Source organism: Ceratotherium simum, chromosome 7 (genome assembly GCF_057802395.1).
Source record: "Ceratotherium simum simum isolate JZ-2026a chromosome 7, ASM5780239v1, whole genome shotgun sequence".
Taxonomy (NCBI): Eukaryota; Metazoa; Chordata; class Mammalia; order Perissodactyla; family Rhinocerotidae; genus Ceratotherium; species Ceratotherium simum.
The window spans coordinates 26,881,870-26,947,960 of record NC_141906.1 but is presented as its reverse complement, the minus strand read 5'-3'; the positions used below and the strand labels follow the sequence as shown (position 1 = coordinate 26,947,960).

The 66,091-nt window shown below is 36.5% G+C and overlaps 3 protein-coding genes and 4 pseudogenes across 3 annotated transcripts; 3 read left to right on the top strand and 4 right to left on the bottom strand.

Moving 5' to 3' along the window:
• Positions 1-5,757: 5,757 nt before the first annotated feature.
• LOC101396819 (olfactory receptor 52E2-like) lies at positions 5,758-6,687 on the top strand. The gene is given in 1 exon segment (XM_014790208.2): positions 5,758-6,687. A coding segment is annotated over 1 exon segment (930 nt).
• Positions 6,688-16,118: 9,431 nt separating this feature from the next.
• LOC106802409 (olfactory receptor 52E2-like) lies at positions 16,119-17,051 on the bottom strand (annotated as a pseudogene).
• A 12,040-nt stretch (positions 17,052-29,091) lies between these two features.
• LOC101391185 (olfactory receptor 51L1-like) lies at positions 29,092-30,182 on the bottom strand. The gene has a single exon (XM_014790174.2). It carries the CDS (start codon positions 30,121-30,123, stop codon positions 29,092-29,094), a length of 1,032 nt encoding a protein of 343 aa, XP_014645660.2. The 5' UTR covers positions 30,124-30,182.
• A 7,653-nt stretch (positions 30,183-37,835) lies between these two features.
• On the bottom strand, positions 37,836-38,811 carry LOC106802408 (olfactory receptor 51G1-like; annotated as a pseudogene).
• Positions 38,812-49,483: 10,672 nt separating this feature from the next.
• On the top strand, positions 49,484-53,281 carry LOC106800164 (olfactory receptor 52E1-like; annotated as a pseudogene).
• Positions 53,282-53,321: 40 nt separating this feature from the next.
• Positions 53,322-54,304, bottom strand: LOC101396556 (olfactory receptor 52D1-like). The gene has a single exon (XM_014790207.2). It carries the CDS (start codon positions 54,279-54,281, stop codon positions 53,322-53,324), a length of 960 nt encoding a protein of 319 aa, XP_014645693.2. The 5' UTR covers positions 54,282-54,304.
• Positions 54,305-65,032: 10,728 nt separating this feature from the next.
• The window catches only part of LOC101390927 (olfactory receptor 52E2-like), a 1,209-nt pseudogene continuing 150 nt past the window's right edge, over positions 65,033-66,091 (top strand).

The following is a 66,091-nucleotide window of genomic DNA, read 5'->3' as shown; positions in this document are numbered from 1 at the left end:
TCTGTTGTGTCTTCCAATCCAAGGATATAGTCTCTCCATTTACTTACAACTAACTTTTTAAAAGAATTCTCTTGTAGTTTTCATACTGTACATGTTTTACTAGGTTTAGGCTTAAGTAAATCTATTTTGTTTTGAGTGAATGTAAATGGTTTTGACTTTTTTTTTTATTTTTAGGTATGGAGTTCACATGTTCATTAACAGTATATAGAAATACAATTAATTTTTTAATGTTAATCTTGTATCCTAGGGCCTTGCTGAACTCACTGAATAGTTTTAGAAAGTTTCTGTTTGTTTGTTGGTTTTTGTAGATTCCTAGGTATTTTCTACAAAGACAATCATGTCACTTGTAAATAGGAATAGTATTGTTCTTTTTGTTCAGTATATTTTTTATTTTTTTTCTTAACTTATTGCGCTGGCTAAAATTTCCAACACTATGATGAATAATATTGGTGAGAATACGTATCCTTGCCTTGTTTCCAGTCTTAATGGGAAAACCTTTGGTCTTTCACTATGACGTATAATGTTAACTATACTTTTTGCTTTTATTTTTTGTTTCTGTAGATGCTCTCGTGAAACAGAGGAAGTTCCCATTTAAAGCAATTTTTTTTTTAATTTTTTGTTTATTGCAGTAACATTGGTTTATAACATTGCAAAAATTTCAGGTGTACATCATTGTACTTCTATTTCTGCATGGACTACATCATTTTCACCACCAAAATACTAATTACAACCCATCACCACACACATGTACCGAATTATCCCTTTCACCCTCCGCCCTCCCCCCTTCCCCTCTGGTAACCACCAATCCAATCTCTGTCCCTATGTGTTTGTTTATTGTTGTTATTATCTACTACTTAATGAAGGAAATCATACGGTATTTGGCCTTCTCCCTCTGACTTATTTCACTTTGCATTATACCCTCAATGTCCATCCATGTTGTCACAAATGGCTGGATTTCATCGTTTCTTATGGCTGAGTAGTATTCCATTGTGTATATATACCACAGCTTCTTTATCCATTCGTCCCTTGATGGGCACTTAGGTTGCTGAAAAAATAAATACCAATCAATCAATGTAGGCAAAAAGCATTTTACAAAACTTAGCATTCATTCATGCTTTACACTCAGTGTAAAGCAATTTTTATGAGAGTTTTTAACATGAATGAATGCTAAGTTTTGTAAAATGCTTTTTGCCTACATTGATTGATTGGTATTTATTTTTTCTTATTTAATCTGCTAATTTATAGGTTGAATTAATTTATTTTCAAATATTGAACCAGCCTTTAAGTCTTATAATATACCCCACTTGATACTAGTGTATAACTGTTTTTATATATTGCTGAATTGTATTTGCTAACACATTTTTAAGGATTTTTTTTGTCTATGTACATGGTTATTGGTTTGTAGTTTTTATTTTTTGTACTTCCTTCGTCTAGTTTTAGTATCAAAGTAATATTAACTTCATAGAATGAATTGAGAAGTTTTCCCTCCTCCTTTTTGGAAGATATTATATAGAAATAGTGTTAATTATTCTTTAAAAGTTGAATAGCATTCTCCAATGAATCTAACTAGCCTGGATATTTCTTTGTTGGGAATTTAAAGTTTTTTCCTTAATAATTATAGTGCTATTCAAGTGATCTATTTCATATTAATGAGTTGTGGCAGTTTGAGGATTTTAAGGAATTGGTCCATTTAATCTACACTGTCATTTTTGTTTTTGTAGAAGGGTTGATGTCTGCAATATCTATAGTGATATAACCTGTTTCATTCCTGATATAGAGAAATTGTAAATTCTCTCTCTCTTGTTGTCAGTAGTGCTAAAGGTTTGTTAATTTTATTGAGATTTAAAAAAAATCTTCTCTTGGTTTCATTTAGTTTCTGCTTTCTACTCATCTCCCATGTTCATAAGCTCTTACTCTCTGTTCTTTCCTCACTCTCCAGTTGTCTTTTCTTTCCCTATTATGTCTGGTTTTCTATATTAAAAAAAGAATTATCAGAAGATAGGGATAAGGTCCTATGGATATTGTTCAGGGTAAGTGTAAAGAACATATTGCGTGGGGCCGGCTTGGTAGCATAGCGGTCAAGTTTGCACCCTCCACTTTGGTGGTCTGGGGTTCACAGGTTCAGATCCCTAGTGCAGACTAATGCACCTCTTATCAAGACATGGTGTGGCGGTGTCCAGTATAAAGTGGAGGAAGATGGGCACGGATATTAGCCCAGGGACAATCTTCCTCAGCAAAAACAGGATTGGCATCAGATGTTAGCTCAGGGCTAATCTTCCTCACAAGAAAAAAAGAAAAAGAAAAAGAATGTATTACTTCGTCCTGACTTAGGAGGGGCCATGGCTTTTAACTGTTATGTGGCCATTTGTGCACCACTCTATTACACCACCATCTTGACAACTTGAGAGATGTCAGGAATTGGACTGGGCATTATATTGAGTGCAGTCATGCTCACGTTGCCCATGATCTACTTAATCCACCATCTTCCCTTTTGTGATGCCCACATTATCGCCCACAGCTACTAGGAGTACATGGGCATTACCAAGCTGGCTTATGCCAACATTTGAATCAATGCCATCCAAGGGTTTTATGTTGTTTCCTTCATTGTCCTCATCCCAATACTGGTCGGATTCTCCTATGGCTACATCCTCCATGCTGAATTCCACCTCTAATCCCAAGATGACCATCACAAGACGCTGAACACATGGCCCCCATGCTGCAGTCATGTTTGTTTTCTATACACCCTCTGTCTTCTCCTTCATTTGTAACAAATGTACTACACTAATGTCAGTTGTTAATAATATGGGAAACAGTGAAGGGTGCATGGGAAGTCTGTACCATCTTTCAATTTTTCTTTAAAAGTAAAATTAATAACTACTCAGTCATAAGAAACGATGAAATCCAGACATTTGTGACAACATGGATGGACATTGAGGGCATTATGCAAAGTCAAATAAGTCAGAGGGAGAAGGTCAAATACCATATGATTTCCTTCATTAAGTAGTAGATAATAACAACAATAAACAAACACATAGGGACAGAGATTGGATTGGTGGTTACCAGAGGGGAAGGGGAGAGGGAGGAGGGTGAAAGGGATAATTCGGCATATGTGTGTGCTGATGGGTTGTAATTAGTATTTGGGTGGTGAACATGATGTAATCTATGCAGAAATAGAAGTATAATGATGTACACCTGAAATTTATACAATGTTATAAACCAATGTTACTGCAATAAACAAAAAATTAAAAAAAAAGTAAAAGCAAAAAAAGTTTATATAAAAAATAAAAAGCACAAAAATCACAAGATTTGGAAATGTCAGTTTCTTTTGATGATAAACACATATTCTGGTCAATACTGTCTTAGAATAACAAAAATAGCTGTATAACCTATTAGAAATTAAAATCAAATTTGAAATGATCAGTGAGTTCTCAAGACTGTCAAAAAATTACAGGGCCAAGGTAAAAGAAAAAAACTGAACCTAAAAACATGACTTGGCATTTGTGGTCACTTTAAAAAACATAATATGTGTTGGCTTTTGTCTAAAATAACTAAGAAGATGAATCAAATTTTCTTTAAGTTGCTTTGCCAGTTGGACCGTATTTTACTGGAGTTTGGCATTTAGGGCATATTAACATGGGCTGCATCAATGCAAAGCAGTGGTTTCCACTTTATGAAATTTTCGTGTGTCATAAAGTAAAAAAAAAAAAAAACCAAAAGGTATGACAACGATAAACACCAAAGCCAAGATAGTAGTAGTTATATTTGATGAGGAAACAAGAATTAAGAGTACATAGCATGCTTTGATTTTAATCCATGTTGTATTATTTATGCTAAACATTGAGTGCACAGCCCTTTATCTATATAATTTCCTGTGTTTAAAATATTTTTATAATGAGAATTATTAAATACAAGCATTTCAGAGAAGTCTGAAGTTATTCATGATAAGTATGATAGATATTGAAGATTACGAAGGCTCTAATAAGAAGTAGAAGAATGAACTGTATGCTAAATGGAGGAGGCAGCAGAGAATTACCTGGTGGGGGCTTAAACTGCATTTGGGAGCTCAAGTTTATTTTGATTCTGTGAAGAAACATGGGGGAACTTATTTGAAATGAAATGAATGGGCATCATTTACAAAGCTAGTGGAATTTTCTATTTATTATTATTATTATTATTATTTTTTTTTTGAGGAAGATCAGTCCTGAGCTAACATCCGTGCTATCCTCCTCTTTTTGCTGAGGAAGACCGGCTCTGAGCTAACATCTATTGCCAATCCTCCTCCTTTTATTCCCCACAGCCCCAGTAGATAGTTGTGTGTCATAGTTGCACATCCTTCTAGTTGCTGTATGTGGGACACGGCCTCAGCATGGTCAGAGAAGCTGTGCGTCGGTGTGTGCCCGGGATCCGAACCCAGGCCGCCAGTAGCAGAGCACACACTTAACCGCTAAGCCACGGGGCCGGCCCTCTATTTATTATTAACATTTATTAAATACTTATTGTGTGAAAGACATATTATCAGGCAAGCTACGTGTTATCCCTCATTTAAACTTTATATAAACTACACGAGGTAGGTACTATTTTACTCCCACTTTTCCATATAAGAATATTATATCTTAATGCGATTAAGTGGCTTGCTCAACATCTCACAGCTAGTGAGTAGATGATCTTGCATGAGGCCACAGGCTATTAGAATCTACTGTGCTGGGGCTCAGTCACATTAGTATACTGTCTTTGAGGGGGTTAAGAGTTCTCATTGTTTGTAATGGTGTATCTTCCAGGCAAGGAGTACAGTTAATTCACATAAGCTCAGGTACACATCTCCGATTCTGAATAGTTGGCCTTCTTATCCCTAAAGGAGGAGAGACCTCCCTGGTGGATTTTTCTACTTAGAATAGGACCTGGCTCAAAATAGGGACCTTTGAGCCCTTCTGTCCTTCACAAGTATGACTCCATGGAGTTTCATTTGGAGGCTCTCCTCTGGGTAGCATCGTATGAAGGATAAAAACTCCATTCCCTATTTGGGTATACACGGAAATATAGACGCTATTGTGCACAGTCTGGTGAGTCTACCATATCTTTCCCTAGCCTATGGACAGGATGACGGGCACAGGGAAAGAAAGCAGAAAAGATAGAAATGCCATAAAGCTGAGGAGAGCAGAGGGGCTGACACTGGGTTTATGATATTAAGGAAGTTCTATATTTATAAATCATAGCAAAAATATCACTGATAACTCCTATTTGCATTTTTATATTTTCAATCATTATAAGGTCAGATGTCTCGGCCTAAGAAAATTTGTTCATTATTTCCTATCAGGATGAGGTAAGAAAATAAAATAGACCCTAAATGTGTCCTCTCATAGCCCAAGGCTAGTGTATTACATGTAAATGATATACAAAAGGAACCGTATGAATAGCCTAGTGCATTTCTGAGAACTGCTTTGGGCAGTGCAGATCCAGGATCAACCCCATACTCAGAAAGAGTACTAAAAAAAAAGTGCATTATGAAAGAAAGATGTAGAGTAGTAAAAAGAATCCAGTATTCTGTAACTAAATTCCAATTATAAAACTTTTACTAGGATAGAGGATTTCAATTATTCTGGCAAAAAGGCTGTTGATGAGATTTTTGATAATGGGATAAACAGGTAAGGTATCTGCTTTTTTCCAATATCTTAAAACATCCTAGTAACAGACTGATATCTTCCAATATGGGTCAGCACACATCTGCAGTGGACAAATTCACATGATATCACAAGCAAGATGTCTGTGTCCAATGACACCCAGGTCCACCCCTCCTCCTTCCTACTGCTGGGAATCCCAGGACTAGAAAACATCCACATCTGGATTGGCTTTCCCTTTTGTGTTGTGTATCTGATTGCACTCCTAGGAAACTTCACCATCTTGTTTGTCATCTAGACTGAGCACAGCCTCCACCAGCCCATGTTCTACTTCTTGGCTATGCTGGCTACCATTGACCTGGAACTGTCCACAGTCGCTGGCGCTAAGATGCTGGGCATATTCTGGTTCAGCCTCAGGGAGATAATTTTTGGTGGCTGCCTCACTCAGATGTTTTTCATTCACATCTTTACTGGCATGGAGTCAGTAGTCCTTCCTGCCATGGCTTATGACCATTACATAGCTATCTGTAATCCTCTCCATTATCACACAATCCTTACTAACAAGGTAGTAGCTCTCTTTGGTTTTGGGGTGGTGGGGAGATCTTTCCTCTGTGTATTCCCCTGTGTCTTCCTCATCTTGCGATTGCCCTTCTGTGGACACCGAATCATCCCCCACACATATTGTGAGCACATGAGTCTTGCTTGTCTGGCCTGTGCAAGTATCAAAGTCAACATCATATCTGGTCTGGGGGCCATAGCTATCCTCTGTTTTGACATCATGGCCGTTGCCCTGTCCTATGTCCAAATTCTCCATGCTGTTTTCCATCTCCCCTCTCCTGAAGCCAGGCTCAAGTCTCTCAGCACCTGTGGTTCTCATGTCTGTGTAATTTTGACCTTTTACACCCCAGCTCTCTTCTCATTTATGACACACCGCTTTGGCCAAAATGTTCCCCACTACATCCATATCCTTCTAGCCAATCTGTATGTAGTGATTCCCCCAGTGTTCAACCCTGTCATTTCTGGAGTTAGGACTAAGCAGATCTATGAAAGGGTGCTCAGAATATTCATTTAGAAATAGTAGATGAATACCTCCAGGTTTTGTCCAAAGGATTAAATGTTAACATGCAGGCATCTGAGGAATGGGGAGAGGGCTTGAAAAGGATAAATGAGGTAAGGCCATGACCACTTAACGGGAAGAGTGTGTTTTTTTCATGTATTTCACCAATCTTGGAGTAAAAATAGCAGCTTTGAATTCTAAATATTAAGGTGGATGAGTAACAATTCTATATGATTATTTTGAAGCTGAATATAAGATATGTTCACGATTCCCTCAGATCTAAGTTGTCAAGTTACAGAAGACAACTTTCCACTTCCACTATGGGCACCAGATAGTCCCTCTCCCTTCCCCTTCTCTTTCTCTTTCTCCCTCTGGCTCACTCTCTCCTTCTCCTTCTCCTTCTCTTTTTCCTCCCCTTCCTCTTCCTCCTCCTCCTCCTGCTTCTTCTGCTACTCAACTTCTTGCTTTTTCTCTCTCTTTCACTCTCCAAATTTCTCTTTGTCAGCCTGCTACAATGTGTCTTACTATAGCTTTCTCTCTCTCCACTGCCCTCCTCCGACCCTAGTTCAGTACTCCATTTCATTCAGTCTCAAAGTATAAACAGCCTTTTCTTATTGGTTTTACTGAGTAGGTGATTGACTGAATTAATTGAGGAATTAGCAGTAAGAAGTATAATGAAAGACAGGAGGATAGGGGACTAAGCAGAAGTAAAATGCATTCTAATAGATATTAGAAACTCAGTATGTTTAAAACTAAATACATAATCATCTCATTAAAAATATTCCCCATGTGGATTATAGAACCATTGTTCATCTAGAAGCCAATGATGGGTAAACTTTGGTCATATCAAATGTCTCTATCTTCCTTTTAAGAACAATTTCTTAATTGACTGCTGTTATTTGTACACTTTGGCTGTAAAAGTAATTTGTCTTACAAAAACTGGTTGTGTATTTCTTAAGAAAATAAAGAGGTGCCAGCCTGGTGGTGTAGTGGTTAAGTTTGCGTGTTCCACTTCAGCAGCCCGGGGTTCCCGGGTTCAGATCCTGGGCATGGACCTACTCACCACTCATCAAGCCGTGTTGAGGCGTCATCCCACATAGAAGAACTAGAAGGACCTACAACTGGGCTGTACAACTATGTAGTTGGTCTTTGGGGAGGAAAAAGAAAGAGGAAGAATGGTAGCAGATGTTAGCTCAGGGCCAATCTTCCTCAAAAAAAAAATCAGAAATATTATCAAATATCTTAAACAATATAAACAAATTGTTTGAAATAGTTTTTTAAAGAAATTTAAAAAAAAGAAATCATAGAATCTCTGCTATAAAATATGTTAAGACTGAAACATATAGATCTACAAAATACTCCCAAGTCTCAGAATAGGAAGAGATTATTTCTATTCAGGGAGTGAATACATGCTCAGGTATCATGTATAAGTTAATGACTGGGATGGGCTCTTGGGACTGCTTTTCTATTAAGCACACAAAGGCATTTCAAGAGAGAAAATAACATGAGGATGCTCAGAGAGATTTGATAAACATTGTTTTTGCAGATTCATGTGTAACGTACAGCAGAGTAGTTAATACAGAGATTGAAGTGGGGACCAAATCTGATAAGACAGGTTTAGATCAGATCATGTACCAACTATTTTCTATGTCAAAGGATTTAGTATTTAACTTATAATAACTAGCTCTGTGACACTGGGGTTTCTCTCAAGTGTAAGCTGGAGGCCAATTATATATACATATTATTTTTAGCGAGGAAGTTTGGCCCTGAGCTAACATCCACTGCCAATCTTCCTCTTTTTGCTTGAGGAAGATTGTCCCTGAGCTAAAATCTGTGCCAATCTTCCTCTATTTTGTATGTGGGACATTGCCACAGCATGGCTTGATAAGCAGTGTGTAGGTCAGCACCCGGGATCCAAACATATGAACCCCAGGCCACCGAGGTGGAGTGCGCAAACTTAACCACTACGCCACCAGGCCAGCCCCCAAATTAAATTTTTTAAGAGGAAAAGAGGTAATATGCATAAAATGTTAACACTGCAGCTGACACTTAGCTTTGACATAAATTGTTAGAGATTATTCTTACTCTCATTGTCTCAGAGACCATTGCTTTTTGGACCTGACTGAATATTTTTTGTTTTCACGTTATTCTCAAATTTAATTGGAAAGTCTATCCCTGCTGTATTTTTAGTTAGAACTATAAATAAGTAGATATTCTAATATCCTCAAAGTACAGTGATGCACTTTGAAGACTATTGGTGAAGAGTAAGAGAGAGGTGCTCACAAATTTAGGTAGGGTATCAAAACATAGTATATTCGAAATCAGTATGACCTTAAATGTGAAATTAATAATAAAAAACAAATAAATTATTGAAAATCTTATATTAGCTAATGCTTCTAAACTCTCATGTATTAGGCACAGTTTCAAACACTTTACATATATTATTTGATTTCAATATCACAGCAATCCTATGGTTTAGGATGTTATTTCTATCCTGATATAACCGCTGAGGAAAATGAGACATGCAGACATAAAGTACTTTGCCCAAAATCACACAGCTAATAAGACATGGAGCCTGCGTTCCAAACCAGCCAGTGTGATTCCACAGTTCAATGTTTATAACTATGCTACAATGTAATAATATGTATCATCTTTAGTGAATTACTTTAAAATATTTTACTTGCATGGGACTTTTTTCATGATTCAGTGTTAAGTGAAAAAAATGCAAGTTATAAAATTATATACAGTATGCAAAATATCAAGAAAACATAATTGTCACAAATAAATTTTCAATATTTCCAACTATTTATTCCTAACCAGTGAGATTTTGGAAGTCTTGGTAATTGTATAAAATGTATGCTGTTGAACATATATAATTTTTATCATTACATTTTTATTATCATTAATCCATGAAAAAATAAAGGAAGAAGGTTAAAAGAAAGTAGAGTTGAACATCTACTGTTAATTATTTATTCTATTCTGCATTTTTCTGATTAATTGTTAACCTTATTTATAAATGAAACCTTATTATTGCCAAGGTTCCAAAATACACACAACACTCCTGTATTTCACATCTTCTTTGTTGATCATTACTATTCCATTTCTAATACCCACATGAAAGAAGACACTTTGGATTTTATCAAAGTTAAAATATTTTATTCTATAAAGAAACCATTAAAAAATGAAAGGGAAAACCATAGACAGGGAGAAAGTATTTATAATACACAGTTCTGACAAAGGTCATGTAACTGAACTCTATAAAGATATTCTATAACTGAATAATTAAGATATTTTTAAAAATGTGAAAAAATGAGAAAAAACTTGGACATGTACTCATAAAAAGGTATGTAATATCCAATAAACCCAAGATAACGTGTCTAGAAATTTTAATCTTAAGAAAAATGTAAATTAACTCTTTAGTAAAATGCCTTTTCGTGCCCCACTAGATAGGCACACTTAACAAAGAAAAGATTGACCATATGAAAGATTATTAGTGACAATACAAATAGGGAACAATTTAAAATCTAATAAGTTGATGGTGTGGATGAAAAATATCAATTTAACAATGTTAAATATGCATTATGATACATCTATCCTATGACGGGAAAATTCCACTTGTAGGTATTTAACCAGGATAAACGGAAGCATTTATCCATAAAAAAAGCAAATATTAGAATGTTCATGGCAACTTTTTTCACGATACTGTCAAAGGAGAAACACTGCAAATACACTTCAACAGGACAACAGATAAACGCACTGGGGCATATTAATACAATGAAATACTACTCAAATATAGAAAAGGAAAGAAGTACTATATACACTACAACATGATAAATAGAAAAAAATGCTTTTCTGAGTAAAAAATGCTAATGGAAAAGTACTCATATTCTATGCCTCAATGGATCTAAATCTCAAGAATAAATGGGAAAACGCTACAGTGATAGAAATCAGAATTGTGTTTGTCTTTCTTGGGAGACAAGGCAAGTTGTATGGGAAAACTTTCTGGAGTATGGAAAATAAGCATACTCAGAATTATGTGTTGGCTACATGAGTACATTCACTTGTCAAAATTCATTAAATTGTACACAAAAGATCTATGCATTTTGCTACATGTAAATTATTCCTCAAAAAGTAAACAAACCATATACAAAATACTCCAGAAAAAAATAAGTTCTGAATAAGATGGACTATCTACTCCTTTGAGCTGATGAGGACTAAAGTATTCCCCCAGAGTCAGGACCCTAAAAAAACTCTACTATTCAAAATCAAGTTTGGAATGGGACTTGCTGCATCTCAATGAAAGCTGAAAAATACTTCTGGGGTTAAATTTTTGATGCTAATACTTTCATAAAGGTTCATGATCATAGTTTACAGCTCACGTTATCAACCTCTGAACTGAAATGATCCAAGCACCTGATAGTCATTGCCTTTCTCTTAGATATCCTGAAATTCCAAACAGATGTTTAATTTTTATACTGGAGATCACAGGAATTTTGGTAGAGATCATTACAAAACTTCTAGACAAGAGTTGATTTGTAGGTACTATGATGGTGAAATTTATAAGAGATAGGATAAAGTAAGCGAGAGAGAGAGAAACAGGAAAAAGGAAACATAAAAAAAAGGGAGAGGAAAAGGAGGTAGGGAAATGTTACACTTAAGTTAGATCTTCAAATCTATATAACACAATACATACAAAAGTGAACCAAAATGTTCACAGTAAGAAAACAAATCAGTCCAGAAAGAATTGAAATAAACAAACAAAAAAAACTATTCAAACGTTTATGTCTATCATCTTCAAAAAAATATTAAAAATTTATAATAGGCATTACAATAATTGAAAAAAACAACCAGTTAAATAGGAAGACTCATGAAATAATTATTCTAGTCAAACTTTATAATTATTGATCACAAATAAAGTGGGAATCCTAAAGTATAACTTTAGAGAACTTCCAAATAGTACTGAATAATTCACAAGAGATATAATAAAGAAGAACAAGGGCCGGCCCGGTTGCTTAGCGGTTAAGTGCGTGTGCTCCACTACTGGCGGCCTGGGTTTGGATCCCAGGCGCGCACAGACGCACCGCTTCTCCGGCCATGCTGAGGCTGCGTCCCACATACAGCAACTAGAAGGATGTGCAGCTATGACATACAACTATCTACTGGGGCTTCGGGGGGGAAAAAAAAAGGAGGAGGATTGGCAATAGATGTTAAATCAGAGCCGGTCTTCCTCAGCAAAAAAAGAGAAGGATTAGCACGGATGTTAGCTCAGGGCTGATCTTCCTCACAAAAAAAAAAAAAAAAGAGGAAGGAAAAAATAAAATTGAATAGCTGTTGAACTACATTTAGATCAATAGAGCATAAATTAAGAGTTTCTAAAATATTATTTATAGGATTTTTAAAAGAAGAAACTGGATAATAGAGTGAGGGAGCTATATTAGACATCATGGATGAGAACTTTCTAATTACAAAAATACTTATAAATAGTCACATCAACAATTTATTCAAAATAGTTACCAGAATATAATATAAAATTAAACCCCCCAACTGCATTACAACTTCAATTGATCAAAGATAAAGAGAAAAATAAAAGAAGATATTTGGAAGAAAATTCAGAAACCTAAAAAGGAAAAACAAATGGCCAAATGTAAAGTTCTTAAAGGCAACAAAAATTCTAGTTGAGAATGAAATACTATTTTTTATTATTCTGAAGAAAAATAATTGTCAATTTCAGAATTGATTCACAGCTAAATTGTCATTTATGAGGGTGAAGAGAATACATTTCCAGAAGTAAAAAATATGACGAAAATTTTACCTCTCATATATCGATACTGGAGGGATACACTTCATGTTAACCATTGACCGCATATAAAATATAGTATACATACACTAGAACAATTATCTTCTCATTCAGGGAGCGAGAGATACACACATATACACATATATATATACTCACATAAACCTGAGAAAGAGAGAGAAAATTAGATCCATAATTCACTGGACAATTCTATGCTATGTTACACTAAAGTAATCCTGTTAACACTCATATCTTAAGTTAGGTTCCTGTGGAAGCATAGCCTTAGGCAAGGACTTAGGATCATGTAGTTTATTTAGAAACACAGGAAGCACAGTAAATGAGTGGGGACAATAAGATAGGAAAGGAAAAAAAAAAAAAAAACTCCAATAAGATTGATGTGTTGGTTACCATCTGGGCAACAATGTTGTACTAGGGACTGGGAAGAACTGGAATGAACACACCTCAGAATTGACCTTATGAAAGATGAGAGGCTTATAATTGCTTTAAAAAATTGAAAATAAAATAAACACAAAATATCAGGATAATGGTTAAATAAAACTTTTACGTATGTGAAATGCAATGATAAACACCAAAAAACGATTATCAGAATGGATATATCTCAAATCAAAAATATTGTGTGAAAAATGATGTTGCAGAAAGATATATTCGTAATGATTTCCTTTATACAAATTTTTCAAGGAAAAAACTAGGCTGTATGTTTATGAATACATCTCTCACTTATAAAAAATAGGACACTAGGGGGGGCAGGCCCAGCAGGGTAGTTGTTAAGTTTGCACGCTCCACATCAGCGGCATGGGGATCATAGGTTTGGATCCCAGGTATAGACCTACACACCGTTCATCAAGCCGTGCTGTGGCAGTGTCCTACATACAAAATAAAAGAAGATTGGCACAGATATTAGCTCAGGGACCATCTTCCTGAAGCAAAAAGAGGAAAATTGGCAACTGATGTTAGCTCAGGACCAATCTTCCTCACCAAAAAATAAATAAACAAATAAATAAATAAGAAACATGCATGGCAATCCCTTACCTCAAGTTTAGAATAATGGTTATACCTAGAAAAGAAGGGACAATAGCTATCTTGGGATTTGACATCATGGCCATTGCTCTCTCTTATGTCCCAATTCCCTGTGTTGTTTTCCATCTCTACCCCCATGAGGCCAGGCTCAAGGCTTGAAGCACCTGTGGTTCCCATGTCTGTGTAATTTTGGTCTTTCATATCCCAGCCTTCTTCTCTTTTATGATACACCGCTATGACCAAAATGTTCCTCACTATATCCATATGCTTCTGGTCAATCTATATGTGGTTATTTCACCAATGCTAAACCCTGTTGTCTATGGAATTTGGACCAAGCAAATCATCAAAGGGTGCTGAGAACATTCATTTGGAAATAAGCTTCAGCTTTTGTCTATTATAACCAATCTAAAATTGTGTAGACAATAATGATTTAGCATTTTTGATTAGCTAGGGTGAAAACATAGGAAATTTATTTGACTTCCTCCTCACAATGTTTTAGCCCAGTCAGAGAGTGAAACTACTTATAAAAATTAACTCAAAATGGATTAAAGATGTAAATGTAAGACCTGAAACCATGAAACTCCTAGAAGAAAACATAAGAGCAAAGCTCCTTGACACTGATCTTAGGAATCATTTTTTGGATATGATAGCAAAAGCACAGGCAATAAAAGCAAATATAAGCAAGTAGGACCATATCAAACTCAAAAGCTTCTGTACAGCAAAGGAAAAATTTCTAAAAAATGAAAAGACAACCTATGGAATGGGAGAAATTATTTGCAAACTACATATTGGATGAAGGGTTAATATCCAAAAAATATAAAGAATTCACACAGCTCAAGAGCAAAATAACAAATAACCCAATTTAAAACTCATCAAAGGACTTGAATAGACATTTTTCCAAATAAGACATACGAATGGCTAACAGTCATATAAAAAGGTGCTCAACATCACTAATAATTAGGGGAATACAAATCAAAACCACAATGAGATATGACCTCACACCTAATAGGATGGCTACCACCAAAAAGACAGGAGGTAGCAAGTGTTGGCAAGGGTGCAGAGAAAAGAGAAAGCTTATACAGTATTCATTGGAATGTAAATTGGTACAGGCATTATAGAAAACAGTATGGAATTTCTTAAAAATTTAAAAATGGAACTACCCTATGATCCAGAAATCCCACTTCTTGGTGTATATCCAAAGGAAAGGAAATCAAGAGCTTGAAGAAATATGTACACCCCCATGTTCATTGCATTGCTATTCACAGTAGCTCAGATACAGAAATAACCGAAGTGTCCATTGAAAGATGAATAGAAAAAGAAAATATGGTATAATGGAATATTACTCAGTCATAAAAAGAAGGAAATATTTGCTAGAAGACATTATGCTAGGTGAAATAATCCAGACACAGAAAGACAATTAACTGGAAGATCTCACTTTTATGTGGAGTCTAAAAAAGTCAAACTTGTAGACCCAGAGAGTAGAACGGTGTCTAGGAGTGGGAAAAATGGGGAGATATTGGTAAAGGGTACAAACTTTCAGTTATAAAATTAATAATTTCTGGGAATCTAATGTATAACCTGGTGATTATAGTTAATAATACTGTATTGTAAACTTGAAATTTGCTAAAGAGAGTAGATCTTGTCTTCTTGCCACAAAAAACAAAAGGTAACTATGTGAGCTGATGGATGTGTTAACTTGATGGTTGTAATCATTTCATAATGTATAGACATATTACATCATCGTGTGTACACCTTTAAAAAATCACATTGTACAAGCTAAATACAGAAAATTTATATTTCTCAATCATACTCCCATAAAGCTGGAAAAAATAGTTAATTTAGAATTCTATATCTTATAAAAACCTTAAAATCAAGATGAAGTTATTTTAGGCAAAGTAAAAGAAAACACTCACTGCCAGCAAAACTGCAGCAAGGAAATATTTCAGTTTTTGCTTCATACATGAGTAAAATGATTACAAATTGAATTTTGAAATGCAAGGAGGAATGAATAGCAATAGAAATAGTAAATATTTGGGAGCATTTAAATAAATATTTACGGCCCAAAATAATAATTGTACGTGTATAAGTTTTAAAATTTATAAGCAGTAAATTAAACCAATAATAATATATGTCAGAAAGTATATAAATGAACTAAAAGACTGCCAATTGATATTAAAATTTAATAAGTTTCATAGGCAACTGTAGGGTAATGACTAAAGTAATTATAAAATTATGTATAAAATCAAAGCAAAGGAGACTTACAGTAATAATTAAAAATAATTTAAAAAAAGTCTTTCTTGTGAAAGATCTATAGCTCAAATAGAAGTAAAAGATAGAAAATATAAGATAGTAAATTTAATAGAAAAATAACAATAATTATGTTAAATGTGCACGAAATTAGTTGTGTATTTAAAATATTAAGATTGTCAGGTTGCTTTAAATATAAATTCTTTGATATTTATAAGTGAAGACAAATTTAATTATCAAGATAACAAAAGGCTGAAAGAAAAAATGGAGAGAGCGAATACAGACATATTTTAACATAATTTTCACAAGGCATTTCTCTGACTTAAGTTTCATAAAATTGCATATTGAACCTCATGTGTATTACATGTCATTCCTTTTCCTTTCCTTGTGTCTGTAATAATATTTTCTTCACATGGTCATATACCTGCTTAGTTCTGACTCCATATGTGACAAGGTTGAGCATCGGTGGCACTACAACATGAAGAGTGGCCAGGAGTATATAGATAGAGAGGGGGACATTTCGGCCAAAGCTATATGTCATAAAGAAAAGAGAGCTGTTCTCAAAAGCATGAGAACCATATATGTTGAGGGCCTTAAGTCAGGACTCACTGGAAGGAAGATGGAAAGTACAGAGCATCTGAACATAAGAAAGGGCAATGGCTATGGTGTCAAACACTAGATTACAAATGGCACATAAGCCATAAATAATATTGATCTTGATGCTGGCACAAGACAGGCAAGCAAGACCCGTGTGCTCACAGTAGGTGCGGGGAATGACATGATTCCCACAGAAGGGCAATCACAAAATGAGAAATACAAATGGAATAATGGAAATAAATGGCCCCACTAACACACCAAGACCAATTACAGAAACAATCTTATTGGTCAGAATGGTACTGTATCGGAATGGGTTGCAGATGGCAACATAAAGGTCATAAGCCATTGCCAAGAGGACTGCTGATTCCATAAGTGTGAAGCTATGAATGAAAAACATCTGAGTGAGGCAGGCTTCAAAGATGATCTCTCTGAAATTGAACCAGAAGATCCCGAGCATTTTAGGAATGGTAGCTGTAGAGAGACCCACATCAACGGTAGCCGACATGGCCAGAAAATAGGACATAGGCTTGTGTAGGCTGCTCTCAGCCTGGATCACAAACAGAATAATGAAGTTTTCTATGAGTGCAATCAGGTACACAGCACAAAAGGGAAAGCCAGTTCAGATGTGGTGTGTTTCCATTCCTGGGATTCCCAGCCACAAGAAGGAGAAGAGATGAAATTGGGTGTCATTGAGAAGCAACATCTTATTTGGTAATGCATTAAGTCTTCAGAAATGTATGTTCACCAAATCTATGGGTCACCAGGTAGTTTCTCTAACATTAAGTTAACATAAGAACACTTAAATTTCTACCTTCTCTATCGCAATCATAAACAACAGAACCCTCTTTCAGTGTTGACCAACTTAAGGTTTTGCTAGCCTCTAAATATAGTGATGGCAATAATTCCAGTTGATTGAATGACAATACACAGGAGGAATAATAACTATTGTATACACACACAAATTCATCAAAATTTATGCCCAAATATTAAAAATTACTTTAAAGCATTAAAATTGAGCCATCTGTTGGTATTTAGTCATTATTATTACAAAATAAGAAAGGGAATAATAGTGAAAACAGCAACATCAACTACCACTTAGTGAGGTGCGGCCTATTATTTGTAAGACTTTTTATCAGACTGTTCAAAAATCATTTCTAATATTAAAATAAACCCCTCTAAGGAGAACATTAATATTCCATATTTTACATATAAATGATCTAAGGATCAAAGAGATGAAAAGGCTTGTTTGAAGTTTGAAATACTTTTCATGGAAGGGCTGGGAAAATAAGCTAGGGAGAAAAGTGTTGAGTAGATACGGAAGGAGAATGGAAATAAAGGAAAAGATAATGTGTACCTTACCTACGTTACATATACAGATACCACACACACACACACACACACACACACGCGCATAATACTCCACACATATTATACAAATACACAATATTTTTTAAAACTCACAACATCCATCTCAGTAAAATATGTGAGTGTTTCTCATTTATACCTGGGTCAATTATAACTTTAAGAGTTTAAGATACATGTCAAAATGTCAATCAAAAACTAAAGAGATAAAAGCATTAGGAGCATTGTTAAATTAGATATATGGTAATTCAATGATTTTCTAAGTTACTTACACCCCAATGGTATGTCTTCATGTAGCTTGCTTATAACATTTGATAGGGGAGTATTTCAAAAGTATTTCAAAAAGGGAGTGGAAAGGGAGAATATGGGGAAAGGAATAAGATCTGATTTCTCATCTTTATAAATCTTTATTTCCCCAGGGACATTAAACATTTTTTTCTTAGATGATTGCTAAAGAGTAAATTTTGTAAAACCCTAGGGGCAGCATATAGCTTCTATAGCTATATGAAGGTGGAAATGAATAGTCTTGAACTTGTTGACAAGGCCTTCAGGAATTACAAAAGTTTAAATGGAGCAAAGTTACAATGAGATGGATGTGTCAAAAGAAGAGTTGTTAGTAGTCTTAATTATCTTCAAAATCAAGGATACCTAAATCTTGTGTTTAAACCCTCTTGAAATTTTACTTCTTCTCACAGGTATTCTATCTATATGATGTTACCATAGAATCACCTTGATATTTTCTCCCTGACTCTCTTCTATTTGAATTGGTAAAAATATAAGTGTTATATCCAAGTTTCTAATGAACAAAAGCATGTAAACAATAATGGAAATTTCTATCACTCACATTTTTAAAAGTATCCTTCAAGACATAATTTAGATATATTCTTAGGGCACTAGTGAATGACCTCATTCAGACTTGATCTCTTCTACTTCTGTGTGCCTACAAATTCCAATACTAAGCTGTATTACAGCATTAGTACAAGTATCACTCATGTTTACATGTCTGTACCTAACTTAAAATGTGAACCACTTACCAAATGTCCATCAATAGTAGAAAGATAAATATAGTTTTGCATATTTACATAGTAAAATACTATACATATGAACAATCTATAACAGCATTCCATAACATGGAAGAATATTACAAAATAATAATGAGAGAAAGAAATCAGTCACATATAAAAGTTAAACCAGTAAAAACTAGAGGGGTGACATCAGCAACTTGGTGGCGTGAGCTATTCCCTTTATCTCTCCCTCTTTGAACTACGACTAAATGGTCATTCATTGACCAACGTAGAAAACCCACACAGCACAACAGGAAGCCTGAGAAACCCACCTCTGAAGGTGGATTTACTGGCCCTCCAGGAAGTGGTGGAGATATGTGAGCACTCGTTGCCCTTTCCCAGCAGCCCTGTGCATGTGCATGGACATTTTCTGGCACAAAAGCCAATAGTACCACTGTGCCCCTAAAGTAGGAATATGCCCCAGGGCTACTGTAGGAAGACTCAGTGGCAGATTTTAGCCCACTCATGATTGCTTTCCCAGTGGTGGGGGAGCCCACTGTGCCACTGCATTGTCAAGGAGTGTCCCTGGCTCAGTCCCCATGAGGAAACCTAGTCAACTAAGCACAGCAGCTGGCAGACCACAGGAAGAGGCAGCGGCAGATCTATGCTCCTAGGTGAGCAAATTCCTGGCCCCCCGAGCATCCATAGTAGTGCAGAAGCCCAAAAGTGGGAACACACCCAGTGGCAACTGTCAGAAGAGGCATCAGCAGCCTTTATCTGGGTTGTGATCACTTTCCTAGCAGTGGGGGAGCCCACCATGCCCCCGCCAAGGAGTTTTCCTGGCTCAGTCCTCAGCAGGAAACACCTCCCACTAAGCACAGTGGCCGAGGTGACTGCAGGAAGAATCGGCAACAGATCTGCACCAGGACAAGTGCGTTCTTGGCCTGCATGAGCATCCATAGTACTGCTTCACCCCAAAAGTGGGAATGTGCCCGGGGATGACTGTAGGAAGAGGTGGTGGCAGTCCTTAGCCCACTCTTGATTATTTTCCCAGCAGTGGTAGAGCCCACTGTGCCCCTGTGACCCCAAGGAGTGGCCCAGGCTCAGACTGGTGAGGGAGCTCCACCCACCAAGCACAGACTACACACGTGCCTGAAAGCTCACCTGGCCTACACAAGTGCCCATAGCCCCACAACTTCCAGCAGAAGGAGAGAGATCAGAAACTCAGCTCCTGCTTCCCGCTAGCAGTAGCAGGTGGAATCTGTGAACTAATACTATTACAGATGTGCCAAGAAAAGATTAGTTCATCAAACACCATGACAAACTACAGCAACAATTCAGACCAGAAGGAAAATGACAACTCTCCAGCAACCAACTCTGAAGACATAGAAATTAACAATTTATGTGACAGAGAATTCAAAATACTTGTCATAAAGAAACTCAATGAGTTAAAGAAAACTCAGAAAGACTGTTGAATGAGCTCAGGAATAAAATTAATGAGAAGAAGGAAAACTTCACCAAAGAGATTGAAACTATAAAAAAAAAACAAGCAGAAATTCTGGATATGAAAAAAACAATTAATGAAATTGAAAAAATCAAGAATGCTTAAAAAGTAGAGCTGATATTATGGAGGAAAAAATTAGTGATTTAGAACAGAGAAATATAGAAATGCTTCAAGTGGAGGAGAAGAGAGAACTAAGATTTTAAAAAAATGAAGGAATTCTTTTAAAAATATCCAACTCAATTAAGAAAAATAACACAAGGATTATAGGTGCGCCAGAGGGAGAAGGGAAGGAGAAAGAAGCAGAAATCTTGTTCAAAGAAATAATAGCTGAGAACTTCTCAAATCTGGGGAAGGAACTGGATTACAAATACATGAAGCTAATAGAATGCCTAACTACGTCAGTACTGAAAGATCTTCTTCAAGGCATATAATACTAAAACTGGAAAAAGTCAACAACAAAAAAATAAATATTAAGGCCAGCAAGGCAGAAGACAATAAATTACAAAGGAACCCCTGTTAGGCTTTCAGCAGATTTCTCACAGAAACCTTACAGGCTAGGAGAGAATGGAATGATATATTCAAAATACTGAAAGGCAAAATCATTCAGCCAAGAATACACTATCCAGTGAAACTCTCCTTCAGATATGATGGAGAAAGAAAAGCTTTCCCAGATAAACTAAAGCTGAGGGAGTTCAACACCACTAGACCTCCCCTACAAGAAATGATTAAAGATGCCCTCACAATGGAAACAAAAAGGCAAAGGTCTATAAAGTTTTGAGCAAAGATAAAAATAGACAGACAAAATCAGAAAACTACAGCTCTCTTTTGGAACAGGGAAGCAAATATTCAAACAGAACCTAAAAGATAAAGAGAAGGAAAGCATCTAAAGCAACTATAAAAACTTCAACTTAGTCACAAACTTATAACACAAAAAAGAATCATTTGTGATGACAATAACTCAGAAAGGGAAGGGCAATGATATGGAACATGCTTAGGCTAATGGAGACCGGAGGCTTTGTGAAAATGGACTATCTCATCTACAAACCTCATGGTAACCACTAAACGAAAAATCAGAGGAATGCCAGAAATCACAAACTGAGAAAACTTCCACAGAAAACCACCAAACTGAAATGGCAGTCAGAAATACAAATGAAGAGAAACAATGGAAACATAGAACAACCAGAAAACAAAAGACAAAATGGCATATTAAGCCCTTACATATCAATAATCACCCTAAATATAAATGGATTTAATTCTCCAATCAAAAAACACAGAGTAGTTGATGGAATAAAAACCAAGACCCAACAATATGCTGCCTCCAGGAAACACATCTCAGCTCTAAAGACAAACATGGGCTCAAAGTGAAGTGATGGAAGATGATACTCTAAGCAAATGACAAACAAAGGAAAACATGTGTTGCCATACTTATATTAGACGAAGCAGACTTCAAGATAAAAAAGACAATGAAACACAAAGAGGGGCAGTATATAATGGTAAAAGGGAAATTCCACCAAGAGGACATAACACTTATGAATATATATGCACCTAACACAGGGACATCAGAGTATATAAAGCAACTATTAACAGACCTAAAGGGAGAAATCAACAACAACACAACAATAGTAGGGGAACTCAACACCCCACTTATATGAATGGACAGATTATCCAGACAGAACGTCAACAAGGAAACAGTGGAGTTAAATGAAACACTTGATCAGATGGTCTTAATAGATATATAACGAACATTCCTTCCAAAAACAGCAGAATACACATTCATCTCAAGTGCACACAGATCATTCTCAAAGATAGACCATCTGTGGGGAAACAAGGCTATCTTCAACAAATTTAGGAAGACTGAAATCATCTCAAGCATCTTTTCTGACTACAATACTATGAAACTAGACGTCAACTACAAGAAACAAATTGAGAAAGTCACAAATATGTGGAGACTAAACACCAAGCTACTGAACAACCATTGGATCAATAAAGAAATCAAAGGAGAAATTAAAAAATACCTGGAGACAAATGAAAATACAACATACCAACTCTTATGGGAGGCAGCAAAAAGTGCTTATAGGGGGGAAATTCAGAGCAATACAGGCCCACCTCAACAAAAAAACAAACAAAAATCTAAGATAATTAATCTTAAACTACACTTAATAGAACTAGAAAAAGAAGTACAAATGAAACCCAAAGTCAGAAGAAGGATGGAAATAATAAAAATTAGAGCAAAAGTAAACGAAAAAGAGACCGAAAAAACAGCAGAAAGGATCAATGAAACTAAGAGCTGGTTCTTTGAGAACATAAGCAAAATTGACAAACCTTTAGCCTGACTCACTAAGAAAAAAAGAGAAAAGGCTCAAATAAATAAAATTAGAAATGAAAGAGGAGAAATTACAGTGGGTACTCCTGAAATACAAAGGATTATAAGAGAATTCTATGAAAAACTATATGCACACAAATTGCATGACCTAGAAGAAATGGATAAATTCTGAGACTTGTACAACCTCCCAAAACTGAATCAAGAAGAAATAGAGAATCTGAAAAGACCAATCACAAGTAAGGAGATTGAAACAGTAATGAAAAACCTCCCCAAAAATAGAAGTCCAGGACCAGATGGCTTCTCTGGAGAATTCTACCATACTTTCAAAGAAGATTTAAAACCTATCCTTCTCAAACTATTGCAAAAAATTGAAGAAGACGGAATGCTTCCTAACTCATTCTATGAGACCTACGTTACCCTCACCCCAAAACCAGATAAGGACAACACAAAGAAGGAAAATTACAAGCCAATATCACTGACAAACACAAGATAAGGACAACACAAAGAAGGAAAATTACAAGCCAATATCACTGACAAACACAGATGCAAAAATCCTCAAGAAAATACTGGCAAACCGAATACAGCAATACATTAAAAGGATCATACACCATGATCAACTGGGATGTATTCCATGGATGCAGGGACAGTTCAACGTCCACAAATCAATCGATGTAATACACCACATTAACAAAATGAGGAATAAGAATCACATGATCATCTCAATAGATGCAGAGAAAGCATTTGACAAGATCCAACATTCATTTATGATAAAAACTCTGAATTAAATGGGTATAGAAGGAAATTACTTCAACACAATAAAGGCCATATATAAGAAACCCACAGCCAACCTCATACCCAACAGCGAAAAACTGAAAGCTATCCCTCTGAGAACTGGAACAAGACAAGAGGGTCGACTCTTTCCACTTCTATTCAACATAGTACTGGAGCTTTTGGCCAGAGCATTTAGGCAAGAAAAAGAAATAAAAGTTATCCTAATTGGAAAAGAAAAAGTGAAACTCATGCTTTGCAGATGACATGATTCTATATATAGAAAACCCTAAAGAATCCATCAGAAAATTTTGCAAAATAATCAGCGACCACAGCAAAGTTGTAGCGTATGAAATCAACTTACAAAAATCAGTTGCATTACTATACACTAACAATGAACTAGCAGAAAGAGAAATTAAGAATACAATCCGATTTACAATGGCAACAAAAAGAATAAAATATCTAGAAATAGACTTAACCATGGAAGTGAAAGACCTATACACTGAAAACTACGAGGCATTATTGAAAGATTGAAGAAGACATAAAGAAATAGAAAAATATTCCATGCTCATGGATTGGAAGAATAAACAGAGTTAAAATGTCCTACTTCTGAAAGCAATATACAGATTCTATGCAACCCAATCAGAATTCCAATGACATTTTTCATGGAAATAGAAGAAAGAATCCTAAGATTTACGTGGAACAACAAAAGACCTTGAATAGCCGAAGCAAACTTGAGAAAAAAGAACAAAGCTGTTGGTCTCACAATCCCTGACTTCAAAATGTGCTACAAAGCTATAGCAATCAAAACAGCATGGTACTGGCACAAAAACAGACACACAGATCAAGGGAACAGTATTGAAAGCCCAGAAATAAAACCACACATCTATGGACAGTTCATCTTTGACAAAGGAGCCAAGAACACACAATAGATAAAGGAGAGTCTCTTCAATAAATGGTGTTGGGAAAACTGGACAGCCACATGCAAAAGAATGAAAGTAGACCACTATCTTGCACCATATACAAAAATTAACACAAAATGGATTAAGGACTTGAATGTAAGACTTGAAACCATAAAACTCCTAGAGGAAAATATAGGCAGTACACTACTTGACATCAGTATTAGCATTATCTTTTCAAATACCATGTCCACTCAGGCAAGTGAAACAAAAGAAAAAATTAACAAATGTGACTACATTAGATTAAAAAGCTTCTGCAAAGCGAAGGAGACCAGGAATGTAACGTAAAGACCACCCACCAACTGGGAGGAAATATTTGCGAATCATATATCCCACAAGGGGTTAATTTCCAAACTATATAAAGAATTCATGCAACTCCATGACAAAAAAATGAAAAACCTGATCTAAAATTGGGCAGAGGATATGAACAGACAATTTTACAAGGAAGATATATAGTTGACCAACAGGCACATGAAAAGATATTCAATATCCCTAATTATTAGGGAAATGCAAATCAAAACTACAATGAGATATCACCTTACCCCAGACAGAATGGCTACAATTACCAAGACCAAAAGTAACAAATGTTGGAGAGGATGTGGAGAAAAGGGAATCCTTATGCCCTTCTGGTGGGAATGCAAACTAGTGCAGCCACTACGAAAAACAGTATGAAGATTTCTCAAAAAATTTAAAAAGGATATCATACGATCCGGATATTGCACTATTGGGTATTTATTCAAAGAACTTGAAATCAATGATCCAAAGAGATTTATGAATCCCTATGGTTTTTCAGCATTATTCAACAGCCAAGATGTGGAAGCAACCCAAGTGCCCTTCTATGGATGAATGGGTAAAGAAGATGTGGTATATTTATATGCAATGGAATTCTACTTAGCCATAAAAAAGACAGAATTGTCCCATTTCCAACACCACAGATGGTCCTTGAAGGTATGATGTTAAGCAAAATAATCCAGACAAAGAAAGACAAATACTGTTTGATTTCACTCATATGTGGAAGATAAATGAATACATGGATAAAGAGAACAGATTAGTGCTTACCATAGGGGAAGAGAGCTGGGGGTGGGCAAAAAGGGTATGGGGCACATATGTGTGATGACCAGCAAAAATTAGACTACTGATAGTGAGCATGATGAAATCTATTCAGAAATTGATAAATAATAATTTACACCTGAAATTACACAATGTTTTAAACCATTATGATCTCATTAAAATAATTGGAAAAAAAAACAGTAAATTGTCTAAGAAGTCAGGATAGTTGTTACTTTGTGGAGTATTGGCAGTCAGCATGATTGGGACTTCTTGGGTCCTGATAATGTCTGTTTATTCATTTATATACTAGTTACACCAGTGTGGCAAGTTTGTAAAAAATTAACTGGGATGCACTCTGATGATGTGCACTTTTTTCATGGATGTGAATATTCAATAAAACATTCACAAAATGTGAATCATTTAGTGGCTGATAGAATATATGTCATTTATTTTTGAGTCTCCAGCATCACTTAGTAGAGTCTATTGCATCAAATGATAAATTAATGTTAAAATTATTAATGGCTATAAAGACATCCTAAGCCAGATGTAATTTGTTCTCTAATCTTCTTGCTAATAATTTCATGCATGTATGCATTATTCTTTCATTAAATAAATATCATTGAACGTGTTTTATGTGTCAGAAACTGTTCTGAGACATTTTAAAATTGAGGCCTGTGCAATTATGGATAATAAAAATATTATATATAATCTGATGCAGTATTTACAAACAAGGAAATTCAAGGGAAACAAATTTCTAAAAAAAATTCATGGAACTATCCCACTAATAGTGAAGTAAGCTCTACATCAATATTTGAATTTAATCTTGCAAGCTACTCTTAAAATTAGTACAGAGTAGAATTTCTCAAAATTATAAGACATTCTGGTTCATAAATACATAGAACTTCTCTAAAGCAAGATCAAATGAGTTCCTGTAAATGTCGTCATTGCCTCACATTCTGACATCTGTAACTGTAAAATGCATTCTATAAGTGCATTTTTGTAAGCTCTAGAGAGATAAATGCTGTGATAGTGAACATTTCTGATTTTCTTTCTACCTCTCTGGTTTCATCTTATTATTTTTTAAAGACACTTGTGCTTCTGACTATTCATTAAATATTAGTGATTCTTAACCTTCAGCTTTGTACTTTCTCAATCTAATGTCTATGAATAATCTCATCCACCTCCATTGCTTTAATAACCATATTTTAATGAAGACTCCTAAATAAATGTCAACAGCCCTCAGAACGGTAACAAATTCAGATTCACATAACCAAATTCCTCCCAGGTAATTATTTCCACTTTTTCTGTTGCAAAACTATTACAAATAAAATATTTTTAAAATTGAATCTCCAACCCTGCTTCTACCAAACTCCAACTCTAATTTGGTCTTACTTTTGCTGTTGTCTATCTCAGTAAATATCATTACGATTCAGTGATTTGGCCAACTCAGAAATGAGAGCATCATCCTTTTCCCTTTTCTACTCATTTAAAGAACAACACTCTGGATTCTATTTCTAAAAATATCATTGAAATTAGTACACTTGCCTCCATCCTAACTGAGATGGTTCAAACCATCATCATTGCTTGGGTTGATTAGAGCACAGTGCTTTCTAGTGCTTGAGAGCATGAGCTCTGCAGTCAGACTAGTTGTGTTGAAAGCAGCTTCATGACCTATTCACTCTAGAGTTGAATGAAAGTAAATTAAAATGTGTTACTGATTAGCTGTGTGAGCTGCACAAGAACTTTAACATCTCTATACCTCAGTGTCTTTATCTAGAATATAGAAATGTGTAAGTAAACCCTTAGAAGTTAAACTCTTAATTTTAGAACAGATAATCCTTTTAAAACACTTTGAACCATGTTCCAAAGATAATAGTTATCGATATTTCTTTAGATATCAGGCAGGCTAATTTTTCTAAAATGCACATTGAATGGATTCAGGCTGAAATCCAAATGCTTTTACTAGGATTAAATGGTCCTTCCTAAACATGATCCTTTGCTTTCCATAAGCTTCCTCATTAGTCTTCTTTTCCTAAAACTTATGGCATGTCTCCTCTCTTCCTCTTCTATCCCTCTTCTTTCTCTTCATCCATCACTGTGTCCTAAGGATGTACTGTGAGCCCAGAGGCAGGGAAGAGTTACCAGACTGAGCACTAGGATGGAATCCTTCTCTGTGTTGTCTCAACATGCTCAGTCTATATGAGGGCATTGCTCTTTGCCAGGGAGAAGTTTTCAATAGAAAATGTCTTAGAGCCAGTTGTGTAAAGGACACAAGGTCTCTAAGAATCTGACCCTGAGTCATGAATAGACAGCCATGACTTCTAAGCAAATGAAGGCAGGAAAAAGGTTTCTTGATTACCTTGTGAGATTCCATTAACTTTTGTTAACTTTCTCTGTGTCAGAGCACACAGTGATTGATTCTCTCTGCATCCCAGATCATCATTTAGAGGGACAGTATAATTGCCTATTCAAGAACAAGGGATCTCAAGTTAGAATTTTTCTACCTCTATAAATTTACTAGAAATGTGACATAGACAGATTATTTAACCTCTTAATTTTTTTTTTCAGTTCCTCCCTCTGTTTTACTGCATCAATCCATTTAAGATTCATAGATAATCTCACATATAATCATTTACTCTTTCAATTCTATTTATTGATGTTTAACATCATGCTAAATTTTGAGTTATATCCAATAGGCAAAATTAACATAAAATTTTGTAATGGAACCCTGAAAACTTACCAATTATTTTAAGCGGATGCTAATATTGTGTCGTATATGTTTCAAGTAAATCTACTTATTCTATATAAAATAAAAACTTTATTGGTGCAGGCATGGTCCTACACAGTTCTTTTGCCTTCTTTCTTCTCCAGAAATAGTAACTAACCAATATATCTCCAAAGTTAGACTTGTAGAGGGTTATTTCATGCTGACAGGCTTTCAGTGGGTGTGTGATCAATGCAGTTCTCAGGACTCTGTTTTCAAAAGGGGGCCCAAAGCTTGGGGTTTAATGCTCCGTGGTGATTGGGGTTTAATTCTGTCTTGTGTTTTTAAACAATTTCATCTTTGAATTTATGTTCTGTAATAGAAACCTGACATGGAAATGGGGCAGATTCTGGAGCTTGGGGCCCGACTCATACACACTCACATCTTCTGTACCCTCTTTATCCTCCCAGAATGATTTCTTGGCCACTTGCTACTTTACCTCTGACCAGAGACTACTGATGCTGCCCTTTGTCCTTGGCATGCTCCTGACACCGATCCTATCCTCATCCATAACCAGTGCTCCAATTTACAAGACAGGGAGTTTGTGCACATTTGCACTTACCCCACAGGTGTCCCCATGCCCAAAAGAGAGCAAGAAAGAAGAGAAAATTAAAAATACCCTAATTAGTTAAGAGAGAGATCATGGAAGAAAAATAAAAACTCTTTTTTTTCCCATGTATTTTCATCAAAAGGCCCAGCAACTGTTACTTTGCACTGGGCTTCTCAAATTATACAGCAAACAGTAGTTAAGACAGTGGCTCAGACACAACACCCGTGAGTTCAAGGCACTGCTATAGACTGAATGTTTGTGTACATGATAAGGCAGGCTGCATAGTTCTGTAGACACCCACTTTCTCCTTTAGGACCTTATTGTAATGTTCTGTTAGCTCTCTTTTCGCTTTTTAAGTAGTCTTTCATCGGTAACTCTGGCGCCAACATACCCAGAGCAGACAATTCACTGTGTGTTTACATCACTAAGCCTGATGCCATTATTGTCTTGAGGACACATCTACATCACAGTAGATCTGATTTTGGGAGGAAGAAGCAAGTGGTGAATTCCTTGGCGGATTTGCTTGGTCTTCACACTATAGATTATTGGATTGAGCACAGGTGGAACTAATAAGTAGATGTGAGCCATGAAGATGTGGATGAGGGGGGAGGAGTGTTTGGCAAAACGATGGATGATAGATAGCCCAATCATAGGCACATATAGAATGAGTACAGCACAGATGTGGGATGCACATGTGTTGAGGGCCTTAAACCTCCCTTCACGGGATGAAATTCTTAATACTGAGTGGAGGATAAACACATAAGACACAAAAATACCCACAGAGTCCATGCCCCACAGCACAGTGATCAGAACCATCCCATATATAACATTAAACTTGGTGTCAGCACAAGCAAGGCGGATCACGTCTTGGTGCAGACAATAGGAATGAGAAAGGATGTGGGAGCGGCAGAAAGGAAAGAAGGGCAGTCGGGCCAGAAGTGGAATAATGGCAAAGGCACTCCTAAGCACGGCTGCAATTCCTACTTTAGTGATAAGTCTTGGCGTGAGAATGGTCACATATCGCAGGGGGTGGCAGATGGCCACATAACGGTCAAGGGCCATGGCCAAGAGTACGGATGATTCAGTGAAGGAGAAAGTATGAATGAAAAACATTTGGACCACACAGATATTGAACTGGATCTCCCTGGAAATGGACCACAACACCCTGAAGAGTGATATCATTGTGGGCATGGACATGCCCATGTCAGTGAGGGAAAGCATGGCCAGGAAGTAGTACATGGGCTGATGGAGCCTGGGGTTTGTCCGGACAATATGCAGGATGGTGCAGTTACCCATTATTCCAACAAGGTAGAGGAGACAGAATGGGATGGAAATCCAGTGGTGAAATTCCTCATATCCAGGGATACCTGTGAGGTAGAATGTGGGGGGCAAGGTATTGCTGGAGTTAAAGGTTGCCATAGGGCTCACTGTTAAACCACAATCCAGTTTCACGATCACACTCAATGGGGAAGTCAGCAATAAGATCAGCATCTGTGTCAGGAAAAAAACAAAACAAAACTTCAGTCCTTACCTACAATGACTCCTAAATTCATCCCCACATTTTTTCTTTGTCTTTCCTCATTTCATTGCTGAATATCATTAGTTAAGTAAAATATTCACTTTACAACCACAAGGACCTTCCCTTCTGCTTCTCAGATGCAGACCCATTAACATCCTCTCTGAATGTGGACGATCTTCTTCTGAAGACACTACCCAGAGCAGCACACACACAACCTGTTCTAAACTACATTTTAAATTTTATAATTTTCTTTAGGAACTTTCTTGGCCAAGTTTACTGGCCTTACATTAGCCTTTTTTTTTTTTTTTCTTCAAAAGACACTTCCAGTGATTTACATGAAATGCCTTTATCTGTCTGAGCTTCATAGCTTTTTCAGTAATACTAGAACACCATGGAAGGTATTTTTATGGCATTCAGGCAAGTTTTGGTCAGCATAGATCTTGTTCTTACTAACATGTCTTCCAACTATATAATTGATGTCTCAGGCCTGGTATTCATAGATAGTCAATTTTAATATTAATTTGGTCTTGGACCAGCATCACCAAGAGCTAAATGCAATTTAAGATAGGCTTATAGCAATGTGTAAATTTAAAAAAATTTAATAATAGAATATGTAACATTTATATATGATACTCCTATTGCATTGAAATATATAATTTAAGCCAAATATAATTGACTCTGATTTTAAAGATTCAGAACCTTCTTCCTACTATGATTCAGAACTAATAAATCATTTAGAGACTGGTTCTTTCTGCAAAAAAATGTAAAACAATATACATAACAGGGTTGTGGAAAAATAGAGTAGAAACTTGTGATTGAAAGCAAAAACAAGAGAAAACCAAATAAAAAATTTTAATGCTCAGAAAAGGCCTATTGGTATCTGACATTGACACCAAATCTTTTCCACTCAGACCAAATTAAAAAATATATTCCCCCCTGCACTAGATTCCAGTACTTCTTCTGGGGTCAGGAAAAAAATCTCTGAAGTAAGAAAGATGAGCTGCTTCTCAAAATCCCACTTATCCATCACTTGTCAAGCATCCATGCCCACCAAAATGCTGTTTTGAAAATTTAAAATCCATGGGATAGATTACCCCCATTGTAAATTAATAAATTAGCATCTTCCTGTTCTGTGAAGTCTAATTCAGCCATTTGGGACATCAAATCCCTTTCAATCTCCTCTAGATCCATGTAGGTAAACCCTGAATGCAGACGATATTTGCCTGGGATGGTTAATAAGGACAATATTCTAGGAAATGAAAGACCTATAATCAAGAAATCAAACAAGGAAATTCCAGAGGAAAATCCAGTCTTTCTGACTCTTCACATTATTAGTTAAATTCTATCCACATATTGTATAAACTGTTAATTTTGGCCCTGTTATTTTCCTCTATCTGCCTGATTTATTACCTCCCCAAAATTCCTGCTAGTCTACCTCACCTTCCTTTCCACATTTTCACTCATTATTTCCTTCAATACGCAGATTTTCCAATATTATCTCTTCCTTTTGTTGATTCTTTTCCAATTTCTCATTTATAATCCAAACTTGAAATCTGTCTTCTTTTCACCTCATTGCTTAGTCAGTTCAGACCATTTCTCTGATTTATAACCTCTGTCTCTCCCACTGCCTAGAAGGAGAAAACATGAAGTTTAATTTAAAACTGGAAGATATCTGATCTGGAGGCCAGACTGAAGCACTTTTAGTCATCTCAAAGACTTTTGATTGAGGTTTTGAGGAGACAGCTGTCCACCATCTCCCTTGTTCAGATTCTGTTTTCTTTGGTTCTGCTATCACAGCAACCTGGGTTATATTCTGGTTCCAATGCATGCTCTCTTTTTAATTTTAGACAAATGACTTATTTCTCACTGTACCAAAGCTGCCTCCTCTGTAAACTGATGATAATAACAATTTGGCAGGATTATGCTAAGGATTAAAGGAGATTTTGTGGGTAGAATACTTAGCACAGAGCCTTACATATAGTGACCATAAAATAATGGTGGCGATGATGATGATAAAGATGACAATGAAGATGACAATGACAACAAGAATAACAACAAAAGTTCTTTGAAGTATAATGGGAGGGAGAAAGATATGGGGAGACTACATAGTATCTTTCCATAGAGGAAAACACCATGAGTGGCCATCTCAGAAAAGGGACCTACGTAGGCTGAGGGTGGGAAGTGAATTTTACCAGTTTCATCTTCTTTTCATCCAGTGAAGATTCAGTATAGCCAGAGATGTGAATTGCTTCTTAAGCTTTTTCTTTACCCCAAAATTCCTCTGATAATTGTGATGACAGTACCTATATTTTTTCCATTTTATTCAGTGCCAATTTGGGGGGGAAAAAAAAACCTGACTCCAGGGTAGAAAGGGAAGTCTCACCAAGAAAAGGAGTGAGATCTTTGGGACTTCAGTGAGCTAGGAATCTGAGCAGCCAGGTTAGTATTCCAAAGTTACCACATAAATAAATGAATACTATTTATTTATAAACATGTGAATATAAATAGCAACATATTTATGAACATAAATATTCACTATATTGCTATATTCAATATATTCCTATATTAACAAAAATATTCACTGTATTCCTATAGGAATACAGTGAATATTTATGGTATATATTCACTGGTATCTGGTTTTCCGATTATACCACAACCCCTTATATTGTAACATTGGTTCATTTTGACAGCCCAACTCCTGTTGCTCCTGATCTTATAATTTCAAACTCATTCACATGGCCTTGCAATGTCTTCCACCATTCCCCAGAGGAAGAGGATAGAGTTTGTAGGGTTTAGACCTCTGAGCCATAATTAACATCAAGTAAAAAATCACTGATGTTTGGGATTGGAAGAGACATTGAGGGTTGTCTAGTGTAATCCCAATCTTTTTCTGGAATTTTTCTCCTGTTGTGTCTGAAAATAGCCCTTCACCCTGTGTTAACTACCATGCCTATGGACAGAGAAGAGACCACTTACCATGAATCTTGGGCAAGGCCTATCTGAAAAGTCTGAGCCTGGCTAGAATTCTACATGCATGGGCATGAGCTATAAAGATATTCTGGTGAACATTATGTCCTGTGATGAAGTGAGAAACTCTACCTTCTTGAACTAGTCTCCTCGTTCTCCTTCTCACACTTTGGGTGTCCACCCTCCTCTCTTTTGTTTCTCAAGTCCCCCTTTGTATTTTCCCTACTATCTCCCACTTTACTTTTCTCAGTTTTCACATACTTGGTAGAATAGCTCCTCTTGTCATGAGAGATGGTTCTAAGGCTCAGAGCCGGAAGGATGAGTTAATAAGTCTTCCTCCAGTCCTTAGAGATATGAGGCCCCAGGATAAATGCAGGAAAATGCATGTAACCCTGTCAGTGCCAACATTTCAGTTTATGGCCCTTCCCAAGCACTTCTGTCCAGCACTCAGATTGCAGCAGAATATTGCAGTTTGGAAATACAGGGGCAAGAAGGCTATAGAGATTCTCAAATATTTATTGCCTCAATGCCTAGAACAAATGATGTAGCACAACATGAGATGAAATATTAGTCAGTACCGAGATATGATAGGGTAGTAAAGAATTTTAGACATAGTGTAGCCAGTGAAATGTATTTATTAAGGACTTAAACTGTGGAGAGACATAAAGACTATAACCTAAGAGCTGGAAGAGACTCTAGTTCAGTTCTATTATTATGTACTAGATAAAAAGGAGACTCAGTTATGAGATTTGCCTTCCTCAAAATCATACAATAGGGAGTATGTATATGGGAAATCTGTGCACCTTCCACTCAGTTTTACTGTGAATCTAAACCTGCTCTAAAAAATAATATCTCTTTAAAAAATCATACAATATGCAACAAAGGCAATGTTAACTCTCAAATTTGTTTCTCTAGACTGGTACTTTCCTCACTGTGCCATAGAGTTCTTCCTCATGAAACAGATTAGATACATCCAATCTGACTATAAATAGAGGCTTTTACTCAGTGAATAAAATTCCTTATGTTTGCCAACAATATTGACTTTTAAATGTCTATTGGTGATTGAGCCATGCGGCAGGATTGGCAGGAGGACTACTAAATGATAAGAAATCTCTAATCAGGGTGGAAGCTCCATTTGTAATCTCAGTCTTGTTTAGCACAGAAATGACTTAAAAAAATATAGTCGGCTATTAATCTTTCCAACTCTGGTTTTGATCTCGGCAATATTGGTTTAATTAACACACTTAAAAACTATCATTTATTCACTCAACTCAGATATTGTTTATTGTATATATGTTATAGCTTACTAATATTCATGCACTGTTATGTTTAATGCATTCAATTGAGAATTGGCTTTTTTAGGAATTGATGACCTTAATAGAATTAATATTGCTGATAAAGAAAATTTACTCCATTACTAAAGAAATTCACCATCCACTGATAATCTATGAAAATGAAAGGCTATTTGTACCATACCACACCACAAGCAAAACTCTCATAACTCTATCTTAAAGGTCTCCTTATGAAATTACCAGAGAAATGTTTTGAACTTACTCTCTTCACTGGCACTGGATGCCTCAGGATTCTCCTTATATTTTTTTAATTCCTGTAATATTAATTTAAATCACTTTGACACCATCTAAAGTTGATATGACCAAGGATCCCAAACTTAGAGGATTATCCTTAGTCGGTGCAACCATACTCCTTTGCCATATTGTCTGTATATTTCTCAGGTATATAAAGAAAGGAAATAAAAAAAGCAACTTCACGACTGCCAATTCTTTGGCAACTTTAGGTCATGAGCTCAATATTGAATGATTCACTATGATGGGGAGAATGTAATGGGCAAATATTCACATTTAGAGCTATGGATAGAGTACTGTCTAGACCACAAAACCTGAGAGTGGATAAAAATATGAAAGTCAGAGTGGTTTCTGAAAGAAGGCCAGGCTTAGTCTATTTTCCAGATCTACCCTGCTCTGTGTCGTGATCATAAGGGACTGCATCAACAGGTCCTTTTGCTCTTTGGGTTCTGGTAGATCTAGTCAATGATGGGAACTGACAGGAAACAGGAATACAGAAGAACATACAGTTGCAGTGTTTACTCCCTTGACTCCCCTCCAAGCCCTTATTTTGGCTTCCTCGTGGTGGCTGCATCTCTCTACAGGTGTCCGTCTCCACATGCTGCCTTTTCTGATTTCTGGTAAACTCTTTTTCCCTTGCCACTTCAGGGCTAGTGATGGCAGCAAACTCCTAACTGGAATATATATATATATTTATTTATTTATTTATTTATTTATTTACATATATTCTCCTGTCTTGGTTTTCCTAAATCTTGCCCTCATATTTTCAATGACTCCTGACTCCTTTATCAAATTCTCATTATCCAGTTTGAGCATGGCATCTGTTTACTGACAGAACCTTAATTAATGCAAAGGAAATATGTCTACCTCGTATACATGCATACTTCTCTCTGTCGCTTTCTATCTCTGTCTCTGTGTTTATCACATTGGTATCATTATCTGCAAGTTTATCAACTATTGAAGTTTCCACATGTGTAATTTTTTCTTCATTATTTTCTTACAAGAAGCCTGATGTCCACTTTTTGATTCAGGCCAAAAGGCCCTTTTTTTCCCAAAATGGAGGACTCACCTCAAAGAAACCAGTGGCCCAAGTATAAGAGAGACAGCTTTGCATAAGTCTTTGCATATTTAGTTTTTCTACATACAACAATGAGAAAAAGCTGGAACTGAGGAAGGGTAAGGAGAAGGCAGAGAGCAAATCAGCCTAGAAAGGAAGGAGTAAAGAGGCCTCTCTTCCAAAGGAAAGTTGAATAAATTTCTTAAGTGGCAATGCACATAGAACTGTGGGAATCACCTACGCTTTGCCCTGGAGCTTGGGATCTTGTTATGGAAAATAGGACCACACAGTCAGAGTGGAAGAAATAATGCCTTTGTTGTGTATGAATCTTAACTGCATGTATTTATTTATTCTTTCGGTTTGTTCACTAGCATTCACTGGACTCTTTTGTTATAAAATCTACCTTCTTATCTCATTTCATCTTTAAAGATTTTATTTATTCATTTTTTCCCCCCAAAGCCCCAGCAGATAGTTGTATGTCATAGGTTCACATCCTTCTAGTTGCTGTACGTGGGACTCGGCCTCGCGCTGGACGGAGAAGTGGTGCCTCGGGGCGCGCCCGGGATCCAAACCCGGGCCGCCAGCATCAGAGCGCGCGCACTTAACCGCTAAGCCACGGAGCCGGCCCTCATTTCATCTTTAAAGTATATTTTCACAGATTTTTCCTATTTTAAATTCATTTGAAAATGAAAAGATTTTTGTCTGTTTATTCCGTTCTTGAGATGTTTACTCCAAAAATGATTTTTTTAACTATAGTTCTTATAAAGTGTAATTTTTTTCATTATTTTCTATACTCTTTCTTCTTTTCAGGTTATTCTAGCCATAATATTCTATAAAATGTGTTTGTGTATGTTTTTCAGCTTCCTATTATTTAACAAAGGAGAGTTGTAGCTTTTTTTGGGTGGGAGTGTGATTTAAAATAATATTTTACAAAAATAATTAGTTTTGGTTTTCTTTGAACCCTCTTTCTAATCGCCTAAGACTCATTTCGATTCTCCCATTAGAATGTACATTTTAAGAAGCTTGATTGTTGAAAATTAGTTTGTTTGTTTCCTCTTATTTGGTAGAAAATTGTGTGAGATAGCAAGAGTTGTGGGCAGCTACAATTCATGGTGATATTTTGGCATCTCTCTTGCTCTAATTTGTTTCAAGTTCTGCATATGAGACATTGGGCCTAATTGGAGTGTACACTAACCAAGGAATTTTGGTCTATTTTTCTTACCCCATTTCATGATGAATATACTGCTCATTTGGTGTGAAGTCTTGATTTGTCTTGTGAGATTTCTCCAATGGAGAAAACAAATTCTATGCATTTATTGCCCAGCGTTTTTCTGGCATTCATTCCAATAGAAGTAAAGGAAACAAAGAAATGCAGTCTTTTCATTTATTCCATCTCTAAACTCAAACATCCACTTGATTATGATTTGGCTCAAAGTCTAGAGAATGAGAACTACTTTGCCTCAGTGGAAAGAAAATGTACCCTCTTACCAGTGCCAAATTTTCTGCATATTATTTCTGTTACTTTTGTATAGTAAACTAACTTCTCTAAGTCTTAGGCTTTGTGTGTGTGTGTGTGTGTGTGTGTGTGTGTGTGGTAATTAACCTTGAGCTAACATCCCTGCCCATCTTCCTCTACTTTATATGGGACACTGACACAGCATGGCTTGACAAGCAGTGTGTTGGTCCATAATTGGGATCCAAACCTGTGAACCTGGGGCCTCCAAAGTGGAGCATGCGAATTTAACAGCTATGCCACTGGGCCGGCCCCTCTAAGTCTTAGTTTTAACATGGAAAATTGAATTTCTCTTCAAACTTGAATGGAAAATATCTCCATAAATTATTTGAATGAAATGAATTTCCTCTCACTAAACCCCCTGGCACCAGGATTTTGAGATACTTTAAAGGTGAGAAATAACGATAAAAACAATTGCAATATTTTTCTTGAAGGGACATGTTGAATTTATGAACTATCATGGAATTGTTATGCACCAAATGTGTCCAAGAAGTTCTGAACAGGTTATCTTCAGGATGAAGAAAATTGATTCAAAGGTCAAAATGATAGGAAATCTTATGTTTTCTAAGCGTGAGTAAGCCCAAACATTTTGGCTGATAATACCCTTAGGAAGATTTGATGAATCTGCTTTGTCTTGATGCTATAAATAATTGGGTTGAGCACTGGTGGAACTAACAGGTAAATACTGGCCATGGTTTTGTGGATAATGGGGGAGGAGTGTTTTTCAACATGTTGCACTAAGAATAGCCCTATCTTTGGCACATACAGAATGAGCACTGCACAAATGTGGAACACACATGTATTGAGGGCTTTGAGTTTCCCTCCCTGGGGTACAATGCCTAGCACAGAGTGGAGGATGAAAGCATAGGATAAAAAGACTCCTAGAGAATCTACACCCCAATTAAATGCAACAACAAACAAGCCATACAAAATGTTGAATGAGATGTCGGCACAGGCCAACCGAATGACATCTGGATGCGAGCAGAAAGGGTGGGAGAGAACATGGCAGAGACAGAAGGAAAATGTGGGAATACGAGCAAGAACAACAGGGAGGACAATGGAGCATCTGGGGTGAAGGCCCCTATATAGACAATGCATTGTAGGGTAAGTTTGCTGGAATACCTCAAAGGATTGCAGATGGCAACATACCTGTCAAAAGCCATGGCTAGGAGCACAGCCGACTCCATCAGAGAAAAAATATGGATAAAACACATTTGGGCTACACAAGCATTCACCTCAATCTCCTAGCATCAAACTAGAAGATTTTCAATACTGTAGGCAGGGTGGAGGTGGACACGCCTATGTCAGTGAGGGACAGCATGGCCAGGAAGTAGTACATGGGCTCATGGACACTCTTGTCAGTGTGAATGATGTGAAGAATTGTGCGGTTGTCCACTATTCCAATCAGGCAGAACATACAAAAGGGGATGGAAATAAAGTGCTGAACATTCTCCTGGCCAGGAATTCCAATGAGGTAGAATGAAGCAGAACGTCCAATACTGTAATTAGAACCTGTCATGAGGCTATCCCAAGTAGCCATTTTCCACCATAAATAGGTGGACCCCTTAAAGGGAGAAAAGCACACAATATTTAGAAGATAACAACTCATGTTTCTCTGTTAGTTTTTTTCTCTTAACTCTTACTGCTTTGTAAGGACATTATCTGTACAATTTGGAAAATGACTTTGAAAAATTATCTGGAGTCGCTACCTTCTTTTAATATATTACTATTTAAAGATTTTATTTTATTTATTTTCTCCCCCCAAAGCCCCAGTAGATAGTTGTATGTCATAGCTGCACATCCTTCTAGTTGCTGTATGTGGGACTCGGCCTCAGGATGGACGGAGAAGTGGTGCCTCGGTGCGCGCCCGGGATCCGAACCCCGGGCCACCAGCATCGCAGCGCGTGCACTTAACCACCAAGCCATGAGGCCGGCCCAATATATTACTATTTAATCCTTAAAATGGTTCATGGTTATTGTGTAGTTATATGCTAATCTTTTATCATATTGATTCTGGATTTTGAGTCCTTCATAGTATGCCCTTCCCTGCCCTAAGTTTATAACATATTCTCCTATGTTTTCTTTTACTATTTGGATAGGTTGGTTTGTTTCTATTTACTTTTAGATTCACCATTTACTTGCGATTTATTTTTGTGTATGATGTTAAGTAAGAATATTTTCCAGACCCTGACATCTCCATGTTGAACAGGGAATCTTGGTGGAAATCTTTTAGAATGAATGTCAGAAAAAGCTCAGTCAACAAATGCTTGGAGTTAGTTTTCTCCAATAGAGAAAACCCACAAGATTAATTAAGTCACTTCATAGGATATGTATGGGTATTTCAAAAAACATTGTATATGCAGTGAGTGTGGTTACCTACTAAAGAAGTAGGTAAATCAGCCCTCAAAATGGTTTAAATGGAAACCACAAGTCCACAAGCATCCAAGAGTAAGTGGCTTTCACTCATTTACTAAATCTTGGGTATTTGGATTTTGGTTTCTCTTTCACATTCTCCGCCAAGGTTTATTTATGTGTACTTAGACTGAAATGAGGCCAGAATTTTACTTAAGTGAATTGTTGTCATTTGATCCATGTATATAATTGATTTGTGTGCTATATCAGCCTTGCTGATCCTGGAGCCTCCATTTTGTTGTCACTGGAACTCACAACTGATTTTCTAGTGCTCCCATCTGTGGGCATGGTCTTGGGCCATCTCTTACAGAAGCAATGAAAATATCAGCAACATCATTCCCAGCGTATTAGATTGAAGTTAGCCATCCCACCACCAGACTGTGATCCAGTGGCCCATTATAGTTGCAAGAATCTGGTGCCATTCTCTTGAATTTCTTATTCTTGATCTTTTGCTCATTAAGTTTTAATGTATTTAATTACAAAGGGAACAAGCACTATCTCATAATATTGTACAGATAATTAAATTAAATAATATCTGAAAATGCTTACACAGTCCTCCTTTAATTTGAATTTTTAAATTTTAATTATCATATTTGTACCATAAAATGTCTTAATGAGAGTAACAGAAAGGCAAATTATAGATAAGTAGACTGAGGATTAGAGACGTAAATGGTTTGTCCAAAGCCACATAGGTACAATGATAGTTTTAATAAATATCCGTTGCAGGGCTCTACTCATATAGATGGAGATTTCCCAGAATAGTGTTTGCCTCACCTATCCGGCTTCTGTAGCCATGTGACAGGCTTGGTGAGTGGTTGAAGCTCCAGCCATATGATTACTATCATGTACCACCCCTCATACCTCAGCAATGTTAAAACAATCAATAGAATCAGTTCCCTCAGATACAGAACTACCTCAGTGTTTTACTAATCTATACTTTCACTGCCATGCTTTCCTCTTGTCACAAGAGCCATATAGCATCTTAGGTCTGTTTCTAAAACCCCTGTCATTTAACCATCTATGCCTTATTCCTTATGACTCAATGATTCTTTCACAAGAAAATTTGGCTATTAATGGAGATGTCTACACAGTTTAAGAGAAAAGATACTATTATCCAATTCCTTTAGTTTATTCATGAGTCCTAAGCATATCCCAATATCTAAAAGTACTTTTAGACTCTAAATTAGAGTGCTGGATATGATTCATAAATGACTCTCCCCAATCGGACTACAGAGCATTTTTGCCAGGCTTCCCCGAATAATACCCTTCTTCTCCTGCAAATGCCTCCAAGTTTTACCCCAACATGTGCAGTCTCCTCACTTTTCTTTAGTGTTTTACCAAACAGATAGGACTAGAAGAAAACTGAGGGAGGCAGGTCTTGAAAGGAAAAGATTTTGCTGGTCAGAAAAGGGACTGAATGTGGGACAGTTGTGAGAATCTCTGCAATGAGAATGCTGCCTTACGAAGCTGCTGTGGTCCACAAAGTGTTGGCAAGAAGGAAGATAATCAACTGTATTTTGTTATTTCATTTAACTCACAGGGATGGTCCTCTCACATCATGGGAGCTACTCAATTATAATGGCAGATTGCGATATTCCTGCCAAGAGGAAGTGAGTCCCAGATGAAGGGGAAGTGGAGAGCAGAAAGCTTCTAAGCTAGGCATTTAGCCTGTGACCTTATAACACAGTGAAACACAAGTGGAACTTCCTGTGGTGAGAGTTGAAAGCCTAGAATTTGGAAATAGGAATGTGTACATATTTCTGCTGACAAGGCCTGAAAACAAGTGAATGACCAATATCATCCTTCAAGGATTATGGATCAATTGTAATGTTCTAAAAATTATGTGAAAAAGTTTTGTGAGAACACAATAGGGCGTATATTCTCTTTCCTCACCTCACCTCATCTCTCTTTAATCTGGCATCCCAAACAACACCCCACTGAAGCTGAAATAGCTCTAGTCAAGTTAATCAATGATCTCTAGTCACCAATCCAAAAGATATCCCTGCCCTTATCATAACAACTATTAGCAACATGTGAAAAGTTTACTATTTTCTCACTTGAAAATGCTTTCCCTCCTATATTTTTGAAACTGTATTTCCTTTTGTTCCCTCCCATCTCACTACATGATCTTTCTTTCTTTCTTTTCTTTTTCTTATCTTCGCTGGGTTCTCCACCACTGTCAGATTTCTAAATGTTGTCAAAAGTGCCCCAGGTCTTACTTCAGCTCTTATTTCTCTTATACAACTACACATTTTTCATAAGATATTTTTTCTAGTAATGTGGCTTTAAAAACTGTCTGTACATTGGTAGCTCCACTGTACATCTCTATCCTTGACCTTTCTACTGATTTCCAAATCAGTATATCTAACAGTGTACTTATACATGTTTGATTGCATATCTAAAAAACACAACAAACATCACATGGCCAAAAATGAATTCTTTATAACTGCCTTAATATTTCCATATTAATAAATGTAGCTCCTTCTGTACAGTTGGTCAAAACTAGGTATTTCCCTCTGGGGGCCGGCCCCATGGCCTAGTGGTTAAGCTCAGCATGCTCCGCTTAGGCAGCCTGGGTTCTGTTCCCAGGCACGGACCTACAACACTCATCAGCAGCAATGCTGTGGCGGCGACCCATATACAAAACATAGAGGAAGACTGGCACAGATGCTAGCTCAGGGTGAATCTTCCTCAGAAAAATAAAAAAACAAAAACCAAACTTAAGTATTGTCCTCAATTATTCAAATCTTTTTACTCTTATCCAATTCATCAACATGTGCTTTTGCTTGTATGTCTCAAGTTTGTTTTTTTTTGTGTGTGTGTGAGGAAGATTAGCACTGAGCCAATCCTCCTCTTTTTGTTGATGAAGATTGGCCTTGAGCTAACATCTGTGCCCATCTTCCTCTATTTTATATGTGGGATACCTGCCACAGCATGGCTTGATGACTGTTGCCTAGGTCCATGCCCAGGATCTGAACCCATGAACCCCGGGCCCCTGAAGTGGAGCACTCGAACTTAACCACTACTCCACTAGGCAGGCCCCTAAAGTATTTTAATTTATTAACTTCAGCTCTTTACCACTATCCTGATTTCTCTTCTACGCTATTTTAGTAGCCTCTTGACTCATCTCATCCTTTCCACTCATATGCCATTCTCCCCATATCAATTTCCTCATAGCAGATACTGAAATCAAAAAGACATGGGCAAGTAAAATTATTCCATGCGTAAAAGTGTGTTAATTATTTTCCTTTTGCTCTTAGAATAAAAGAGAACCCAATACCACTACTTATAAGATCCTTCTTCCTCATATAGGAAAAAATGGAGGTGGATTTATGCATGTGGTTTTGCTCCCACTCTCCTTCCTCCTCATTTTTGTGTTCCTAGGCTTAAACCCCCAGATGCCTCTCTGATAGCTTTACTATTTCTGACCTCAAAGCATGTTGTTGCTGTCCTTGTTCACCAAACTACAGAGTTCTTTCCTGCTATTGTATGACAGTCTAAGCCTCTTTCTCTCCACTTTGTTCAAATACTCTGTCCACTTACTTTAAACAGCCAACCACATCTCATCTCGCATTACTTTATCACATCACATTTTTTTTTCCATTGCAAAACTCACTCATTTTTCAGCTCACTGGAATCCCCTATCTCCAACTACCCAAAGCCAATCTCTTTTCTTTGAACCACATTTTCTTCCCTCCTTTCCATTAACAAATTGACAGTTGTTTTCCCTCCCAGGTTTGCCCTCCTTTGCACAACAGCCTTACTCAAGTCTGTAGGCCACGTCTGTTTCCCCACCACTTATTTGACTTTCACTGCTTTGCTTTCTTGTTCATATTAACAGTGCTCAAGTTGAAGAAGGTGTTTCCTAAGAGATGTAGAAGGTTATCAGTTTATATATCTGTGATGAAAGAAGCTTCTGATTTTTCTGGTTATATTGGAGCCCTCAAGCCAGAGGGAACCATAGTTACTAATGTTGCATTTATAAGTAGGGACCTGTGGATTTAAGGGATGAATGTTGCTCAGGATGAGACAGTGGGAATTTCCATAGGAACAGAGAAAGCCTGAGGGAGGCTCAAGGGGGATGGGATCAAGGAAGCCCTGACTCTACCTCTGATGGCTGGCTGAGCTTAGATACAATGAGGGTAAATGTTTTCCAACTTAGTAAAGCCCTAAGTAGAACAAAGGGACTATGGAATTAAAATGGACACTAGAACTGGGAAGATCCTAGAAACTATTCAGACTGTGGGATGGGGTCTCATAGGTATCTTCCCACAAAAACGGATTCACCTCTAAAGCTTCCAGAAAAAAATGCTGCCCTGCCAACATCTTGATTTTAGCTCAGTGACATGTGTTTTGAATTTCTAACCTACAGAACTGTAAGACAATAAATTTATTATAAATGTGTTACAGAGGGGCCAGTCCCATGGCCTAGTGGTTGAGCTCAGCGTGCTCCACTTCTGCAGCCCAGGTTCAGTTCTCAGGTGCAGACCTATACCACTGGTCAGCGGCTGTGCTGTAGTGGCGACCCACATACAAAATAGAGAAAGATTGGCACAGATGCTAACTCCTGGCAAATCTTCCTCAAGCAAAAGGAAGATTGGTAACAGATGATAGCTCAGGGCGAATCTTCCTCAGAAAAAAAAAAAAGAAAAAAGAAAAAAATTCGTTAAATAAATTTGTTTTAAGCTTCTAAATTTGTGATAATTTATTATGGCAGCAATAGGAAACTAATACAACTCCTATAGAATTAAATTCATAGAATATTTGGAAAAAGACAGTAGATTTTCTCTAATTAATATTTAATAAACGCACATAAAATTATAGAATATTATTTTCAGTGCATATACACACAAAAACTGTTACATAGGTCATAAGGCAATTAAGAAATTATCACTAATGAATAAATATAAGAAAATGAAAAAACTTTTGGGTATATTACAAGATTAATGTATAACTGTCAAAAAAAACATATATAATAAATTTTAGGAGAAGGAAATAAATAAGGAAGTGAAATATTTGAAAAAATTATGACAATTTCAAAAATTAAAGAAACATAAAACTTCAGATTTATAGGGCAAATGGCATATTAACGATAATATATATTTTTTTAAATTACAATATTACAGAGGTAATTAATTACTATCAAACCACTATCAAAGTCAAGGTAAATATTCTAAAATTTCTGAGGAGTAAAGTTGTATCATTTCTACAGTGATAATAATCATGTTGGAATAAGAATTTCCACGGGGTCACTAGATGCAGGAGAGCAGTAAACCAACGTTTGCAAATACTTGCAGGCAGTCGCACTTGCTGACAAGAATTTCCCACTGTGAGCTATAGATTTTCTAAATGTATACAAATAGTAAACAGCTATTAAAAAGACTGCACCTCTATTTTTTCATTTGTGTATTTGTTACTTCCTTTTCATGTAGTGTGAATGATAACTACTTGAATGAAATAAAACACTTATTTTCTCTGTTTTCTTGTGTATATGAGATCATTAAATATCTGAGAGTGATTAGCATAACTTGGTAGAAGAAGGAATGAGAAGGCATGCAAATAGATTGATGTATTATCAGTCAACTGAAAAAAAAGTTAACTATTGATAATCTGGTAATGTGCTTGATTTTTCTGGAGCCCTGTTTTACTACACAAAACAAAACAAAACAAAACAACAAGTAATGGAGTTGATTTAAACATGGCTGCCTAACTGAAATAGCAGCCCTGGGCTATCTTGATCCCTAGCCACTGTCTGAGGATCTCCTTTGGTGTTTGTCCTATTGGATGATGACCCTCTGAATTTTAAGTTTGTGGAAGTCTGAGCGTTCTCAATTTTGCCCACATTTTTGAGACTTTGATTCTGCGGAACTCGCATTTTCCTTGACCACACCATATGGGCTTCAGCTTCATTAGCTTTACATTTGCTGTTGCCTCTGCCTGGACTGCTCTCCCCCAGCCATTTCTCCCTCCGAATTCCACATGGCTTGCCTCCTCACCCCTAACCCTTGCTTAAATGTCACATTCTTAGTGACAGTTTCCCTAGGTTACTTAGAATTACTAACCCTTATCATCACCATCTTCCCACCTTCCCAGCTTTATGTTTCAACACAGCACATATTGTCATCTAAACACTTCCTCATTCTGTTCCTTGTCCTCCTTTTACTAGAGAAAAGGCACTTTGCTCTATTTACTACTATATAGAGTGTTTCTAAAACAAGCCTGATGCATAGGACATGGTCAGTGCACATTTACTGAACTCATCAGTGAATGAACTATAAAACTTATGCATCCTTCTAGGTGTGAAATATCAATCTCCCTCACTCACGGAAAAGCCTTCTAGAATGGTAGCCTGAAAACTCAGCTCTACATCACTATGCGAACTTCTCTTCCCTTCTCTATTTTTGTCTCCTCATCAGTAAAATGGGATAATAACCTCATAAATGTTAGGACTGAAGGAGACTGAAACTCGTTTGACAAATGTCCTCATTTTACAGGTTTCAAAATTGAGATTGAAAGGAGAAGGCAATTTGTACATGGTTTTATATAAGCATCAGAGGGAGAATGATGACAAAATGACTGGTCTCTGAACTCTGAATTTTAATCTCTCTTTTCATTCCTAACAGGAAACGTCCACTGGAATGACATCATAGATTTTAGAATGATGCAAAACTGTATGTATTTCTTCACTTTAGGATAGTGCAGTTATGCTAACTATGCTAACTCAGGGCAAATCTTCCTCAGCAAAAAAAAAAAAAAATGTTAAATAAATAAATTTGCTTTAAGCTTCTAAATTTGTGATAATATATTATGGCAGCAATAGGAAACTATTACAACTCCTATAGAATTAAATTCATAGATAGACTATTATGATGAAATTTTAGTGTATTTCTTTGCTTTTTTAGCACTTCTAATTATAATAAATATCATGTCAATATGGTAGTTGCACAATACTAACAACATATACTCAGATTTAACACAGTCATTAGCTTGTGTATATTTGGGGCCTGGACCAGCCCCATCCACTTTGAGGAGTTCAGGATTAAGAGCCTAGAACCAATTCCAGGAACCCTGTTGAAAAGAATGTTTAAGGATTTCACAAAATTAAAAAAATAATAATTGCCTCCCTGGAAACGCATTAATCTTGAATTTGGAAGTCTGAGCCCAGTATCAGGACATGGGCTATCTATGTCTGGTGACATCCTATTTCACTGGAAAAAGTTACTTCAGATTTCAGAGCTTTATAGTCCCCACCATCCCCAGAAGGTTCTAATGTATGCAAATTTCTCACTCTCGAGAGTGTGGCCACAGTATAAAAAATCCTCCTGCCTATGGAGTTCAGAAGGATGAAAGGGGAAATTTGCTAACCTCTCCAGGTGTCGCTGCTGGTAAGTAAGGTTTTAGATGTATGGATCCTTATCTATGGTAGCTGAGCAAAAGGAAAAGAGTGGTAGGTGGTAGGATAGGGAGAAGAAAGGAAACCTTCCTGACTGAGTGAAGGGGATAAGGGAACTGACTGTAACACTGTGTTGGCATAATCTCTTACATACACCTAAGCAACTACTGCCTTCTTTCTTTCTAGTACATTCTTATACAACCTCTGTGTGCAGCTAGAATATCTTTTGACACCCTTGACATTCTCTGCACTGGAGCACCTCACTGACCTGGATCCTGCCTGTTTACTGATCTATCACGTTTTTTTCTCTTCATGTTTTCTGCCTCTTTCTCACTGTTATCTCTCCTTCAATACTTTCTATTCTAATTTAAAGGTTGGCTAAATGCCCCCATCCTCAGACTATGTTTGACACGGAGGCAGAACCATAATTGAACTTACCTTCAACTACTCAGAAATTCTCTTTCACCAATTACAACCTAGTAAAACACAACTAAACCACCTGCTTCTTTCCTCCAACTAGGAAGTAGTCCTAATCATTTTGGAATGGTTCAGTCTCCAAGTGTGTAGTGCAAATGTCTGTAAAAATGTCTTAGGATAGGGTAATCAGATGTAATGTCAGTTCTAAACATTATGCCATTTGTCACACACTAAACTCTAAATTAGCTGAACACAAGTCACAGAAAAGAAATATAATTATAGGATTCTACTTTATCTTTTTCCCAAATCCTTTGATTTAAATGTCATTCCTTTCATATAGTCAACTCTGTTCAAATTAGGGATAGTTTTCTACCTAGTTCATATTTCTTTCTTAAAATCTCTCCTCTATTTTGTCAATTTAGCAATTTGTTTGCCTTTCACTAATTATCTTAACTAAGTTTGTTGTCTCCTCCTTGTATCTGTGATGAACTTCTCCTTTCTAGGATGTCTTAAGTAATTTGTCCAAGATCCAAGCTGGAATACACCCTCCCAAGACACATACATACAGCATGCACACGTACACATGCTTTCCCTCCCAGAAATACTGTTCTAATACATTTTATCTGTCTAATGAAGCTTGTTCCTGCTTTGCATAGTGCTTTGGAGTCTCATAGAATACTGAGAAGAGGAACAAAGAAAAGGTTTGATTCCATCTATAAGGGAGAGAAGTACATCAAAAGTGATCTATAAGGGTAACACTTCTTACTTCAGCCCTCCCTATGAGTTCTTCCAATCTTCTTATGTCTGTAAGGAGATAGCCTCCTTATGGAATGGGTTAGATTTACTTTCCTGAGCGTGATAATTCTCCTAATATTGGTTACTGTTTTTTCTACTGAGCACTTTTAAGTACCAGACCCTCTTTCTCATGTGTGTAGAGTAGATAGATATTCCTATCTATCTATCTATCTATCTATCTATCTATCTATCTATCTATCAAAAGAGAGCGTGTATGTGTGTGTGAAAGAGAAAGAAAGAGCTCTTGATTGTAGTGTTCTTAGAGTCATTAAGTTGGTATATATTGGTGACAACATATAGTAAGAGAAATGATGGATTAAGTTTCAAGGAATGGTGTGTATAAATTAGATCACTTTACCTGACAATTTTGTGATAGTCTATGGACCAGAACATTAATGTATACATGCACATGTGTAAATCTGTGTTTCTTTCTGGACTGTCATCAGGAGGAAGACACTTAAATTTGCCTATCATCAGAACAGAAATGAAGAGGGATGTGTACATTTCATTCTAAGCAGATCCAGATTGAGGATTATCCTGAGATGAGGTTTTCCATGGCTTCATAAATAAAACCTCAAGGCAGATTTGTTCTCTGATATTGGCACCAGCAAGAAAGGAGAGAACAGAAGATAACTGTGTCATAAGAAATGTTTTGGGGGGACTTAAACTAGGAGGCCTGCACATATCCAAAATTGTCTTAGAAAGTTCTTGTTTGCTGCATTTATGATTTCTTTAAAGAGTGAAATATATATGTTCACCTCAGAAATGCGATACTCACAGATTCATAATGGTTGTCAGCGTGTTTAAGCTATGTTCATACTTTGTGCATAAAGTATATAGTCATAAATCAAAAAATTTTTCTATAAAATAATAATCAAGATTTTCAGGGAAATATTTGTATACCCAAATAGCAAGGGAATAACTTTATCTTAAAGATTATTTTATTAAATTAGATGGCTGACTTGTATAACTGTTTCAACCACTAAAACTTTAAGTTGCACCAAGAAAAGAACCTTCTCTAACTCATCTTTTGTGATCAAGCTTAGCATTTGGCACATATGTTGTAGAAACCCAGTCAATGTTTGTTGAACTAAAATATTGAATTTAATTGGATGGATCTGGTGAAGTACAATTGAAATATTGTGGCCACATTTTACCTTTAAATTTCATATACTTTCAGGTTTCTATGAGCAATATGGGTAAATATGATAGAATTTTGACTATTTTCTTCATTTCCTGTGTACACTAAGCAAGGGTGAGAAATGCTTACTGAATGGCAGGCACTTGGTCTACAATATATTTCACTAAAAAGATCCCAGAAGGAAGGCCTCACTTAATATCACCCTATTTCATCCTTACTCTTTCCTCCTTCGGGGGATCCCTGGGCTGGAACATATGCATCTCTGGATTGGTTTCCCATTCTTTGCTGTGTCCCTGACAGCTGTACTTGAGAATATCAGCATCCTTTCTGTGATTCAGACTGAGAGTAGCCTCCATTTGCCCATGTTCTAGTTCTTGGCCATTCTGTCATCTATTAACCTGGGCCTGTCCACATCCACCATCCCCAAGATGATTTGCATTTTCTGATTCAATCTGAGAGAAATCACTTTTGAGAGCTGCCTCATCCAGATGTTCTTCATCCATCTATGCACTGGCATGGAGTCAGCTGTTCTTGTGGCCATGGCCTATGATCATTGTGCGGCCATCTGTAACCCTCTTCACTATACACTGGTGCTGACAAACAAGGTGGTATTCATCATAGCTTTGGTAATCCTACTGAGACCTTTGTCTTTTGTCATACCCTTTGTTCTACTCATCCTACGGTTACCATTTTGTGGACACCACATTATCCCTCACACTTACTGTGAGCACATGGGCATTGCCCGCCTATCTTGTGCCAGCATCAGGGTCAACATCATCTATGGCTTATGTGCCATTTCTATCCTGATGTTTGACCTCATAGCCATTGTCGTCTCTTATGTCCAGATTCTTCGTGCTGTCTTTTGGCTGCCTTCCCATGATGCCCGGCTCAAAGCACTCAGCACCTGTGGCTCTCATGTGTGTGTCACGTTGGCTTTATACACCCCTGCATTTTTTTCATTCATGACCCATAGGTTTGGCCAGAATATACCACGTTGCATCCACATCCTTCTGGCCAATTTCTACGTAGTCATTCCACCTGTTCTCAACCCTGTAATCTATGGTGTCAGAACTAAACAGATTAGAGAACAGGTGCTGAAGTATTTTCCAAGAAAAGAACATAGCTTTGGTGAAGAATCAGATTAAACAAGAGAATGACACTAATTCTCTGTGTTCAGAATGGAATCAGAACATGTGGAAGTTAAGCAGGTCTATCTTACGGGAGGCCTGACAGCCTCAATCTCAAACCCAGAAATGGAAAGTTAAGCCCATGTCAAATGCATGAACAAAAGTATTTTATAATTGTCCATTGTTTGGAAATCATTTGGACTTCTCATTTGGAAGAAAATCAATTCTTTGTTCTGCTTCCATTATGACTGAGCATGTCACATTCCACAGTCACTGTCAGTTTAAAGCAAAACCAACCAAAAAAAAAAAAAACACACACACACAAATAATTGAACAAAAAGTATAAAGCCCTTCATATCCTGATTTAAACAAACATAGTGCATCACCCTGACTAGTACTGGCCCCCAAAATAATACACACTGGAGTATTTCTCATATGCTTGGACTCCCCGTCAAAAAGAATATTATTCTTGACTTTGCCACGTTAATGTTGGAAGAATGACTTTGTGAATATATGAGTGAATATATGATGTGAGCAAGGTGGATATTTTCCACCATGAACAGAATTGCAGAAACTTGACAACCTTAGTAAATTTGTAGTCTTTTTTGTTTTAATGATGTATTATATTGCTTATTTGATAGACAAGTACTTATAGAATCTGACCTACTGATACCTCTTTTGAAACAAACAATTCTTTTTCAGTTTTGTCTCTCTGTCTTCTTTTGCCACTTTGTAGAGGAGTTGCACTGTTATGGAATGTTGGAAGTCTTCGTGATGTTCCAAGTCCAGTATTACCAACCGTGTGTGTGTATGTGTGTTTGTGTGTTTAAGATAGAACCCTAGTTCCATGTGACCTCACTCAGCATTCTCTAGTGCTATGCGGCATTATTGACATTATTTGTAGAAAGAATTCAAGGGAAAATCTTGGCCAATAAAATTAAGTTTTTAGCTATATATTTATTGCAGGACTTCTCAGAGCTTTTTTTTTTTTAATTTTTTGTTTATTGCAGTAACATTGGTGTATAACACTGTAAAAGTTTCAGGTGTACATCATTGTACTGAGTAAGTTTAAGACACTTCCCCCACACACAGACACTTCTTGGTAATTAGACTTTCTAAAGAAGTCATGTGTTATCCCATGCTCCTCCAAGTGCTAAGTCTTCTTGCTCTGATTAGGAATATATACTTAATTCTGGGGTTTAGTTAGAGTGTTCAGTGACTGTCTAACCAAACTAGGGCTTCCAAAATAATCTTGATCACTAAGAAAGACGATATTTTAAACTCAGATTTGCTACACCTTTTTTTAATCTCAATCTTTTCAGGAATATATGTGAAAAAAAGGATACATATTTTTTGTGTACGTCTCAGATGCTAAAACTAATTATAAACCTTCCCTTAAGCATCTCCGTATCCCCAATGAATTCTAGTCAATAATTAAACATCGGCTAATTGGATCTGAATCCAAGGTGGTAATGGAGGATGGAATGAGCAGTAGCAACAATTTTAACACCTAAGCCTGTGAGAAGCTGTTTTCCTGAGAGCCCCATTCAGTGAGATTTGGTTATATATGTGATCATTGTAAAATTATAAGGAAACGGTGCCTTTAGAGCTAGACAGAATTCAAATCCTAGCTCCTCTACTCACTAGCCCATTAAATGCGAGCTTGTTGAGCTATTTATCATATGGGTATTTATGATAATTTAACTCTAAAAAATATTGCAAGGTTTAAGTGATTATGTATACAAAACGCACAATAAAGAACTTGGAACCTAGTAAATCTTTAATAAATGTTGATTCTCTTCACATTTTTAGCTTGAAGTTTGAAGTACTTCACTAAAATATTTTCTCAATGGTCAACTAATTTCTCTATGCCTCAATTTGCACAACTGCAGCTCAATTTTAACCACATCTAGGAATCATCTAGGAACTTTGGATGCCTAAACTCTACCTTTACTATAGTTTTGCATTTTCTAAAGTTTCATTTAAGCAGAATCATACAGAGTTTTTTGTGACTGAGTTTTAACACTTATCATAATGCCTATGAGATTTATTCATGCAAAATTATAGAACACTAAAGAAAAAATAGAATGCAATGATAGAGAGAAAAGATGATTATCTACAAATTAATGTCAATTTGACCAACAACAGATTTCTTCAGAGTAATAATAGATTCCAGAAGACTGTAGGATAATGACTTCAAATAGCTAGAGAATGGAATCGTGGAGCTAGAAAAGTATAATTCAAGAGAGGATGAAATAAAGAAAACTTTAGATGAAAAGATAACAGAGAGTTAGCATTGGATTGTATGAGCAGTGAGAGCACTATCAATAACAGTGAAAGCACAGAGACTCTCCCTAGGAAAGTGTTGAAATATGTACTTGAGAAAGAAAGACATTTAGTCTGAGAGGAAGGACTAGGCAAAAAAAAAAGGAAAATTTCTACATCTGGTCGTAAGTTTTAAATTGTAAACCAGAGATATTTGATTATAGATCATGCTGATGTAAAATTTCTCTTGTTTTTATCCTCAGATGATTCTCCGTGGTTATCTTTTAAGGAAACATTAATTTCGTATTTTGACAGAATGCTAGCTGGTAATATATCTGCCTCAATGTAATAATTGTTATAAGATATATCTTTAGATGAGTTATTTTTCATAGATAAACTTTAGACTTCAGACAATTAAAAAAGGATCTTGATAAAGAAACCACATATTCAAAACATATAATATGACATTTGTTCAGATCTTATTTACCAATAAAAAGTATTTAGTTCAGAGGCTTTGAAAAAATGAAAAACTTAAGGAACCTGTCCTGTATCTTCTTGGTCCTTACCCCATAGATAATAGGGTTCACCATGGCAGGGAACAGAAGATAGATGTTGGCCACAAATATGTGGACATGTGGAGCCACATTGTGCCCAAACCTGTGGGTGAGAAAAGAGAAGAAGGCTGGAGTGTAGGACACTAAAATGATGCAGACATGGGAGCCACAGGTTCCCAAGGTCTTGAGTCGGGCACCCTTGGATGGGAGGTGGAAGACAGTGTGGAATATGAGGACGTAAGAACAAACAATCAATATCAAGTCCACTCCTCCTGTAAGGAAGGCAACAATGAGGCTATAAGCTCTGAGGATTCTTGTCTCTGCACAGGCAATCTTGATGAGGGCCATGAACTCACAGTAGGTGTGGGAAATAATATTGGTTCTGCAGTAAGGAAGCCAACGTAGCAGGAAGGGGTGAGGACTGAGAAGTGCTGTGCCCCACAATACAATAGCCAGACCCATCCCCCTAATTTCAGAATGTGTCAGAATAGCTGAATGTCTTAATGGATTACAAATGGCTACATAACGGTCAAAAGCCATGGCCAGGAAGAAGCCAGACTCCATGGTGGAGCAAGAGTGAATCAGGAATACTTGGGCGAGGCAGGCTTCAAAGCGAATTTCTCCATCGTGGAACCAGAAGAGGCTGAGAAGTTTAGGCACAGCTGTAGTACACACAATAAGGTCAGCTACAGCCAGCATGCAGAGGAAGAGATACATTGGCTCATGGAGGCTGGAGTCTGTCTTGATGATAAAGAGAAGAGAGCAGTTTCCCAGTAGGGCCAAAAGGTAGAACATACAAAAGGGGATGGAGATCCAGATGTGGGCAGCCTCCAATCCAGGAATGCCAATGAGAATGAAAGTTGATGGATGGACATCTGTCTTATTGTATGCTGACATAGTAAGCATCGATGTTTTAGCTTTCTCTTCATGGATTTTCTTCTAAAGCAAACAAATAATAGCTTATAAATTTTGAAACATCCGATACATTCAGTAAGCCAAAATTCAGGGAATTGCAGTCCATGGAGTAATTACAATGTCTGTAAATATTTAGATAGAAATTATTTCATCATCTGACTGTCAGATATTATTTCAGAGTGGTAATTTGCAGTGTGGATAATCTATAAATGTTAAATGAGGGAAAATATCTAGGTAACAAAAATCTGAATTAAATATTTGAAAATCCAAAATCCTCCATCTAGAAGAAATCAATACTAATTGAACGCTGAAGAATGTGTAAGAGTCATTGGTTTGGACGACTTAGTAAGAAAATTGCAGTTGTAAGATACAAAATAGATTGAAACAGGAAAGATGATAGGAGATTTTGAGTAGAAAATAGATTCCAATTTTTTTTTAATTTCAGTTATAATAGTTTTGGGACATGGTGAGTTACAGGGTGTATCTTCAAAATTGAAATACCGAAATTTGAAAGGATGCATTGATTGTCTTGGAATGACCAGACGGATGTCTATTCACACCAACCGACTCATTCAAGATGGTGACAGGAGTGGGTCTGATGACAATGTGTGAGGAAACGAACAGCTCATTGCATTGTTCATGACTTTCCTCTTGCCCTAGAATTTGTGTTTTCTCTTGACCTTAGCAGGCAAGAGTTACAACAATATGATTATAACCTGTATTCTGAACTTCCTTCCTTTCTTACACGTATCCAATTAGTCAAACAACTTTATGACTTGCTTTTGACTAAATTCACTCTATAGGCAGTCTAATTCATCCAAGCTTTCCTTCATAATGTATTGTTTGCTCTGCATACTTCTCCTATATTGACTGATTTGCCCCTCTACCCCATACTGTGATCTGCAGATTATACTTGTTTCATTTCTTAAGACTATTAGAGCAACATTTTGAAGGGTACTGCTCCCCTAATAGACAGTTTGTTTTTCCTTTTCTTCTTTTTAGAAACACAATGGACACTGTTCCTGACTGAGACACTTATTTTACTTTATCAACTATTATAGATACTTGTAGATTATGGAGTCTTTGTGATCAAGAAAAATTACCCTTAAATCAGTGTCCATTGAAATAGGGATTGGGATATGTATAGTAGACTGGACGTTAATACTGAATTACAATGATGAAAAATATTTTTGTTTTTAATGTGTTGTTGAAGTTTCATACCCAAAGTTTCTGCTTACTTTGGCTAGCTGGCCTTCAAAGTCCCTAGCGATGGAAATTCTCTTTTGAGCATGGAAACAGCTGCATATGTGGGCCAAGGAGCTTTGGAAAGACTATGAAATGGCATTTCTGAATCATAGTATAAATTGGAACAGGAGAGTAATACAGGAAAACCAGATTATTGAGAATTTCTGTACTAATGTAGTAGTTAACATATCTAAATGCTTACTGTGAGTCAGTTGTTTTCCTGAGAACATTTCATATATTAACTCATAAATTTTATCTCCAATTTAATATTTGGAGAATTTAAATAACTTCTATAAGTTTAAGCAGCCTTGAAGTGATAAACTTATTTCTAGCCCACACAATTATTTTAGACCCCTTATTCTTAACTGTAGTGACAAATTGCCCTAATGATGCGATAGTCTTTTTTTCATTTGTGTCTGTAAGAGTGAAAATAAGGATTGTTCTGTATTTAACATTCGAAAATATAATCACCATTAATTTGATTATGATTACTGGCTGAAAATCCCTCTTATTATTAAATTCTATAAAGGAACTTCTCCAAATCTAAGCCTTTCTCTTCCTAATTAACCCTCTGTCAATGCATTTACTTTCAGTGATGAGCTCTTACTTCAGAGGGAAAATATTTGTCACTAGACAAAAGCTCTATCTTACCCTGTTTTACCATTAAGTTTATGTCTATACTCATGGAGTTAATGCATTTTTACATACTTTCACCTTTTTTGACCTTAAGTGAAACTTTATATCCTTTTATCTATATTTTTGGTTCCAAACATTCTCCTATTTCTCATGCACTTTAATCTTCACTCTTTCTATTTTGTATGTCCCTTTGCATAATTTAAATATATTTTCCAATAAAAAAATAAGTGGACCAATTATGTGGAGAAAAAATTCACACTGAAGTGAATGCAAATGTCCAATCCCTTAACATAGATTTTATCCTTACTTACAATCGAGAGATTAAAATAAAATGAATGTGATACAAACCATACGTTATATTTTTAACCAACAGAATATCAAGATTGTTGATAATAAGCATTAGTGATGTGTGGATTAAAAAGCAACTCTTATGCACAGTTGTAGGAGAAAGTTGACCGAATTTATAGGGGAAAATTTTATACTAACCATTCTTATTAAAAAAAAATTTTGGTAGGTCAACTCAACGACTTGCCATCCTAGGAACTATTGTTCACATATACACATGGAAGTATAAACAGTGATTCCCATTGTAAAAGTGCCTTTAATGGAAGAAGAGTTGAAGCATTCAAAATGCCCATCCATAAAGAAATATTGTTAAAAAATCTGTGGCATATTTATATTATGAAGTACCCAGAAGCACTCAGAATAAATAAAGTATATTTATATAAACTGATATAAAAAGTCTACAAATAAAAAATGAAACAAATTTTATTTTTCCATTAACATTGAAACACATGAAAATTAAACATATGTTTTTGTGTATATGTGTGTGTATACATAATATATAAACATATTTACACCAAGAACAATTAAAAGGATATACACCCAACTTAAGAGTAGTCTAAAACGTGTGATAGATGGAAAGAACACAGTCAAAGGATAATTTAGCTGTATCAGTATGGTTTGATTTTTTAGCAGTGCCAGTGTATTCTATATATTCGTGTGTTACCTCTATAGATTAAGGTAAATAAATAAATAATGCAGAGTTATAACGGTATTCATCATAAAAAATACAAACCAAGAAATTACGAACTCGTTGCGGCTTTCCATGTCTGGTAAAATATTAAGGAATTTTTCTAACCTCTTAAAATACCTTTTCCCATATCTCTGTGCATAGAGAACTGGTCACCTACTCAATTCAAGAAGGTCTTGACCTTGAGTCTTGGTTCTTCTTAGTATTTCTTCACACATGAAAGCCCTCAGTAACTTGGTTAGAATTGAAGACTCTACTCAAATACCAGCCCCTCCGAGATTATTTTTCTAGGTACCTTCAAGCATCACTGACGCCCCTCCTCAGTGTCCCTTTGGTATGTGCACTTACCTATCTTCTGTCTCTTGTTACATCATATTTTGTATTTTTGCATGTCTTTCTCCTTTATTATATTGTACATTGTTACTTGGCAGAGATCATATCTCTTTACGTATTTGCTTGTTGTTCCAATGAATGAATGAAGAAAAAGAGAAAAATAGGTAAAAGAGTGTTATTATTTTTCTGGTAAATAATTTCAATATAAATTTAAGACAACTAGTGGAATCACTATAAATTTATTACAGCCCACACTAATCCCCAAACACTATAGTGCATTAACAGTTTATACTATTTCTACTATTTTTATACTATGAATACTGCCTGTATCACTAAATTTTTAAACATGATTTTTATACTAATTATTTATTTTATAATATTAAATCTTTAAGACATACTCACGGAACAGTTTACAACAAAATTGAATTCTATTAGCATTTTTTTCCTTGTGTGACTACAGGATGGAAAAAGAGAGAATAGAAGGGAAAAAACTCACATTTGCTTTTAAGGAGGAATAAAATAAATAACCTATAATGTCTTCTGGCTAGATTCTATATCCTTATCCTTCTCTTCACAAAAGTAAAATAAATCAATGTGAATTGAGCATCTATTAGGGACTATATTATTTACATTACAGGCATTATCCTGTTGAATCCTTAAGGGAGTTTTTAGGTAGGTAAGCATACATATAACACAGGTATGAAAACAAACTAAGAGTGTTCATTTTAGTTTCCCAAAGCTAGTCCACTGTAAATTCAAAGAGCTGGAATTTGAACTCAAGAATCATTACAAATTTTGTAATATTTACATTAACCATTAGCAGATGTGTATTCCATAGGGTTTTGTAAATGTTAAATGACATAATGCATTTAAGATGGCTTTGAGCAGCATGAAACATTGCTCAAATATCACAGATTTGCTCAGAATATATGACTGATACATCTTCACTCCCATCCTTTCCTTCATCAGACTTCCTCTGATGTACTGTGCTAAGCACAGAAGCCCATGCACAAATTTATTCCCAAGGCACATTGCAGCCTAATCCCAACCCATAACAGAGTAAAGCAGAGGCAGTCTATTCAGGGCCCACAAACCCAAATAGGCTCAGTTATCCCAAGAAATCTTACACAAGCCTCTTTTTCAGAACCTGTTTGCTCTGACTACAGCTCTGAAATCGTCTGTCTAGCTGTTGTCCAGCTAGCCCATGACACAAATGAGCAATTGTGCATTGCCTTACCTCACCAGGGGTTCTGTGGGAATTAGGATGAGCACCCACCAGGCCTGATGGAGCCTTCACTTCTCTCATGACTTACAGCTTTTCCAAAGGAACTCAGTTATAGACTTGTTTCCCCATTTCTGAGGCTCCCATGGTCATGGAGTGGAGATAATCTCCCAAGGGTGTCAGGGAAAGAAACCATTGGGAATTGGAGATTTGAGTTTAGAACTCAGATTCTAAGTCTTTAGAGCTAACATCTTAGTAACAGGAAAATTTATGAAGGGGGTGGGGAGGAGATGAGTCTTCCTCAGCTGTTTGGAACCTGCCTTTAAGCAGGATTGCTTGAGTCTCAGAATTCTTTGTTCTTAAAACTATTGTATGTATATATCAAAAAAAGAAAGATAGTGCCTATTCCATTTGTTTTAAATAATGCCTTTTTATTTTTAATATAAAAAAGACTAATATCAATCATAATGTCACATTGATATTTGGTTTAATTTTATTTCATAATTTTCATATTCATTTGATTTTGAATATTTGTCATATTAGACTTTAAAATTTTATACCATAACTCAAGTTTCATGTCATGATATATGTACCTTATTTCTTTCATAATTAATCAAGATAAATATCACAGAATTCTTTTTTAAGGTATACATTGTTGTTATTTGATATATATATATATACATCGTGAAAAGATCCTACCCCTCTAGTTGATTAACATATCTATCATCTCACATGTTTATCGTTTTTTTGTGTGTGAGAACATTTAAGTTCTACTCTCTTAGCAAATTTTATTTATACAATAAAGTGTTATCAACTATTGTCACCATAGTATACATTGGATCCTCAGATCTTATTCATCTTATGGGTGAAAATTTGTACCTTTTTGCCAACCTTTCTCTATCGCCCCCCCACCCGACCCCTATAGCCCTTGGCAACTACTTTCCTACTGTCTGTTTGTAGCACAGAAAATTTATTTAATTATATTAAATAAATCAAAATGTGATTTTGATGAAAACTGAATCGCATCTAAACATTAATATGGAAAATCTGATGTCTTTAAACAGGCAATCCTCTCAGCCATTGAGATTTATTGTTTGCTTTTACATGCATTTCAGCCTCCTTTTAGATATTTAAATAATTTCTTGAGTCATTTTTGTGTCAATCTCTTGATTGTACAACTTGGAATTTTATCACTTTTTTTTCACAATTATATTCTTTATATCTTAAGTATGAGTCTTATATAAATTACATATATTCAGTGGAGCCCCATTACTTGGAGATTCTATACTTGCAAATTTACCTACTCCCTAAAATTTATTTGTAACCCCAAATAAATGCTCATGGCAATTTCACAGTCATTTGCAGACATGCAAAGAGCTGGGAAAAATGCAAGTTGCCTGACACGCATATTCCCAGCTGAGGTTGAATAAAGTGAGACTCTGACTTCTTATTTCAGCTCTCATACTATAAACAAGTCATTTTTGCATTCTAGTCCATGCCACTTTTATTTTTTATTTTTGTGCTTTTTGTTGATGATCTTACTGTTTATAATGGCTGCCAAGTATAGTGCTGAAGGGAACTAGAATAAATATCTTCAAAATTTATTTATGAAGTGCACTAGAATAAAATAATATTTTTCTAGTGTTCTTAAGCGCAAGAAGGTTGTGATGTGCCTTATGCAAAAAACAACTTTGCTAGATAAGCTTCATTCAGATTTGAGTTAAAACATTGTTGGTTATGAGTTCAAAGTTAATGAATCAGGGCCGGCCCCGTGGCTTAGCGGTTAAGTGCACGTGCTCCGCTCCTTGTGGCCCGGGTTAGGAACCCCGGGCGCGTACCGACGCACTGCTTCTCCAGCCATGCTGAGGCCGCGTCCCACATACAGCAACTAGAAGGATGTGCAGCTATGACATACAACTATGTACTGGGGCTTTGGGGGAAAAAATAAATAAATAAAATTAAAAAAAAAAAAAAGAAATTCAAAGTTAATGAATCAAAAATATGATACACCCAGGCAGAGGAAGAGGAAATTTGCCTATCTGCATATGAAGCCACTCTGGAAAGTACTACAGCAGTATCAATGGTGTGTGATAAGGATATGGAAAAGATGGAAAAGCAGCTAAATTTGTGGATTCATGAGACGACAACTAATAAAAAAGGTGTAGTGGACAGCATTGTTGTGAGGTCAAAGAAATTTACAATCATGGCACTCAGGGTAATAAAATTGTCAAACTCTTTTTTGGCTAGTCCAAGCTGGCTAGCATATTTAAAAGGCAACAGTGGCGCTGTCCCCGTGGCTTAGTGGTTGAGTGTGCGCACTCTGCTGCTGGCAGCGCGGGTTCGGATCCCAGGCGCACACTGATGCACGGCTTCTCCGGCCATCCTGAGGCCGTGTCCCACATACAGCAACTAGAAGGATGTGCAGCTATGACATAGAACTATCTACTGGGGCTTTGTGGGGGAAAAAATTAAAAGGCAACAGTGATGAAGAATGGTAAACTTACAGCTGAGGCAGGTTCTGCTTATCAGGAGGCTGCAGAGGAATTTTTTAAATGCCCGCTATGTGTACAGGAAGAGGATTATGTGAAAGAGCAGATTTTCAACACTGATGAGACGGAGTTATTGTACAAGGGTATTGGCAAATGAATGTATATAACACAAGTGGCCTCAAATGAACATGTATGACACAAGTGGCCTCCAAAGATCCTGGCTTTTAATCATTTAAAGACCATGCAATGAATAATTTGTAAAAACTATGTATTAAATGAGGTGTCTTTAAGCAGAAACACACATAAAACAAGGTTATGTAATGATCGATTGACATTGAAATGTTGTGACAAGAAGGTTGTAGGAAACTAACTCTGTATTGCCCCTAGGAATAATGGTTCCATATTTTCTAATTCAGTATTCAAGATGACTATAGAACACAAACTACTGAGAATAATAAGAATGGACTGTGTGTCTGTGTGAATTCATATTATATATATGTGTACACACACACACACACACACATATATATGTATATATCTGGGATGGGCTTGCTGTCTCTTTCCCCCATGAGAGAACTCCTGGGCTGAGGGACTCTCTCTTGGAGCAGATCCGTGCCAGGTTAGGGGAGGGGTGATGTGGGTAAAGGGAACCTTTTCTTTTTATCCTTTTCAAACTGTCTTTGCTCGTTCTGTGTTCCATTGGGATCCTGTAACCCCTCATCTGGATTCTGGAACTCTCATGAAGGTATTTTCATCCATTAATGGTTTTAAAACAGTGTTTCTGTGGGGAGAGGAGTACTGGGACCTCCTATTCTGTCATCTTGCTAACTTAAACCTCACTTTTCTGCCTTCATTTCCTTAGAGGCCAGGGATCCCTAATGGCTCTCTTTTCTTGAGCCAGAGACAAATTAGAAACTACAGTCCTCAGCTACGTTGTGTCCTTTACACAACCGGCTCTAGGAGGTTTTCTACTGAAAGCTCCTCCCTGGCAAAGAGCATTGCCCTCATAACGACTGAGCAGGTTGAGACAAAACAGAGACAGGATTCCATCCTGGTGCTCAGTCTGGTGAGTCTTCCCTGTCTTCCAGCTCACAGTGCCTCCATAGGTCATAGTGATGAATAAGGGAAAGAAGAGGGAAAGAAGAGGAAGAGAGGAGGCTGGGACAAATTTTGGGGAAAGAAGAGTAATGCTGAAGCTTGGGCAAAGAATATGATGTTTAGAAAAGGCCATATAATACTAACAAAATATTGGATTTCAGCCTGAATCCTTTTGGTGTGCATTTTAGAAAAAATCAGTCTCCTTATATCTAAAGAAGGAGGAATAGCATAGTATCTTTGGAATAGTTTCATAGGTTTTAAAATAATTTTCTATTTAAAACTAACAACATATTTAGGGTTTTCGTCCTTATTATCTCTATTTTATAGCTGAAAAGTGTTTGTTACTTGCTTTTCTTTGATTACAGAGTGAATAAATCATGAAGCTGGTTTCAGCACAATTAGTCTGACTGCAGAGCTCGTGTTTTTAAGCACTGCAAAGTATTGTGCTGTGATAAAGCCAAGAGAAGATGAGGGTTTGAACTAGCCACATTGGGATGGAGACAAATGCATTGATTTTGAAGATACTGGAGAAATTGAATCATTTTTTTTTTAACATTTGGAGAGGAGAGGAAGATGCTATTCAGATTTTTGATCTAGCCAGTTCACTGAATAGTAAAGACATAAGACAGACAAATACAAAAGTTTGTTTTTCTGTATATGTTTTCCAATTGTTTCTGCTTGGTTACTCGTATCACTGTCTCTCTACTTAACCAACTACTGAGGCCATATTATAAAACATAATCATCTGAGTTGACAGATTTAATTCCTCTATTATATATTTTTTAAACTGAATATAACAGCATCTCTCTCTCTAACAACAATAATAAAACAGAAAACCAGAAACGTAGCTTATTTTTCTCCTTTAACGATAAGCTCTGCACCTATTAGCGAAAGTAATTTTCTTATTTACTGAGAATCTATTACATAATAGGAATGATAAAAAAAAAGAAAATGTTGTTTTTGTTGCTTTCTGAGGCTATTGCCTACATTCCTGATCTTCAGAGATGTTATTTAGGAATACAAACATTTTATTTAATAAAAGAACCTGCCATTGGCACTTACATTGAGAAATCACAGACAATTTTGCTTCCGTAATTGAATCCTACTTTCACTCCTTGTGTTTGTGGCACACACTTTTAGAGAGTGTTCACTATTCCATTACAAGAGCAGAACATTACAGAAGAAAGGCATTATTCTTATGGACGTTTCACAGAGCGTCTCCTGCAAATAATATCTCCTGTTCTTAGCTTCTCTTCTTTTCAAAGGTTTACCATTTCCTCCTAGAAGTTCCCTGTGTCCCAACCATATTGTACTGCTCCTTCCATGTTCATCACACACTCTTCGTGCTTTACTTCTCCCATACCAATGTCTACATAATACCCTGATTTTCTTACCAAAATTGTAATCATAAGTAGTATTGCTCTTCTGGAATCCTCCAATGATATAAAATCACCAAAAATCACTTTTTACTATGAAACAATTACATGTAATAAGTGATTGAGTGCTTTGAAAACTCTCCGTTAACAAATGCCATAAGTAAGGTAGATGAAAACATATATGAACAGTTTAGGTAACTTTGAAAATGATATCTTCAGTTTGCTCAGAATATGCTTTCTATCTAGTCTTTTCTTCCACATATTTGCCATGCATCTTAAACTCTGAAAATTACAATTGTCTCATTTATAGTTAAGAATCTGATCTCTTACTAAGATGGATGTGAGTTTAAAAGAGATTATGTGTTTGTCTGAATGGATGTGGCGGAGGGGGAGCTGTGTATATATAACATGAGCAAGACATGAATTATCTTTGCCTTATTTCTGTTCTCTTTCAATTTCAAGTTACTTCTTTCCTCTCTACTTTATTTCTATAGCTCTATAACTATAAGCATTTCAAGCATTTGGCAAGTCTTTTAAACTATTTGAGGTTCAGATCTATACGTAATAGGGTTAAATGTTCTCTTGTATGTGTTTATAAAGATTAGAGATGATAGTTGCCCAGATTCTTACAGAAATTGAAGATAGTACGCAGTACCTCAACAAATGGTAGTCGATGCCACTATTTTGACTACATTTACTTCTTTATTTTGTAATAATAATGAATACATATTAACAAATGGACCAATTTTAATCCTTTAGAATTATTTTTAATATTTTAGATTAAATTTTAATAAACCTGTGTGTTCATTAACAACTTGTTGTGCATCTTGTGTGTTAACAGCTGTGTGTTACCATCTAGCCAAATGGAATCAATATAAATCACTATTTATAGGGACTGGCAGAGCCCTGTGTTTATCCAAATTGAGAGTAAATTATGTTGTTATTGATGAGAGAAGGTAACTAATGAAGTAGGTATTAAGGCAAAACCTTAGCAAAATATCAGTTATGACACCATGGCAAATTAATAGAGAAGAAAGGTGCTAACAAAGATGAGTGTATTATATAGAAATTTTTATTACAATCTACTGCATAACTTCTCCCAGAGCCTTCTCGTTGAGAATTCACTACTTCACATTGTTCTTTATGTAGTACATTTCTAATCGTGTGAATTAATTGAGGAAGAGAATGTGCGCAATTGTATGACATTCTTATTTCTCTAGGTTTCCAACACTGCAGAGTTTTACCTGCTGCCCTGTAGATTGGCAAACACACATTTGTAAGGAACATGGACTTACGCATTACCACGCAGGATGTCTTTTCCCAGTGACATCCAGTTTCACACCTCCACCTTCCTGTTGCTGGGGATCCCAGGACTGGAAACAATCCACATCTGGATTGGCTTTCCCTTTTGTGCTTGTACCTGATTGCACTCATTGGGAATTTCAGTATTCTGTTTGTGATTCAGGCTGAAAGGAGCCTACACAAGCCTATGTTCAACTTTCTGGCCATGTTGGCTACCATTGACTTGGGACTCTCCATAGCTACTGTCTGTAAGATGTTTGGGATCTTCTGGTTTAGCGTCAGGGAGATCGTCTTTGATGCCTGTCTTACCCAGATGTTTTTCATTCACAACTTCATTGGTATGGAGTCAGTAGTTCTCTTCACAATGGCTTACGTCCATTATGTGCCATCTGTAACCCACTCCAATATAGCACCATCCTCACCAATAAGGTTGTTTCTGTGATTGGTCTTGGTGTGTTAGTGAGGTCATTTATTTCCATTATTCCTTTTGTATTCTCATTTTGTGATTGGTCTTCTGTGGGAACCAAGTCATACCATATGCATACTCTGAGCACATGGGTGTCGCTCTCCTATCTTGTGCCAGCATCAAGATCAATATCATCTATGGCTTGGGCGCTATTTCAATCCTAGTGTTAGACATCATAGCCATTGCCCTTTTTTTTGTTTGTTTGTTTGTTTGTGAGGAGATCAGCCTGTGCTAACACCTGCCAATTCTCCTCTTTTTCTGCTGAGGAAGACTGGCCCTGGGCTAACATCCGTGCCCATCTTCCTCCACTTTATATGGGACGCCGCCACAGCATGGCTTGCCAAGTGGTGCGTCTGTGTGCGCCTGGGATCCGAACTGGTGAAGCCCGGGCCGGCGTAGCGGAGCACGCACACTTAACCACTGGTCCCAAAGGGCCAGCCCGCCCCCGCCCCCCGCCATTGCCCTTTCTTATGTTCAAATACTCCATGCTGTTTTCTGTCTTCCGTCCCATGAAGCCTGACTCAAGTCTCTCAGCACATGTAGTTCTTATGATTTTTCTAATTCTTGCTTTTTATACACCATCTCTCTTTTCCTTTATGAC

Bases quoted from the DNA above. Each gene is read 5' to 3' on its own strand.
- LOC101391185 (XM_014790174.2), bottom strand. From the start codon at position 30,123: ATGCTGATCTTATTGCTGACTTCCCCATTGAGTGTGATCGTGAAACTG.
- LOC101396556 (XM_014790207.2), bottom strand. From the start codon at position 54,281: ATGCTTACTATGTCAGCATACAATAAGACAGATGTCCATCCATCAACT.